Below are 53,142 nucleotides of genomic sequence, written 5' to 3'. Positions count from 1 at the left end.
CACTTTTAATTCCAAGGTTTTGTGCGCTTTTTAGATCTCGGTGTTATCGGAAGCTACGCCACGTGGGGCTCATGTATCCTACTATACCAGACAATATTGAGTATGCTTGATTGATAGAAGAGGATAGAAATTTGTTGTGACTCAAAAACTGTTATAAAAAGCAAACACGTCAAAAACATTGAAATGACAGCAATGGTGCTGAATAGAACTAGTCAGCAGGTGAAATGATCTACATTTAAATTACTTTCTAAAAGTCGATATTAAAAACTTCCTCGCTTTTACCGACCTGCACAATTAACTTTAGCTGATCTTTTAATTATCGCTGAGCTATGTCCTATAACGAAACTCCTTGTCCTACAATTATTCCCGAAAGGGCTTTAATTTGTTCATTTGCGACTTTCACAATCATCGCTGTTTTGTCACCGGTGGCAGTGGCGGGAAATGCATTGATTTTGGCAACAATTTGGAAGAAGACATTTGTGAGAACACTGTTCCATTTATTTCTGAGCGGGTTAGCGTTTACTGATCTATGCACAGGACTCATTGCCCAGCCTTTCTATGTCTCGCCGACGCTGATGTACTGGGTAAACCCAGGCGTAGTTACCAAAACGCCGCTACTTATCACCATATCGGCAATCGGGAAAAGCAGTGCGGTCTACTTTATTTCCGTCACGACCCTTCTGATAGCATCGATGTCCGTTGAACGCTGGCTGTACATGTCTCGGTGATCCTTGGTTACAACACGTCGTGGATGTTTCACTGTTGCGATTCTGTTGCTCATTCCAATTCCCATTGTTGTTCATTGCGTTTTATGGACTGTGCATGAAAGATATAGAACTGCGACTGAGATCATGATTATCACCGTGTTGCTGTCTTGTTATCTTACCACGTCATTTGCCTATTTCAAAGTCTACCGAATTATTCGTCACCACCAACAACAAGTGCAAGCAAACGAAACCTCTCGGAATTTTGGTAGACAAGTAATAGACCTGGTGAAATACAAGAAATCTGTCGCTTCGATGTTGTACATTGTAGTGTTACTTACTTTCTGTTTTATTCCTTATGTTCTCATGACCGCCGTCAAGTTTAGTCTAAGAAAAAGTTTAGGAATGGATTTGGCCCAAACTTTTTCCGCAGTCCTTGTATTTTTATCTTCGTCCCTCAACCCAGGTCTTTACCTTTGGAGTGAAACAGTTATCTTGCTGATACGGATAAACAAATGGACAGAATGAAATTTCATGTCGAACTGAGAACTTCGAATGCCTAGACAACTGTAGAAAACATTTTTGGCCTATATTAAAGAACGTTTCGAATTGGGTTAATTATTTTTTCTTAACAAATGCCATTATTTGATTATCGATCTGGGCGTTAATATGTCTGACGTAGCTTCGATACTGTACTTCTAGGCCACATATCTAAATTTATCGCTTGCAGATGCCATTCTACTGAACGACCACCAGGTTCTTCTAGGAGGAGGATCTGTGAGCAACCTGCTTCTGTCGTCCCTTGGCTGCATTTAAATGGAATCGACAGGTTCTGCTGTACATGTATCTACAAACTGATCTCTAGTCTCGTTTTACTACATAACAGTGTAGTCTAGGTTGTTGTTGTTCGGTAGTTGGAAATGATGTTACTGATAGCTTTGGGGATGGTCCCCATACCAACACCAACGAAATACTCAGGTCAGGAGCCCTTCAACTAAATTCTATATCTTGTTAGCTTAACCAGAACCAGAATTAGAATCAGATGATCGATACTTTAAATAAATCATACATGTGAATTGTAGATGAAAATCTTAATGAAAAATCAATCTTTCCACTTTACCACCAGATATATACTGACTCTAGATAAACTAAAAATAGATGTTGAATTAGGATGAGTTCCATTTTAAAGAACCATTGCAAGTTTATATATTGCAGGTGAAGGGTTCTCCTAAAACGCAATCACATAAGTAATATAATGTTTGCTGCAAGACCTGGAAATAGATGTAAAAAGAGCATTTGTTTCAGTTACTTGCAGTTTTATCGGATCACATGTGATGTTCAGTAAACGAAACTGCGAAGAAAGGAATTTTCTGGGGAAAATTGATTAAGTTTACATTGGAGTTCAGGTGCCGAGGTGTAAACCAAGGTTAAACCAATAAGAAGATCTCTAATACAACATCTCACCATGAATAGGTTTATTAATTACATAGTGTGTAAGTTGTGACAATAGAACTTAGCTAAGCCACTGTCATGGGTAGATCGAGTCCTCGTGTGAGTCCACCGGTTCAATGGGAAATCTAGTGTAAGATAATAATTGATTCATCGAGTTCATCTTCGCTATGTTACGGTGGCATGATGGTTAGCGCGCTAGACTTCGGATCGAGAGGTACATGTTCAAACCCTGGCCTGGCCAGGGTCATTGCGTTGCGTCCTTGGACAAAACACTGCTCTCACAGTATCTCTTCGTGGAGGTTTATAAATGGGTATTGACGAATTACATGCTCACAGGGCAACCCTCCATACAGGAGAGAATAAACATACTCCTTCGCGAGGCCTTGGAAATTCTCTGCCAGTCCCTGACGCTCACTTTGAACTTCCAGTCCTATACGGGGTTGTTTTGGCACGTAACTTGGTTCACCCAAGCTCACGTGATCCCCACCACATTCACTTGAGAAGGACGCTGTGACAGCGTCAAAAGCTTGTGATCGCTAAAACATTGACTCGGCTTCGGTATCTAGTTTACCATTAAAGATACTCCCATTCGCTTAATGTCAGGGAAAGCCTGGACCACTCGACCTTACACTGACTTTACTTTTACCTCATACCGACAAAGACACACAGTTTCAGAAAGAACAAGGGCTACGTACACCTTGTCAATAGTCAAGCCAGAAAGTAATTCTCCCTGCCAGCATGACCAAAGGTGAGCAAACAACATGAACAGATGCAACTCTAAGATAGGAAGCTGCAAAGTTCTAGTTTACATAGATTCTACATTTTCACTAACATTACGCGGAAGTGGCGTGCTACAGCCGTTTCCAAGCTTACAAACTCTTTAAAAGAATAACCGCACTGAGATGAAAGTGGTAACTGCAATGCATAAAGGTAGTAAACTACAATGCACCATCATATAATTAGCGTACACGCAAAAGTGACTCTTGTCACTCGCTGTCTACCATAAATTAATTTGAAAGTTTCTTTCATGACCACACAGTTTTAATTCAGATTTAATCATTTATATATTTTAATTTACAAGTGCAGTACATCAAAGGAGAGGTCATTACACATGTGAAATCGTCCTTGCCATTTTTTTTGGCGCGAACCATACCATCGAAAACTGACGAATAAGACAAAAAACTGTCGATTCAGAGACATGTTCCAGTCGGTACACCTACGTGTACAAAACAAAGAGTTCTCCCTGATATTCCCTAGCTGGTTTTACAGAATAAATGTTCTACACCATTTCGAATATCCTTCATTCTCCAGAGGTAAAGGCCCGGGTTAAGTGAAGAAGACAAAAACAAAAGCAAAAGTAAAAAGTTGCTGACCGCAAATACTGTTGAACTGTGACCTCTTGTAAGATACACTCCAGCAGAGACAACATAGGGTAAGAAACACAAAGAAAATAGCAAAAGAATGTATAATATCGTGGCCACAGATTTCTTGTATTTTGCTAAGTCTATGGACGGGTGGCCAATATTTTGGGCTGGTTCGCTTGCTTGGACATGCATCTGGTGACTGCGAATAACTTGGTAGACTTTGAAATAGGCGAATGCTGTGGTAAGGTAGCACAAGAGCATCAGTGTTATAATCGTAGTCATCAACTCGTGTCCATCGTTTTCCTTTATGATGTCTAAAAATCGCAAGACAACAAGAGGAACTGGAAAGAGTAACAGTGCAGTGACGGTAAAATAACCGCAACGAGATGTGACCAAGGATCGGCGAGACATGTGCAGCCATCTTTCAACAGACATCAGTGTTATAAGAAATACTGTGATGGCAATAGAATAGGTAGCACTGACCTCGCCGACTGCTTCTATTGTCAATGTAAGCATTGGCTTCTCCTTGGCTATCCCGGGGTTGGCTGAGAACACCAGGGTTTATGAAGCAATAAAAGGCTGGGCGATGAGTCCTGTACACAAATCCGTGAGGGCTAAACCGCTCAGTAGGATATGAAATGGTGTTCTCGCAAAAGTTCTCGTCCATATTACCGCCAGGATAAGTGCGTTTCCCACAACTGCCACCGGCGATAAAACAGCAATGATGATTGAACTCCAGAAAGTAAACACACATAGAAACGAATCGCATAGTCGCCCTGTGTCATCTACACTACAAGCAATGTAAGTTTTGAGCGGTGGCCATGGGAAGCATGCTGTGAAATTTGCCATGGACTTTGCTGGCTTTCCGCACAAACTTTTGACAGGAATTCAATTTTCGTGAGAAAAACCCTAAAAGAACAGCCCTAGGGATGTAATCAACTTCAGACCTCCTTTACATGCCACGTCTTTCACTCTAACCAGACCAAAGGGGGAAAGAGTGGAAAGTGTTCGGGCTGATTTTAATTGTCTACAACTTTTGCAATATCATACAGAAGGCTGCTGAACTCTACTATTTTATATTAATCTCAACTTTATTTGGGAACAATTTAATAATACATGTCATCGTACTCGGACTTCAATGTTTCCAATGCATATTTTAAATTTTGAATTTTCTTTCTATTAACAAAATTTGACTTTAATAATGTAATTTTTACATTTGTACATCTTTTAGCATTATTTTTATGATTTTGATTCATTACTTTTGAGTGATGTTTGGTGCTTTGCTGATAATTCTGAAATCAAGAAATACATTACCATGACGGCTGTCATTTTAAATCCTATAACCATAATATTGGCAGCGACAAGTTTTAGTCACCGGAATTTAAAATAAAAAAGCGGCTGTCTCTAACTTTATTTCTCACAACTTCCAGTAATTTTTCAGATGTTTTCTATTTCCATACGGAAGTCGAAAGAGTAGTAGGAAAACCAATCATTTCAAAACAACATTAGTAAAGTCATATCTCTTTATCACATTTTAAGTCTAAGTTAGGAAACATGTGGTGAAGAAACAACTGTTCTATATGGGAAATATAAAATGTTATGTTTAAGTCAATTCCAAGAAAAATGTTTTCTTTGCGGTGCACGAGGAACATTTCTTTCTTTTATTAACGTTTCTACGGTTTCTGATAGGTCACGCTCAAACTGGGCGCGCCGCTGCAGTGCCGGTTTATAAAATACATTAATCATGCTGGCGCCATGATGTCGAAAAGGAAAACAAACATACAATGAAGACTGTTGTGTCAGGTGAAAGTCGATGAAGTTGGCACTCCACAATTTAATCTGACAACCAAGCGTAATATTATAACTGCAACTGATAAAAATTGGTATTTGTATGTCTTTGGTGAGGAACATCCTTGTTCTGGAATATCGATAACGTGTTTGCATGCATGCTTGAGAGCGAAATCATGGCCACAAAATTCTAAATAGATTCTTACAATAACTGCTGCACTAACGATGACGGATGTCTGTCGAACTTCATTTAAATTATCTAGAGAGGTCGATAATACTATGGGGTAATTCAATCTCCTAGCAGAAAATAAGTTCAAGCGAGCTTCGTTGTTATGTCAGGTCACTTCTTACGTGAGCATCATGCGGCTGTTGAACAAGGTAATTTCTAAATAAAACCTTGATGCAATATCAGAAATGTGGCGTCTTTTTTGCTAAAAATTCATTTTGTTAATGTCAAAGCCTATTTTTGACGATGAGTAACACGTATGCATATGCGCATATTTTGGGAAAAATCCCATATTGGAAGAAATAGTTATTTCAGTCTAGATTTTAGGAGCTTATTTCCATAAAGTATACGTACAGTCAACACACCATTTCATAAACTTTAACGAACTGTTTATTGCGTCCCGTCTCGTTTGGTGACTTACGATATAGAAGTACCATCTTTTTAGAAGGATGTCCACTACATGAGCCTGTTTGCTTGTAAATTAATTAAGGACCTGTTCATCAATCAGTCCGGTTAAACTGTTTATAAACTCTACTAAGAAAGCCTAATCCATGGTCAGTGCGTTTCCAGATAAACCGCACTGTTCAAGAATACATGCGATCCATGTCATCGAGATGAAAGATTTCTTGGACGATTTCTCTAGGTGCCCCTACACAATAGTTGCTTCACTCCATGGCGAATATCATCCATTCTCCACAGGTAGAGTCCAGGGTTGAGTGCAGACGACAAAAATAAAAGGATCACGGACACGCTATCACCGACATATGTTTCTATTCTCGGCTGGTCTAGACTTACTATAATTCCACTAGAAACGACAAAAGGAATGAAACAAAAAGAAAGTGACGCTATAATAAAAAGCATCGTGGTGACAGATTTCTTGTATTTTACAAGGTTTATTGCTTGCTGACCATAATTATGCCATGCTTCGTTTGCTTGCACTTGCTGTTGGTGATGACGAATGATTTGGTAAACTTTAAAATAGGCAAAAGACGCGGTAAGATAGCAAGTGAGCATGGTTGCAATGATTGCGACTCTCATGGTATTACTATAGCTGTGTTTATCATTAGCTAAAACACGAAAAACAACTGAGGGGATCGGGATGACCAATATTATAATAACAGTGAGACAACCGCGGCATGACGTAACCAAGGATCGTCGAGACATGTACAGCCATCGTTCAATGGACATCAGTGTTATGAGGAGAATTGTTGTGGCAATAAAGTAGATGGCAATACTGACGCCAGTTGTGTCTATGGCCTTAACAATTGAATCGTAATCTTTCCTGACAATGTACATCAAGGCTACCGCGGCATACAGTGGCTGAGCAATGAGTCCTGTACACAAGTCAGTGAACGCTAATCCACTAAGCAGAATGTGGAATGGTGTTCTCACGAACGTCTTCTTCCAAATTGTTGCCAAAACCACCAAATTGCCCGTCACTGCAACCGGTGATAAAATAGCAATAATGGTGCCACACGAGAGAATAAGTTTGTAGCATAGAGGTCCGTTGCCATCGCCATTTTCATCTGGCGAGTCACAAGGAGAGAAAGAACTTTGTCTGGGATATAAAGTCGTGCTATTGAGCATGGTCTGTTTTGTTAATGTATGTCGATTAAGCTGGAGCTAGAAGAACGGGTTTTTAGCAGTTCATTGAAATCCTTTTTCCTGATGGTTTTCCTGACGGTCGAGACAATGTGAATTCATTGAGGCAGGTGAAATTTTTCTCTTCTTTGTCCATCGGATGTGGAAGGATTCACCTGCCGAAAATTAATTTTTCTTTTCTTCCTTCTTTTTTTTTTTTTTTTTTTTTGTCATTTTATTTACTTTTAGAGAAGATAATATTTCCTTTATAGTAAATGACCTCCCGCACAGCTTAGCGACTAAATTGATTGTAGCTTAGGTTGTAATAGAGATATTGAATGCGCTCGGCTCAATGAGAAGTGAAATAAATTGTCTTCTTGCGTAGAGCTTTAATTATGTTGAAAGATAAACAAAATGCACTTTTTAAAGTAAATTTTGTTTATAAATAACCTTCAAAGCAATACGCTGACAAAATAACAATCTTAAGGTTGACATTCAAAAATTACTCTTTCTCAGGCTTTTTGAAGCCAAAAAAATTTCACTATAATTTATCTCAGAACACCATTCCCTTCAAGCCTTGGACAAATTATTGATATCGACTTGTGGAACAGAGAGCCTAGCTGATTGAGCTTCCTAAACTTATTGAAATATAAACTTGTTGAATATCAACAAACTATGCAATAAATAAACCTTCCAAGTAATACAATGACAAAATAACAAATAATTTTGATTCAATTTCATTTTCAACTTTATTTTATTTTATTATATTTTCTTACATATAGTAACAAGAATTGCTTGCCCCCGCAATTAGTTCCAGAACTAATCGAGGCAAGGGAAGAGTTGACATTCAAAACTCACTTTTTTCCAAGTTCTTTGAATTTCAGAACACCGTTCTTTGCAGGTCAAGGAGAAACTAATTATAATACTGATTATATTATTAATACATTAATACTGATTTCATGTCTGTTTTATCTACTTCTTCTGCTGTTTCGTTCTTGAGAAAGACACCGAGTCCTTTGTTGGAAATAACCTGAGCGCAATTCACTTAGATCGAAGCCTCGCTCTTAAGTAGCAATCTCAAAACAATTGCTTGACTCCGTTACGAATATCATTCATCCTCCAAAGGTAAAGACTTGGATTGAGTGCAGAGGACAGGAATAAAAGTAACATAGACAAACCAAAGGCGACACCTAACTCTAAACTCCTCCCCCAAAAAAGAAACATGACAGTGGACACAACAAAAGGCAAGAAACAGACAGAAAATAGCAGTAGAATGTAAAGAATGGACACGACAGATTTCTTGTATTTTGCCAGATCTATTCCTGGTTGACCAAAGTTTTGAGACGGTCATGGACTTGCTGCTGATGATGCCGAATGATTTGGTAAACTTTGAAATAGGCAAACGACGTGGTAACAAAACAAAAGAGCATCAGGGCCAGTGTCGTAGTATACACATCACGACTATAAGTTTCATACTTTACGTCGCTAAAAAGCCGTACAGCAACTAAGGGTGCTGGTAGAACCAAAACCACGGCTATTGTAAGGTAGCCACGATGGGCTGTAACCAAGGATCGACGATTCATGTGCAGCCATCGTTCGATGGATATTAATGTTATAAAGACCATTGTAATACTAATAAAGTAAGTTGCACTTCCATTACCAATTCCTAATAGGGCCAAAAAGAATTTGGGATTGTCGCAAACCTCTTTAGGTTGTGTTAAAATGATCAAATCGACTGCAACAACGAAAGGCTGGGCAATGAGTCCCGTGCACATATCTGCCATTACTAATCCACTCAGGAGGATATGGAATGGTGTTCTTACAAACGTCTTCTTCCAAATTGCCGCCAAGATGAGTGCATTTCCAAAAACTGCCACCGGTGAAGAAACGGCAATTAATACGGAAGTCGAAAAAATAGCTGTGTAATAGAAAGACGCATTTCTCCAGTTTTCATCAATCGAGCTACAAGAAAAGGAAAACGCCTGTTGCTGAGTGGACGCGTTACTGAACATGTCCCGTCTTTGGTCAACCTTGGTGAAAATGAACAAATTTTACTCTCGTTATGTCAACGAACACAAAATAATGTTTCACCAGGCAAGTTGATGAACTGCAAACAAAGACCGCTTAAGATTTCCGCCTGACAAAACAAATAGTGGCCTAAACCAAGTTCCATTAATGGACTACGTGACAATATAGAATAGCAGCAAAATTGGAAAAACGTTCAAGAAAGGCAATTAGCATTACTTTTCTTTCCGTGATAGCGAGAGTATTAATTTCGCAAAGGAAATGAGTTGAACACGCTCAATACAACAGGAAAAATGATTACAAAGGCACTTTCTCTGTACGATGATTAATTTTTCCTTTCTGTCCCTCAGGGTAAATATGAACTGATGAAAATGGCTTGCAATAGGAAAAACAAATAATTCAAAACAAGATTAATAAAGTCATATCTCTTCACCATATTTTCAGTGCTAGTCGCAGAAGCATTTGGTCAAGAAACAACTGCTCTTTATGGGAAATATAAAATGTTATTTTTAAGTCAATTCCAAGAATAATGTTTACTTTGTGATTACATGGGGAGCATTTCTTTATATATTTTTAATTTTTCTGCGGATACTGAGCTGAGATAAAGGGACACAATAAGAAAAAGTAAGAAAATTGAATAAAACAACAAAAGAGGGATCACGATCACTATCTGGAGGTGGAAGCCGGTAACTGATTACTAAGGGCAACATACAGAAATCATGCTAGGAGGTATGCTGTTGAAAAGCAAAATAACATACAATCGAGACTGTCATGACAGGTGAAAGTCGATGAAGTTATCACTCCAGAATTTAATCTCACGACCTATTAACTGTAACTGTTCAAAAAGTATTTGTATGACTTTGGTGAAAAAGTCTTAGTTCTCGAACATCGATGCCTTGTTTCCATGCATGCTTTGAAAAAGCAATCATCACTGAAGATGACGGATGTCTGTCGAACATGATTATGAAATTAAAAATGTCTTCTCTCTGATGTTACAAAACTCAAAGAAAATGCAATTTAAATTCTAGTGGGGTCCGTAAGGAATACCATGGGGTAATTGATTCTTTTGAGAAAAAAAAAATGTTCAAGCAAACTGTTCATTGCGTCGCCTCACGTTTCTTACTTATTCCTACTACATAAAAGTACCGTCTTTCTAGAAGGATTTCCACTACACACGAACCCGTTTGCTCTGTTCATCAATCAATCTGGTTAAATTGTTCCTAAATGTATAAACTCTGTCAAGAAAACCTAACCCATGTTGTGCATTTCCAGATAAACCACATTTGACATAAAAGATTTTTTTGATATTTTCTCTAAGTTCCCCTACACAATAGCTGTTTCACCCCACGGCGAATATCCTCCATTCTTCACAGGTAGAGGCTTGGATTGAGCGAAGACGACAAAAATATGATTATAGTGGACACGCTATCGGCTATATATATTTCTGGACGTGTCTGGTCTAGACTTACCATGATTCCACTAGAAACTACATGTTGAAGCGACCTTTGGGGAAATTAGCTGATCGCTCCAACACTCTTTGTTAGGTTGCTTCTCTTTTTATTTCCGCTATTGATGACTTCGGTACAATACTCACAACGTTCTCTTACTGCTACTCTTGACTGGTTACAGCAATTACTACAGCTACAAGGAGCTAACTCGTCACGTTCCTTTTAAAGGGACAACCACGTCATCCATCAAATCAATGTCAATCTGTCAATTAGGCTAACGTAGTGTCATGCGCAGTTCGAATAAGGTTCTATTGCGACCGCGCACCAAGCTACTTAGCATATTTTCCTTCGAGGTTATCGAGGTTGACTAAAACATTTTCTACCTTGATTTTAACCAACTATTCTTAAGTGGTTGACCTATATAAGGTAACGTGAGCAATATAAAAGTCAGGTACAATCTTCGTTCTTACCGATTAAACGTTTAGGATAACACTAAGTTAAAAGATAAAAATTGTTGTTAAATATTTCATACAACATAAGTGTTACAAGAAATAGGTTTGCAAACTCCCAGCTTCCTGGGCGGGACTTCCAATTAAAACTATCCATCTCATTAACTGGACATGCTCTTGGTACAAACATCCTCTAACGAGGTGCCGCTGCTATTGTATGGAATCTTTTCTTTATTTGGGTATCAAACTCCTTGAAAAGGTCAGTAAAAAGGGCAAGGTTTGACTGAAAAATTGGACAGGAGACTGACAATAAGTTAAGGAGTCTAACGCGACTAATTCCAAAAAGAGCGCTACCAAAATCTAGATTTCAATTTTTTACTTCATTTTCTCGATCGACACCCGCGAGTAAACAAACGAGTTGCTGGACAACGCAGCTGAACAGCTGAACGGTGTTCGCAGAACATGAATGTACCAAGGCATCCTACCAAGAATCGGCTACAAATTATTGAAGTAGATACTACATTCAAAATAGTTAGATTACATGGTACTATTTCCAGTGTAACAACAGTCAAGTAATTTACACATACATGGCACTATTTCCAGTTTAACAACAGTCAAGTAATTTACACATACATGGCACTATTTCCAGTTTAACAACAGTCAAGTTATTTACACATACATGGCACTATTTCCAGTTTAACAACGGTCAAGTAATTTACACATATTTCGTTGAAGAACTAGTTCCTAGGAAACGCAGCACCTGCGTACACATCAGCAACGATAAGAAAGGCAACATTTTTTAAACACCTAAAATATTCCAATATTATATTTCGAATGACCCAACACCTATTTCTTAAAACATTGCCATTAACTTTTTACCCATTATTACAACGAATAAATATGGTTGGGAATTTATATCTTGCTTGCATTTTTATTGTTTTACATACATACGGAATGAAACAAAAAGAAAGTAATGCTATGATAAATAGCATCGTGGTGACAGATTTCTTGTATTTTGCCAGGTTTATTGCTTGCTGAGAATAATTCTGCGATGCTTCGTTTGCTTGCACTTGTTGTTGGTGATGACGAATGATTCGGTAAACTTTAAAATGGGCAAAAGACGTAGTAAGATAGCAAGTGAGCATGGTTGCAATGATCGCGACTCTCATGGTATTACTATAGCTGTGTTTATCATTAGCTAAAACACGAAAAACAACTGAGGGGATCGGGATGATCAATATTATGATCACAGTGAGACAACCGCGGCATGACGTAACCAAGGATCGTCGAGACATGTACAGCCATCGCTCAATGGACATCAGTGTTATGAGGAGAATTGTTGTGGCAATAAAGTAGATGGCAATACTGACGCCAGTTGTGTCTGTGGTGAGATAGCAAGTGAGCATGGCGGCAATAATTGCTAGCGTCATCCTATTGCCGTAGCTGTGTTTATCATTAGGTAAAACCCGCAAAACAACTGTAGGAGTAGTAATGATCAATATTGTGAGAACAGTGAGACATCCACGCTGCGATGTAACCAGGGATCTTCGAGACAGGTACAGCCAACGCTCACTGGACATCAGTGTTATGAGAAGAACCGTGGCTTCAATAAAGTAGATGGCACTACTGACGCCAGTTGTGTCTATGATGAGTGTAAACGAATCATAATCTTTCTTGACGACGTACATCAAGTTGACCGTGACAAGCAGTGTTTTTGGTAATTTGTTCATGATAAAATTTGCAATTTGCCTTCTAAAACCGAGGCTTGGTCGTCCTTGGCGTTTGAGAACGTAGACCACGTCGATGGTTTGAGAAAACCATGACGGCAAAGTCAACAGGAACGTCACTAAACAAAAGATTTATTGAGAGATTCGCAGGTAAAGTTTAAATTTACTTTAAGTCCCTACTGTTTTCATTTGGCGTGCTGGACGAGGTCCGAATTATGTACAATGTAATCTATTCTCGCAGACCCTCTCCACAGCCTGCGATGAACTGGGTAGCATCACTATCATTTTGAAGAAGAAATACTCCTACGCGCTCTACAAAACCCGGAGTAATCTCCGGTACCTATGAGACACTCTTCCACCGACAGTTTCATTAACCACCCCTGCAAAATATGTTTTTCGCTCCATTGTAAATATCCTTCATTCTCCAGAGGTAAAGCGCAGGGTTGAGTGAAGAAGACAAAAGTGTAAGCGCTATAGACGCTTTTAAGGCGGCGTACACTTCTAACCTATCCTGCATCCTTAGATACACCCGACTAAATATGATATAAGGCAAGAAACACACAGTAAATACTAAGAAAATATACACCATCGAGGCCACAGATTTCTTGTATTTCGCCAAGTCTATTACCTGTCGACCAATGTTGTGAGAAGTTGCTTGGACTCGCTGTTGGTGACAACGAATGATTCGGTAAACTTTAAAATAGGCAAATGAGGTGGTAAGATAGCAAGTGAACGAGGATGCAATAATTGCAAGTCTCCTGTAATTTTTGTATTTCCGACTCTCATTTTCCAAAACACGAAAAACAATTGTGGAGACGGGAATGAGTGACAGTACGATCATAACGGAATATCCCCGACACGATGTGAAGAGGGATCGTCTAGTCGACATGTGAAGCCATCGTTCAACGGACATCAGTGTTATAAGAAGAACCGTGAGGGCAAGAAAGAAGATGGAGCCACACTCGCCGGTTGTTTTTAAGATGGTGATAAGTTTCGCCTCGTCGCCAGGAACTCTGGGGTTAGCCAAGCACATGAAGGAGGCCGCAGCATAGAAAGGCTGGGAGAGTAGTCCTGTGCAAAAATCCGTGAGCGCTAATCCACTGAGAAGAATATGGAATGGTGTTCTCGCAAAGTTCTTCTTCCAAATTACCGCCAGGATCAATGCATTCCCCACCACTGCCACCGGTGATAAAATGCTGATGATAACAGGTATGGAGAAAAGAACATTGTAAAGACAAGATTCGTTCTCGATTGCGCGAATCTTACGATCGTCCCAGTTACAAACATGGGCGAAAGAACTTTGTCTAAAATAGAAAGATGTGTTATTGAACTAGTCCAACTAGGTTTTCTTGCACAGGTGTTACGCTTTGACCAAAATTTGTAGTTGAAACTGAATATTGGCGATTTCACTTGTTGACAGTTTTTAACATATAACTAGTATCATTTCCATTGTTTTATTTGTATTAAGACAAATGGTTTTGCTTCGTCACGTAAACCTCCCTCAGGCAAAATACATATTAACAGAAAATATGGAAGAAATGATATGTTAAATTTTTCTGTTTTTCAGTTTTTTTAGAATACAGTGGAACCCCGTTAATACGGACACCAAAGGGACATGATAAAGTGTCCGCGCTATCCGGGTGTCTGTATTAAGCAGGCTAATTTAAAAGAAAATATATGAGCTTTTTAGTTGTCAGGAGAAAGAAAACTGTCCGTTATAAGCGGGTGTCCGTATTAAGCGGGTGTCCGTAGAGCGGGGTTTCACTATATCTTTTTGAATGACGCAACTCAATTAGAAGTAAAATAAATTAAATTCTCAGCAAGGAATTTAAGTACAGTGAAACGCCGCTCTACGAACACCCGCTTATAACGGACAGTTTTTTTTCTCCTGACAACTAAAAAGCTCATATATTTTCTTTTAAATTAGCCCGCTTAATACGGACACCCGGATAATGTGGACACTTTATCATGTCCCTTTGGTGTCCGTATTAACGGGATTCCACTGTACTTTGAAATCTAAAACAAAAGAAATAGTTAATATACCGTAGATTGTCAGGCAAACCGAATTAAAATTGCACACAGGGGAGACTAAAACAGAGTTAATATGTTAGGCAGCATCCACACTACGCGAGAGAAATTTGAAAACGCAGCTTTATTTCTACGGTTAGGTCTACCGTCTACGCTAGTCCGTCACGAAAACGGAGCTTTTCAAGAACGCTGTTCAAACCGGAGGAATTTGAAATTAACGCCGGCTTTTTGAATTAGTGGGCGTGGAGGGAAAACATTTTGAAAACGGAGCTTTTCGAAAACGATATAGTTATGATTATCAATTGATTTCCCTATCCAAGTTTTACTCAAAAACAAATCCAAAATAGTAATGCGGTGATTGTTGTTTAAATTCCTCCGAAGTAGTGTAGACGGAAATTCTGCACTGAAGAAAAAAGGAACTGGGGCAAACGTTTAAAACATAGTTAATAGAGGGGACTGGTTACGAAGCCCAACAAACATCAAAGGAGCAAACAAAGATACCAAGATTTATGTTGGAAGGTCCACGACCGTGCACAATCTTTTGTTTTGCGCTCATACACTATGCATGAAATACGTTACCAACACGTTTCTATTGGTTGGTTCCTCAGTACGGGGTAAACAACTATTGTGTTTTGTGCACGGTCAAGGCCAAAAAAGCGATCAAAACATACAATAAAGAACTTTGTCGGGTTTCATAAGCACCCCCCTCTATTAACTATGATGAAAACAAAAACAACAGAAGGTAGGTCAAGCAATCTACATTTAATAACAACAGTTAGAATTAAAAAAAAATTCATTGCTGTCATATTCACTAGCCAGTTCAGCTTCATATGGATGCTCCACGCTGATTTAAAACGAGAAAAAAAGAATTCGGGTTTCATGCTATTGCGTTGATGTGCATTTTATATGCGCGTTTCCCATAACAAAGGCGTTTTACCATCCCTGAATTTCATCAGTTATTTCTTTATACATGAAAGAAAATTAGTTACCAGCGAAGATAAAATCAATTTTTCAGCTCGACTATTTCTTTGAAAAGCAGTCACTTTTAATTCCAAGGTTTTGTGCGCTTTTTAGATCTCGGTGTTATCGGAAGCTACGCCACGTGGGGCTCATGTATCCTACTATACCAGACAACATTGAGTATGCTTGATTGATAGAAGAGGATAGAAATTTGCTGTGACTCAAAAACTGTTATAAAAAGCAAACACGTCAAAAACATTGAAATGACAGCAATGGTGCTGAATAGAACTAGTCAGCAGGTGAAATGATCTACATTTAAATTACTTTCTAAAAGTCGATATTAAAAACTTCCTCGCTTTTACCGACCTGCACAATTAACTTTAGCTGATCTCTTAATTATCGCTGAGCCATGTCCTATAACGCAACTCCTTCTCCTTCAATTATTCCCGAAAGGGCGTTGAATTTTTCAGTTGCGACTTCCACAATCATCGCAGTTTTGTCACCGGTGGCAGTGGCGGGAAATGCATTGATTTTGGCGACAATTTGGAAGAAGACGTTTGTGAGAACACCGTTCCATATATTTCTGAGCGGGTTAGCGTTCACTGATCTATGCACAGGACTCATCGCCCAGCCTTTCTATGTCTCACCGACACTGATGTACTGCATGGGTAAACCCTGGAGTAGTTACCAAAACGCCGCTACTTATCACCATATCGGCAATCGGGAAAAGCAGTGCGGTCTACTTTATTTCCGTCACGACCCTTCTGATAGCACTGATGTCCGTTGAACGTTGGCTGCACATGTCTCGGCGATCCTTGGTTACAACAAGTCGTGGATGTTTCACTGTCGCGATTCTGTTGCTCATTCCAATTCCCATTGTTGCTCATTGCGTTTTATGGACTGTGCATGAAAGATATAGAACTGCGACTGAGATCATGATTATCACCGTGTTGCTGTCTTGTTGTCTCACCACGTCATTTGCCTATTTCAAAGTCTACCGAATTATTCGTCATCACCAACAACAAGTGCAAGCAAACGAAACCTCTCGGAATTTTGGTAGACAAGTAATAGACCTGGTGAAATACAAGAAATTTGTTGCTTCGATGTTGTACATTGTAGCCTTACTTACTTTCTATTTTATTCCTTATGTTCTCATTACTGCCGTCAAGTTTAGTCTAGGAGGCAGTTTAGGAATGGCGTTGGCCCAAACTTTTTCCGCAGTCCTTGTATTTTTGTCTTCGTCCCTCAACCCAGGTCTTTACCTTTGGAGAATGAAAGATATCCGCAATGGAGTGAAACAGTTATCTTGCTGATACGGATAAACAAATGGACAGAATGAAATTCCATGTCGAACTGAGAACTTCGAATGCCTTGACAACTGTAGAAAACATTTTTGGCCTATTTTTTATAACGTTTCGAATTGGGTTAATTATTTTTTCTTAACAAATGCCATCATCTGATTATCGATCTGGGCGTTAATATGTCTGTCGTAGCTTCGATAGTGTTCTTCTAGGCCACATATCCAAATTTATCGCCTGCAGATGCCATTCTACTGAAGGACCACCAGGTTCTTCTAGGAGGAGGATCTGTGAGCAACCTGCTTCTGTCGTCCCTTGGCTGCATTTAAATGGTATCGACAGGTTCTGCTGTACATATTCCTACAAAATGATCTCTAGTCTCGTTTTACTACATAACAGTGTAGCCTAGGTTGTTGTTGTTCGGTAGTTGGAACTGATGTTACTGATAACTTTGGAGGTGGCCCCCATACCAACACCAACGAAATACTCAGGTCAGGAGCCCTTCAACTAAATTCTATATCTTGTTAGCTTAACCAGAACCAGAATTAGAATCAGATGATCGATACTTTAAATAAATCATACATGTGAGTTGTAGATGAAAATCTTAATGAAAAATAAATCTTACCACTTTACCACTAGATATATACTGACTCTAGATAAACTAAAAATAGATGTTGAATCAGGATGAGTTCCATTTTAAGGAACTATTGCAAGTTTATATATTGCAGGTGAAGGGTTCTCCTAAAACGCAATCACATAAGTAATATAATTTTTGCTGCAAGACCAGGAAATAGATGTAAAAAGAGCATTTGTTTCAGTTACTTGCAGTTTTATCGGATCACAAGTGATGTTCAGTAAACGAAACCGTGAAGAAAGGAATTTTCTAGGTAAAATTGATTAAGTTTACATTGGAGTTCAGATGCCGAGGTGTAAACCAAGGTTAAACCAATAAGAAGATCTCTAATACAACATCTCACCATGCACAGTTTTATTAATTACATGTATTGCAGCTCACTGTGTAAGTTGTGACAATAGAACTTAGCTAAGCCACTGTCATGGGTAGATCGGGTCCTCGTGTGAGTCCACCGGTTCAATGGGAAATCTAGTGTAAGATAATAATTGATTCACCGAGTTCATCTTCGCTATGTTACGGTGGCATGATGGTTAGCGCGCTAGACTTCGGATCGAGTGGTACGGGTTCAAACCCTGGCCTGGCCAGGGTCATTGCGTTGCGTCCTTGGACAAAACACTGCTCTCACAGTATCCCTTCTTGCAGGTTTATAAATGGGTATTGACGAATTACATGCTCACAGGGGAACGCTCCATGCAGGAGGGAATAAAGATACCTCTTCGTGAGGCCTTGGAAATTCTCTGCCAGTCCCTGACGCTCCAGTCCAGTCCTATACGGGGTTGTTTTGGCACGTAACTTGGTTCACCCAAGCTCACGTGACAGATAGATTCCCACCACATTTACTTGGGAAGGACGCCGTGACAGCGTCAAAAGCTTGTGATCGCTAAAACATTGACTCGGCTTCGGTATCTAGCTTACCATTACAGATACTCCCATTCGCTTAATGTCATGGAAAGCCTGGACCACTTGACCTTACACTGACTTTACTTTTACCTGATACCGACGAAGACACACAGATCAAGGGCTACGTACACCTTGAAAAAAGTATGTATCTGGTAGATTAGATTTATTTCAGATTACGATTTCAGTATCAGTAAAACAGTCAAGCCAGAAAAGTAATTCTCTCTGCCAGCATGACCAAAGGTGAGCAAACAACATGAACAGATGCAACTCTAAGATAGGAAGCTGCAAAGTTGTAGTTTACATAGATTCTACATTTTCATTAACATTACGCGAAAGTGGCGTGCTACAGCCGTTTCCAAACTTACAAACTCTTTAAAAGAATAACCGCGCTGAGATGAAAGTGGTAACTGCAATGCATAAAGGTAGTAAACTACAATACACCATCATATAATTAGCGTACACGTAAAAGTGACTCTTGTGACTCGCTGTCTACCTTAAATTAATTTGAAAGTTGCTTTTGTGACCACACAGTTTTAATTCAGATTCAATCATTTATATATTTTCATTTACAAGTGCAGTACATCAAAGGAGAGGTCATTGCACATGTGAAATCGTCCTTGCCATTTTTTTTTGTCGTGAACCATACCATCGAAAAGTGACGAATAAGACAGAAAACTGTCGATTCAGAGACATGTTCCAGTTGGTACACCTACGTGTACAAAACAAAGATTTCTCCCTGATATTCCCTAGCTGGTTTTACATAATAAATGTTTGACACCATTTCGAATATCCTTCATTCTCCACAGGTAAAGGCCCGGGTTAAGTGAAGAAGACAAAAACAAAAGCAAAAGTGAAAAGTTGCTGACCGCAAATACTGTTGAACTGTGACCTCTTGTAAGATACACTCCAGCAGAGACAACATAGGGTAAGAAACACAAAGAAAATAGCAAAAGAATGTATAATATCGTGGCCACAGATTTCTTGTATTTTGCTAAGTCTATGGACAGGTGACCATTATTTTGGGCTGGTTCGCTTGCTTGGACATGCATCTGGTGACTACGAATAACTTGGTAGACTTTGAAATAGGCGAATGCTGTGGTAAGGTAGCACAAGAGCATCAGTGTTATAATCGTAGTCATCAACTCGTGTCCATCGTTTTCCTTTATGATGTCTAAAAATCGCAAGACAACAAGAGGAACTGGAATGAGTAACAGTGCAGTGACGGTGAAATAACCGCGACGAGATGTGACCAAGGATCGGCGAGACATGTGCAGCCATCTTTCAACAGACATCAGTGTTATAAGAAATACTGTGATGGCAATAGAATAGGTAGCACTGACCTCGCCGACTGCTTCTATTGTCAATATAACTATTGGCTTCTCCTTGGCTATCCCGGGGTTGGCTGAGAACACCAGGGTTTTTGAAGCAACAAAAGGTTGTGCGATGAGTCCTGTACACAAATCAGTGAAGGCTAAACCGCTCAGTAGGATATGAAATGTTCTCGCAAAAGTTCTGGTCCATATTGCCGCCAGGATAAGTGCGTTTCCCACAACTGCCACCGGCGATAAAACAGCCATGATGATTGAAGTCCAGAAAGTAAAGACACATAGAAACGAATCGCATAGTCGCCCTGTGTCGTCTACACTACAAGCGGTGTACGATTTAAGCAGTGAAGGACATCCAGTGAGATTTGCCATGGACCCAACTGGCTTTGCTCACAAGCCTTCGACGGAAATTCAATCTCAATGAAAATAAACGTTAAACGAACAGCCCTGCGGATGTAATTACCTTTTACATAATTAATAATGTCGCATTATTCAAACCGAACTAACAGTGCGTGTTCTCAGCTGGAAGTACGTTCGTTGCATCACATACGTGCATCCCATGTGTGTATCAGTTTCTTTCAAATTTACCAAAGATATCCGTTATTTGTGTAAACAGGGTGTAAAATGTGTTGTTTTCCTTAATTAAAATGCTTTCTTTTATTGAAATATTTTTTGAATAGTTCAAATGGTGAAGACGTAGTTTAATTAATGGTGACATATAATTTTCTTTATTTTACTTTCAAATTATTGAAAAATGTCATGTAAAGTCAAATTCTTAAGAAAAGTCCTCTGCCTTAGCAAATATGGTTGAAGTTAATTTAGAATGTTGCAGGTTTTTGAAATTTTCTTTCGAAAGATCCTTTCAGCAAACCGTCGTGGCTCCATTAAATATATATATTCAATTTACAGTGCTGATCAGCTGTAGATACAAATGCAGATAGCCCAAAATGACACTGCTAATAATAGAGTTATTGCATTTAGCAAAGGGTTGCAAGACGGTTCTGAACGCTGTAAAATATCTGATGATGCGGTCAATGATAACGGTCTAATCATCCAGAGATGGGTATTTTGGTAACCGTTAATGGCACACAATGTACTTATTACATTGAATGTTTTCTTCGCCTGTGGCAATTACGTCCTCTGTAAATCATTGGGTAGGGGTCTGCCGCTGAGACACTGAAACCCTTACTCTAATCTAGACCATGATCAACTTGATTTTGCAACCCTATTCTAGACTAGCCACAGAAAAACCCCTACCCAATCTCACACTAGCTATTTTCCATGCAGAAACGTTGTCACTATCGTAGTCCAACATACGCTAACTAAACCAATATCTTACAAAGTCACTTTCGAGTTTTAGTTTCTACAACAGAACCCCGGGTAAAGAACCCACTTTTCCGGTAATTATATAAATTATACCCTATTATAGACTATCTGATTTCTATAACCTATCCCAGACTTAACTGCCTGAAAACCATACCCTTTACAGCGGCACATACCCATATACCTTATATATGGAAGTACCCCCGGGCGATTATGGGAAACCTTACGCGTACGCCTTCTTACATTCTGGTTGATGGACTTCATGATTGCACAGTATAGTTACATCATAAAGTTATAAATAGCAAACTACATGGCGCCCCTTTTTAGTTAAAACTAAAACTAAATAGCGCCAAATTAGCATGAGGCCGGTATTGCAGGGGAAAATCATTTGTCGATTCATGTTTTCCAAGTTTATGATGAATTGCAGGTGAGAGGATTTCAAAAAAGTAATCACAAAGTTAATCTTTGTAGTAAGAGGAGACTAATGAAAAGGGTTTTATTTTTCATTTGTATTACATTGATTTCCATGAAATGCTACTGTACATTTTGCGGCGATATTCCAAAACCAAAAAACGTTATTTCGGAAAATACGTTACCACCTGAAGATAATGATTCCCAATTTGATTTTGCTCTTTATTCACGACATATAAGGGCTTTACAAAGAATTGAGAATTATTATCAGGAGAAATTATTTGTTTATTCGTTTGGAAACTGAAATACGAAAAAAGGAACGCAAAAACTAAATTATGCGATTAACAAAGAACGTTTCATATTTACCCTGACATTACGTGAAACCGAAGTGCTATCTACATATTTACAAATGCTGTACGTGCTGAGATGAAACTGCTAACTAGACGGTACCATCATATAAGGGGTTACAATAAGCGCACATCGCTGAAACACTTCTCTCTCACTGACCACTAGAAATTGAGTTGAAAGTTACTAGTAGGCAACGGCTTAAGTATTTTCGTTCAACAAACATATCGAATACATCATAGGAGAGGTCATTAAATTTAGAAATTGAAATTTGTTGTCAATTATTTTACAGTATGAACCGACCAAAAAAATAAAAAGCTATTTTAATCGATTCAGAGGCATACATGTTCAGTACACCAACAGATCTAAGAGTTCTTTTAGATATTCTTTATCTGTGGCTACAGAGTACTTTTTGGACTCCATATCGAATATCCTTCATTCTCCAGAGGTATAGGCCAGGGTTGAGTGAAGATGACAAAAACAAAAGCGACAACGAAACGTTGCTGACCGCATATACTGCTGAACTGGGGCCTATCGAAATGTACACTCCAGCAGAGACAACAAAAGGTAAGAAACACAGAGAAAATAACGAAAGAATATATAAAATGGTGACCACAGATCTCTTGTATTTTGCCAAGTCGATTCCAGGTCGACCAATATTCTGGGCTGGTTCGCTTACTCTGACGTTATGTTGGTGACGACGAATAACTTGGTAGACTTTGAAATAGGCGAATGCTGTAGTAAGGTAGCACAAGAGCATCATTGTCACAATCGTAGTAATCAACTCGCGTCCATCATTTTCATTTGCAATGTCCAAATATTGTAAGACAACAAGTGGAACTGGAATGAGTAACAGTGCAGTGACGGTGAAATAACCGCGACGAGATGTAACCAAGGATCGGCGAGACATATGCAGCCATCTTTCAACGGACATCAGTGTTATAAGAAATACTGTGATGGCAATAGAATAGGTAGCACTGACCTCGCCAATGGCTTCTATTGTCAGTACGAGCATTGGCTTCTCCTTGGCTATCCCGGGGTTGGCTGAGAACACCAGGGTTTTTGAAGCAACGAAAGGCTAGGCGATGAGTCCTGTACACAAATCAGTGAAGGCTAACCCGCTCAGTAGGATATGGAATGGCGTTCTCGGAAAAGTCTTCTTCCAAATGGCCGCCAGAATAAGTGCATTTCCCGCAACTGCCACCAGCGATAAAACAGCAATGATGATTGAACTCCAGAAAGTAAAGGCGCATACAAAGGGATCACATAGCCGTCCTGTGTCATCTACGCTGCAAGCAATGTAAGTTTTGAGCGGTGGCCATGGGAAGCATGCTGTGAAATTTGCCATGGACTTTGCTGGCTTTCCGCACGAACTTTTGACAGGAATTCAATTTTCGTGAGAAAAACCCTAAAAGAACAGCCCTAGGGATGTAATCAACTTAGACCTCCTTTACATGCCACGTCTTTCACTCTAATCAGACCAAAGGGGGAAAGAGTGGAAAGTGTTCGGGCTGATTTTAACTGTCTACAACTTTTGCAATATCATACAGAAAGCTGCTGAATTCTATCTATTTTATATTAAAATCTATTTTATATTAATCTCAACTTTATTTGGGAACAATTTAATAACACATGTCATCGTACTCGGACTTCAATGTTTCCAATGCATATTTTAAATTTTGAATTTTCTTTCTATTAACAAAATTTGACTTTCATAATGTAATTTTTACATTTGTACATCTTTTAGCATTATTTTTATGATTTTGATTCATTACTTTTGAGTGATGTTTGGTGCTTTACTGATAATTCTGAAATTAAGAAATATATTACCATGACGCCTGTCATTTTAAATCCTATAACCATAATATTGGCAGCGACAAGTTTTAGTCACCGGAATTTAAAATAAAAAAGCGGCTGTCTCTAACGTTATTTCTCACAACTTCCAGTAATTTTTCAGATGTTTTCTATTTCCATACGGAAGTCGAAAGAGTAGCTGTAGCATTGACCAGGCTGTAAGAAAAAGGAAACGCTTGCTGCTGAGTGGAAGCGTTACTAAACATGTCCTGTCTTTGGTCACAAACGTCCATAATCAGTTGTGATGGGTTTAAATGAACAAATTTTTCCGTCGTTATGGCAACGAATACAAATGTTTGAGGCAAGCAAGTTAATGGACTGCAAACAAAGACCACTTAAGATTTCCGCCTGATAAAACAAACAGCGGCCTAATCTAAGTTCAATTGGTCGAGAGCGTCCTCTCCATTTTGACTTTAAAGGCCTGAGTTTCCATTAATGAACTACGTGAAAGTACAGAATGGCAACAAAACTGGAACAAACGTTCAGCAAAGGCAACTGGTATTAGTTTTCTTTCCGTGATAGCGAGAGTACTAATTTCGCAAAGGAAATGAGTTGTACTCGCTTAATACAACAGGAAAAATGATTACAAAGGCGCTTTCTCTGCAGATGATTAATTATTCCTTTCTGTCTCTTAGGGTAAATATGAACTGATGAAAATGGCTTTTAATAGGAAAACCAATCATTTCAAAACAACATTAGTAAAGTCATATCTCTTTATCACATTTTAAGTCTAAGTTAGGAAACATGTGGTGAAGAAACAACTGTTCTTTATGGGAAATATAAAATGTTATGTTCGAGTCAATTCCAAGAAAAATGTTTTCTTTGCGGTAACACGAGGAACATTTCTTTCTTTTATTAACGTTTCTACGGTTTCTGATAGGTCACGCTCAAACTGGGCGCGCCGCTGCAGTGCCGGTTTATAAAATACATTAATCATGCTGGCGCCATGATGTCGAGAAGGAAAACAAACATACAATGAAGACTGTTGTGTCAGGTGAAAGTCGATGAAGTTGGCACTCCACAATTTAATCTGACAACCAAGCGTAATATTATAACTGCAACTGATAAAAATTGGTATTTGTATGTCTTTGGTGAGGAACATCCTTGTTCTGGAATATCGATAACGTGTTTGCATGCATGCTTGAGAGCGAAATCATGGCCACAAAACTCTAAATAGATTCTTACAATAACTGCTGCATTGACGATGACGGATGTCTGTCGAACTTCATTTAAATTATCTAGAGAGGTCGATAATACTATGGGGTAATTCAATCTCCTAGCAGAAAATAAGTTCAAGCGAGCTTCGTTGTTATGTCAGGTCACTTCTTACGTGAACATTATGTGGCTGTTGAACAAGGTAATTTCTAAATAAAACCTTGATGCAACATCAGAAATGTGGCGTCTTTTTTGCTAAAAATTCATTTTGTTAATGTCAAAGCCTATTTTTGACGATGAGTAACACGTATGCATATGCGCATATTTTGGGAAAAATCCCATATTGGAAGAAATAGTTATTTCAGTCTAGATTTCTAGATTTCCATAGATTATACAGTCAACACACCATTTCGTAAACTTTAACAAACTGTTTATCGCGTCCCCTCTCGTTTGGTGACTTACTATGTAGAAGTACCGTCTTTTTAGAAGGATGTCCACTACATGAGCCCGCATGCTTGTGAATTAATTAAGGACCTGTTCATCAATCAGTCCGGTTAAAATCTCCTTAAACTCTAATAAGAAAGCCTAATCCATGGTCAGTGCGTTTCCAGATATACCACATTCAAGAATACATACAATCCATGTCATCGCGATGAAAGATTTCGATTGGACGTTTTCTCTAGGTGCCCCTACACAATAATTGCTTCACTCCATTGCGAATATCATCCATTCTCCACAGGTAGTGCGTTTCCAGATAAACCAAATTCAAGAATACATACAATTCATATCATCGAGATGAAATATTTCTAGGACGTTTTCTCTAGGTGCCCCTACACAATAATTGCTTCACTCCATTGCGAACATCATCCATTCTCCACAGGTAGAGGCCAGGGTTGATTGCGGACGACAAAAATATAAGGAGCACGGATATACTATCAGCGACATATGTTTCTATTCTCGGCTGGTCTAGACTTACTATAATTCCACTAGAAACGACAAAAGGAATGAAACAAAAAGAAAGTGACGCTATAATAAATAGCATCGTTGTGATAGATCTCTCGTAATTTGCAAGGTTTATTGCTTGCTGTCCATAACTCTGCGATGCTTCGTTTGCTTGCACTTGCTGTTGGTGATGACGAATGATTCGGTAAACTTTAAAATAGGCCAAAGACGTGGTTAGGTAGCAAGTGAGCATGGTTGCAATAATTGCAACTCTCATGCTTTTGCCATGGCTGTGTTAATCATAAGCTAAAACACGAAAAAACAACTGAAGGAATCGAAACGAGCAATATTATGATGAGAGAGAGAGACAACCACGACACGATGTGACTAAGGATCATCGAGACATGTACAGCCATCGTTCAACGGACATAGGTGTTATGAGGCAAACTGTTGTGTTAATGTTCCTAACCCAGAACCCTTACTATAATTATATATAAACAAACAACACAACCAAAACATTTGTGGGGAAAAGGGGTAAGGGATGAAGCACTCCAATGAAGAATTCTAGGTCACTTTTCCTAGGGGTGTAAGGATCGCCCTAGGGATGATAATCCCCCAGGGTACTCAGTACGAGGTGGTAATACTCAAGAGGGGGTGATAATCCCCCAAGGGTACTGAGTGAGAGGTGATCATGCTCTCTAGGGGGTGATAATCCCCCAGGATGCTCAGAGAGAGGTGATAATCCTATCTAGGGGGTAATAATCCCCCAGGGTATGGAGAATTGATAATCCTCTCTAGGGGTCGAATCCCCCAGGTTAAGGAATAATAAGAGTCTATGGGGTAAAGGGTGACCTCTATGGAAGCACTTCATCCCCACCAAATACACAAAAGGTGTATTCCCCATAGACGATAAAAACATTACATTCATGTGCATGTCACAAATCAAATCAAATCTCAAAACTTTGTTGCTTAGAAATATATGCAGCTACTTCAGCCCTTTGAGCACCAATGGGTCCAACATCTAATGTCTCCTCACATATACATGATGGGAGTGAATCTCATAACTTGTGGGTAGAAATAGTAGGTAAAATTAAAATAAAATAAAAATAAAAATGTTGGAGGCCAGAGAGGAGAAAATGCGTGTTGATATTGGGGCACAAAGAGCTTAAGTACAGTGTAAATACATCTATTTTGTTTTAAAATTCTCCCATTAAGGACTTTGTAACTGACTGGGCTAAAGATGTGTTTTACTAGCGAGGGTTTTTGAAACGTCAGATAAAATAGAATGAGGAACTCTTACGTACCGCTCGTAACAGTCTGATGACCACCTACCCATTGTTTTAATTAGCCATGCGGGGAGCCCAGCTGATGCTGCTGTTGTGGCAGCCCCAATTCTGTAACTATGCCCAGCGTAATGGGAAGAATTGAAACCTGACCGGGACAATAGGCCCTCGTTTCTGACACTAGGGCTGTTTTAGTCAGGGGTGTGCCCGAGAAGTATATGAACAAAGGCCCGGAGGAGGTGTCTCTTGCCTGCAGGTATTTTTGCATGGCCAAAATTGGACAGAGGGGTAGGCCAGTTTTCCCTATAGTGATAGTGTGGCCAGAGCGGAATGGATCTTTTTTGGAGGCTTTGATGCTCAATTTCATAAAGTCAGGATTGCCCTGGTGAGGGAAGAACCGAACATCCCCTGAGGCAAGGTGAATCTCAGGTGAAAATTTTGAGTTGCATGTGAGTTCACCCAATCTCAGAAAACCAAAAAAGGCTAATGTCATAGCAGCCCAGACCATGAGTGAATCAAAATGTTTGGTGTAGGAAACTGCTAAGAGAGCATAAAAAAGGTGCAGGTGGTGGATAGTTATAGGCATTCGTACCCTAGTATGATCCCCTTGAGAGCGTTTGACTCACCGGCAAACCAATTGAAGGCGCACAAATTTTTCAGATCAAGCTGATAACCCATACGGATATGAAGGTGACGAACAGCCGCAAGGTAGCATTTTATCGAGGAATGTTTTATAGATTGAGCTATATATGCAACAAATTTCATTAATAATTCTTCACTGGCTGGAAACATCGCTAGATTTGTTGGCCTGTATAACTGGTACAAATCCAAGAACTGCTTTTCCCCCGAACTGTAGGTCTGATTGGCGGAGGCCGCGATTGACAGTCCAAGGTACCGCTGAATGTCAGCATTCAGATTTGTAAAAGTTCCTGTGGAACCGGGCACGCACTTGGGTCTGCATATGGAGCCAGCTTACGAAATTGTTTGAACTGAAAGCGAGAAAGGGAGTCGGCGATTTCATTTATTGTGCCTGCGATGTGTTGAACTTGGATGTAGATATTGTATTTGAGAATTAGAAGGGTCAAGTGACGAACTAAATCCATGACCCTTGGTATACGAGACCGTTTGGAGTTGACAATGCTAACTACTGACTCATTGTCGCAATAAAAAAGGATTCGCTTGTTGGAAAAATGTTCACCCCACAAATGGCACGCAACAATTAGAGCAAATGATTCTTGCCAGGCAATGCTAATACCTGGCTATCCTAATTTTTGGTGGGGCTCCCAGGGGCTAGAAAACCACTTGGATTTGAATATTCCCCCATAACCAAGTGCGCCTGATGCATCTGTGTACAGCTCTAGGATCTCCAAGTAAACCCAAGCAGTTGCCAGGAAAAAACTGGCCCCATTCCAGCTAGCAATAAATTTCTGCCACATGGTGAGATCTTTGAAAAAACCCGAATTGAGCTTGATGTGGTGGTGGGGTTGCTTGACATAACGAGTCAACTCGATCATCCGCTGTAGGAAGGGTCTTCCCGGGGGAACAACCTTGCAGGCAAAATTTAGAGTCCCGATGAGTGATTGTAGTTCTTTCAATGTACAGGACTTCCTGTGTTGGAGGGAACTGAGAGATTCCAGGATACGATTGACTTTGTCCGGAGGAAGTCGGGCCTCCATTCTATCGGAATCAAGTATAATACCCATGAATTCGATAACCTGAGTTGGGCCAGCAGTTTGTCAGTTGCTATCGGGATGTTAAGACTCTTGAATGAGAGTAACATGCTGGTTAAACTCTCTTGACAAATTTGACTATGAGGGGGCAAAGGTGACGCAGGCTCGATAATAAGGAAATCGTCCAGGATATGACAAACAAATGAAATTGAGCACTTGTTCACTAGGATCCACTCAATGGCGTCCGAAAGCTGATTGAATATGTATGGCGCACTCCTCAAGCCGAAAGGTAAAACTTTTTCATAGTAGAACTTGCCTTCCCAACAGATACCAAACAGTTCGCAATCTTTGGGTTTAAGAGGTATGAGCCGAAAGTCAGATTCGATATCAGTCTTGGCAAGGAAACATCCTTGCCCAAGGCTTTGGATGCCTTTGATTGCATTGTCTATTGTAATGTATTGAAGGCTGTGGTCCTCCTTTGAACTGAAATGATTAATACTAGTTGCTCCTCACTTCGGGAGTGACAAGTGAAAAATGGTTCTAAATTTGCTTGAGTGTTTTTTGGGTACCAAACCAATGGGGGAGACCTGAAAGTTGGTAAAGGGGGGGGGGGGCTGTCACAAGGGCCAGCAATGCGACCAAGAGCCACCTCCTTAGCCAGGTTGGAAGTTACAATATCGGGTTGGGCCAATGCTGTGGGCAGGTTTTTGCAAAATCTGGGGACCCGGGGCCCAGTATAGCCAACGCATGCACCATACCTAAGATTATGGTATAACTGAATAACTAGTGTACGGTTGGGATGACCATCAATAACTTTTTCTAACGAGTTAACATTTACTGGAGTGGATAATGGATAATGTTTACCCTTAATGCTTAGATTTACTAGATGTACTGGATTTGGTATCTTTGCTGTTGTATCTGCTTCGTGGAAGGTTGGAGGGGAAGCTACAGTCCCGCCCAGGGTGGGAACCCCTGCACTTATTGCAGACGTGTCTAAATGCACATGGCTCTCTAAGACAGGATCCTGTCCTGTTCAAATTAATACAGGTGCCTCTAGGTGCGGCCCCGGCAGAGACACTGACATGGGGTCCTTTTGAAAAAAGAGGGTATTCCTCCCTCAAAACAGAAGGGGCCACTGTAAATATCATGAGCCACAGCTGCTGGTTGATCCTTGACCAGACAAGTGACTTGTCTAAGGAAGCCTTCTGACGGAATTTAAAATCGTATATACACCATCCCAGGCCCTTATGAGACTGAGCTGCATACCTTACAATGCTCATGTACTGCAAAAATTCCTTAGATCTTAAGGGGAATTTACGAATAAAGATACTCATATAAGTACTGAATGCGGTAGTCCACTGTTCAATGTCAGTGATGGAGGTACTTGAGTGGGCCTTCTTGCTGACTTTGATGACACAGTTTTCCATTGTAAGGGTTAGGGGATCCCCATCGTCAAAGGCCGATAGATTTTTAGGTAACAATTTCGATAGTTCAAAGAACTCACCGGACTGGATTTCTTTGACGTAATTAGCTGGTACGTCCTGCAGTGGGTTACCGTGTTTCCATCGAGAGGGTTTGGCATCCCTTGAATAATGGCGGGAGTTTTTTCGTTCTCCTGCGACTGAGCGTTGACTTGTACTCCAACCGCGTCATTCTTCATGGCCTCAACTGCGGCAGGGGCAGCGCTGGTCGCGACGGCTTGCATGGTTTCGTATACTGTCGCTGTAACAATTGATTTGATTTGAGCGAGTTGGACGCTGTTAAAGTTGGCATCTTGACCATCTTGTTCTTGGCCATTTAAGCCATCAACGGTGAGTGAGATCGCCCGACTTGGTTGCGTCTGTTTACGTTTTTTGCCCCGCCGACGGCCGGAGCGCTCTTTTGGGCTGCTCTCGTAGCTACCTACTCTCGCGGAGCTTTTCCATCAGTTGATTTGCGAGTTGCTCGCTTTGTAAGAGCCATTTCCACAAATAAAACAAATAAATTTTTGGAAAATTTTGGTTCTAAATTTTGGTTCTGCGAATGAGAAAGTGCAAGAACTGTGTTGTGCACGGCTGAACATGTGATTATACAGTGCAAGATTTCACGTGCATGGTAGATGCTGATTGGTTAAGCGGGATCATCCGACATGAGTAACTCATATGTGGGAAGTGATTCGTGACCAGAAGTGACCTGATTTATTCTCTTTCCTGGGGAGTATGGCTAGACATTAACTATAATTTATATTTTGGTATAAATTGGCTGCAAAAAAGTAGATGGCAATACTGACGCCAGTTGTGTCTATGGCCTTAATAACTGAATCGTAATCTCTACTGACAATGTACGCCAAGCCTATCGCGGCACACAGTGGCTGAGCAATGAGTCCTGTCAGACACAAGTCAGTAAACGCTAAATCCACTAAAAATAATATGGATGGTGTTCTCGCAAAAGTCTTCTTACAGATTACCGCTAAAATTACCGAATTGCCCGTCACTGCAACCGGTAATAACATAGCAAAAATGATGGCACACGAGAGAATAGGTTTGTAGCAGTAAAGGTCCGTTGCCATCGCGAGTTTCATCTACCGAGTCACAAGAAAGAACTTTGTCTGAGATATAAAGCCGTGCTATTGAACATGGTCTGTTTTGTTAGAGTACGTTGATGAAGCTGGAGCCAGAAAAACAGGTCGAAATCCTTTTTCCTGATAGTTTTAACATCGATCGAGATAGTGTGAATTAAGTATTGCAGCGTTCACCTGCTGAAAATTTGTCTTTTTCTGTCTATATTTCCTTCATTGTATTCACATTATTACCCCTGTAATAAATTACCTCCGTCAAGGCTTTCCGACTAAACTGACTGCAGCGTAAGTTAAAATAGAAATACATGAATTGAAATTTTACCTATCCAATTTGAATGCGCCGATGAAGTGGTACTACTCAAATTAGTTTCAAACAAAAATCTTTTGAAGTGAGGGCAAATGGAAGGGAAATTTCCTTTGAGGGTTTCTGAAAAATCTGAAAATTGTCGAAATTTCGAAATGCGGCACTTTAACCGAAAACCCCAGGGAAGTAAAATATACAGAACGTGACGGTAATTCCCGTTAAGAAATTTCGAATACTTGGGTATTCATTGAGAATTCGAGAAATTGCTATTCGATCCGCAATCCTGTCTTCAAAAGAGTTTTGAGTATTCTGTATTTTGTGTCCCTACCTAATACATTGTATAGAGTTTACTTCTGATTCTCAGGAAGACAAATCCTGAAATATTACTGAACTGTCCTTAAATGGCCCTTGAAAAAAGATCTGACGTCTAGACAATTCTTTTTAGCTTGGACTGTTAGAATGCAATGATTTAAGAAACACAGTTCAGTTGCATAGAAGCCACATCAATAATGGTGAATCTTAAAACATTTCGCCAATATTGAATTGGAATTGACATAAATGCAACCACAGAGTACTACTTTTATGTGGTACTGTTTATTATGCTATACCTGGTGGTTATTTTTTTTCTTTCTTTCTTTCTCTCTCTCTCTCTCTCTCTCTCTCTCTCTCTCTCTCTCTCTCTCTCTCTCTCTCTCTCTCTTTCTTTCTTTCTTTCTTTCTTTCTTTATTTTAATATAAATGTAGATGTGGCCCGCCTAGATTAGCCCAGGCTACCTGCGGGCTCTTGTTCTTTCTATTATCAAGCGTTTTTAACTTAATCTGCATACCTATTTCTGTAAAAATTGTAAATATGCGAGTCATAATAATAATAATAATAAAGTTGTTTTAAGTTGCTGTTGTTCTAACTTTTAAGTTTGTGGATGGAACCCTAGTGTGTAACCATTCAAAAAATGCTATTGAGCAGTACTTCCATGTAGTACTGTTTTCATGTGGTACATGAGTTTGAAGGACATCTTCATGTCCGACCATTCAGATAAGAATCGTTGAGCACTAGTTTCATTTATGTTTTATCTACTTCTTCTGCAGTTTTGTTCTTGAGAAAGACACTGAGTCCTTTGTTGGAAATAACCTGAGCGCAATTCACTTAGATCGAAGCCTCGCTCTTAAGTAGCAATCTCAAAACAATTGCTTGACTCCGTTACGAATATCATTCATCCTCCAAAGGTAAAGACTTGGATTGAGTGCAGAGGACAAGAGTAAAATCAGCATAGACAAACAAAAGGCGACACCTAACTCTAAACTCCTCCCCCAAAAAAGAAACATGACAGTGGACACAACAAAAGGCAAGAAACAGACAGAAAATAGCAGTAGAATTTGAAGAATCGAGACCACAGATTTCTTGTACTTTGCCAGATCTATTGCTGGTTGACCAAAGTTCTGAGACGTTTCATGTTCTTGGACTTGCTGCCGGCTTAAAATAGCCAAACGACGTGGTAACAAAACAAAAGAGCATCAGGGCCAGTATCGTAGTATACACATCACGGCTATAAGTTTCATACTCATAACGAGCCAGACGTTCTTAGCAACCAAAAAACAGACCTGGGATCCCGTGGAGATGTAGAACTTTTAGTCCTACATCTCCACGGGATATCCAGTGGCTTACAACATTCCAGTGTAATCATATCCCTGTCGGTGATCGTTTATGTTCCACAAAACGCGTCAAGTTTTGCACGAATGTGTCATAATCCTAAAGTGTGAAATTATATTTACTGTAAGACAATTCCATCGTGTCAGAAAGATACAAAACATTTTAATAGTCGGCGATACGGGAAAAGAAAAAATAACGTTGAAACAATGTGTTTTCTAGGTTGGGGCGCAAACGCCAGTTTAAAACTTAGAATTTTTGATACATTTCTTACTCTTGTAAAGCTACGAGCACGTATAGATGAAATGTTTTCGCTAATCTCAGTTATCACTGTTATTCAGTAAGCGAAGTGACTATGCGCAGCAGCCCAGAAATGCCCGAGAGTCAGAAATGTTCTCAGATTTTCCGCGGAAAGCCTGATTGAAACCTGTTTAGGGTATTCTTTGTATACATGTTTGTTGCTTAGCGATTCCAAAAATAATCTGAATTTTCTAGTATTCGAATTCGAAGATCATGTACACCGACACTTTGAAAATCAGTTAATGTTATGGGCAGTCAGGAAATCATCTCAAAAATTATGTCAAAGCTCTCAAGAGCGATAGAAATCTCGAGTACATGATGTAATTCTTTTCGAGAAATGCCGAGCGATTCTGGAAAGAGCACGACGGAAAAATCACTATCACGTTTTTGTTATATATGCCGAAGCACTCAGCAACTGTACTGCATGGACTTCAGCTTGGATGAACCAGAAAGGATATGTAACATGTTCCTATAATGTCACGCACGACGGAAAAAATAACTATGACGATTTTGTTACATATCCCGAAGCACTCAGCAACGGTATTGCATGGACTTCAGCCTGGATGAACCAGAAAGGATATGTAACATGTTCCTATAATGTCACGCACGACGGAAAAAATAACTATGACGATTTTGTTACATATCCCGAAGCACTCAGCAACTGTATTGCATGGACTTCAGCCTGGGTGAACCAGAAAAGGATATGTAACATTTTCCTATAATGTCATGCACGACGGTAAAATAACTATGACGATTTTGTTACATATCCGAAGCACTCAGCAACGGTATTGCATGGACTTCAGCCTGGATGAACCAGAAAGGATATGTAACATGTTCCTATAATGTCACGCACGACGGAAAAATAACTATGACGATTTTGTTACATATCCCGAAGCACTCAGCAACGGTATTGCATGGACTTCAGCCTGGGTGAACCAGAAAGGATATGTCACATGTTCCTATAATGTCACGCACAACGGGAAAATAACTGTGGCGATTTTGTCACATATCCCGAAGTACTCAGCAACTGTATTGCATGGACTTCAGCCTGGATGAACCAGAAAGGATATGTAGCATGTTCCTATAATGTCACGCACGACGGAAAAATAACTATGGCGATTTTGTTACATATCCCGAAGCGCTCAGCAACTGTATTGCATGGACTTCAGCCTGGATGAACCAGAAAGGATATGTAGCATGTTCCTATAATTTCACGCACGACAGAAAAATAACTATGGCGATTTTGTTACATATCCCGAAGCGCTCAGCAACTGTATTGCATGGACTTCAGCATGGGTGAACCAGAAAAGGATATGTAACATTTTCCTATAATGTCATGCACGACGGTAAAATAACTATGACGATTTTGTTATATACCCCGAAGCACTCAGCAACTGTATTGCATGGACTTCAGCCTGGGTGAACCAGAAAAGGATATGTAACATGTTCCTATAATGCCATGCACGACGGAAAAATAACTATGACGATTTTGTTACTTATCCCGGAGTACTCAGCAACTGTATTGCATGGACTTCAGCATAGGTGAACCAGAAAAGGATATTGAACATGTTCCTATAACGTCACGCACGACGGAAAAATAAATATGACGATTTTGTTACATATCCCGAAGCACTCAGCAACTGTATTGCATGGACTTCAGCCTGGATGAACCAGAAAGGATATGTAACATGTTCCTGTAATGTCATGCACGACGGAAAAATCAATATCACGATTTTGTTACATATCCCGAAGTACTCAGCAACTGTATTGCATGGACTTCAGCCTGGGTGAACCAGAAAAGGATAAGTAACAGATTCCTATAATGTCACATACGACGGAAAAATCAATATCACGATTTTGTTACATATCCCGAAGCACTCAGCAACTGTATTGCATGGACTTCAGCCTGGGTGAACCAGAAAAGGATATGTAACATTTTCCTATAATGTCATGCACGACGGTAAAATAACTATGACGATTTTGTTATATATCCCGAAGCACTCAGCAACTGTATTGCATGGACTTCAGCCTGGGTGAACCAGAAAAGGATATGTAACATGTTCCTATAATGTCACGCACGACGGAAAAATCTATATCACGATTTGTTACATATCACGAAGTACTCAGCAACTGTATTGCATGGAATTCAGCATAGGTGAACCAGAAAAGGATATGTAACATGTTCCTATAACGTCACGCACGACGGAAAAATAACTATGACGATTTTGTTACATATCCCGAAGTACTCAGCAACTGTATTGCATGGACTTCAGCATAGGTGAACCAGAAAGGATATGTAACATGTTCGTATAATGTCACGCACGACGGAAAAATAACTATGACGATTTTGTTACATATCCCGAAGCACTCAGCAACTGTATTGCATGGACTTCAGCCTGGGTGAACCAGAAAAGGATAAGTAACAGATTCCTATAATGTCACGTACGACGGAAAAATCAATATCACGATTTTGTTACATATCCCGAAGCACTCAGCAACTGTATTGCATGGACTTCAGCCTGGGTGAACCAGAAAGGATATGTAACATGTTCCTATAATGTCATGCACGACGGAAAAATAACTATGACGATTTTGTTACATATCCCGAAGTACTCAGCAACTGTATTGCATGGACTTCAGCCTGGGTGAACCAGAAAAGGATAAGTAACAGATTCCTATAATGTCACGTACGACGGAAAAATCAATATCACGATTTTGTTACATATCCCGAAGCACTCAGCAACTGTATTGCATGGACTTCAGCCTGGGTGAACCAGAAAAAGATATGTAACATTTTCCCATAATGTCACGCACGACGGAAAAATAACTATGACGATTTTGTTACATATCCCGAAGCGCTCAGCAACTGTATTGCATGGACTTCAGCCCGGGTGAACCAGAAAAAGATATGTAACATGTTCCTATAACGTCACGCACGACGGAAAAATAACTATGACGATTTTGTTACATATCCCGAAGCGCTCAGCAACTGTATTGCATGGACTTCAGCATGGGTGAACCAGAAAAGGATATGTAACATGTTCCTATAATGTCATGCACGACGGAAAAATAACTATGACGATTTTGTTACATATCCCGAAGTATTCAGCAACTGTATTGCATGGACTTCAGCCTGGATGAACCAGAAAGGATATGTGACATGTTCGTATGATATGAACGAGCGAGGGAAAATGACGATTTTGTTGTTGTTTTTGTTTCCTATAGTGTCACGCATTACTGAAAAATAATGTGGTTTTTGTAAAATATCTTGTAGCACTCGGTAACGTAGAAATACTGCGAGGACATTTGCGTGGGAAAACCAGAGCGGATTTATAATGTGTGGCTACATGGTGATTTTACTATACATCTGGATTCGTCTTTCAGAAAACTAGTGTACCATGGACTTCAGTCTAGGGTCTAACCCACAATGAAAATAGTGATTTAACATTTTAGTAGCTATCTAGACCCCATACAATCTAAAAGCATGACAATGGGTGTAAGTTATGATATAAATAGAATATTAATCGGAAGACTTAACTTGGTGCGTTTGACTTGTTGAGTTTTGAAGCTGTTGTCTTGATTCGATGCTCTGAGAGGTTGGTCACGGGCAGCGCAAGCTGAAAACACTTTCTGGTTCTCTCCGTCGTTCTTGGGTGAATGAATTCACGTATAAATCAATCGTGGCTGGCGATTTCGTTTGGTTTTCAACAACTGTTTTATGGTTTAAGCGAAAACCAATCCAAATGTATAGTCAGGGCAGCTCCTTTGTTTCCCTTCCCGTGAAAAGAAAACCCACGCGCCTTCTTTAACTCCTCAAGGCAAATTCGATTGGAAACTGGCTCAATTTCGCACAAATGCGTCACAGAGACACCATATCTTCTAACTCAGAGGCACATCTCGTTTTGTGTCCGTTTTTAACGACCGATGACGGGTTCATTCGAAGTCGAAGTCTTTTTTTTTATATATGACCGCGCAATATTCCCGCGTTATGAAAATTTATTTTAAAACATCAATTATGTGGCCAGATCATATCTGAAAATAACCAGGTTAATTTTGTACACAATCTCACTGAAAGTAATTATCGCTAACCACAATAGAACCGCAAAAGTCTTGCGATGACAGCAACCTAACAGATAAATGACATCACCCCATAGCAACCGGACCTGGCGAATTTTTGAGCTTCCGGTTAGCTCTGGCTCGTGATGAACGTCGCTAAAAAGTCGTACAGCAACTAAGGGTATTGGTAGAATCAAAACCACGGTTATTGTTAGGTAGCCACGATGGGCTGTAACCAAGGATCTACGATACATGTGCAGCCGTCGTTCGATGGATATTAGTGTTATAAAGACCATTGTAATACTAATAAAGTAAGTTGCACTTCCATTACCAATTGCTAATAGGGTCAAAAAGAATTTGGGATCGTCGCAGACCTCTTTAGGTTGTGTTAACAGGGTCAAATCGACTGCAACAACGAAAGGCTGGGCGATGAGTCCCGTGCACAAATCTTAGATTACTAATCCACTCAGAAGGATATGGAATGGTGTTCTTTGAAACGTCCTCTTCCAAATTGCCGCCAAAATGAGTGCATTTCCCACAACTGCCACAGGTGAAGAAACGCCAATTAATACGGAAGTCGAAAAAATAGCTGTGTAATAGAAAGATGCGTTTCTCCAGTTTTCATCAATCGAGCTACAAGAAAAGGACAACGCCTGTTGTTGATTGGAAGCGTTACTGAACATGTCCTGTCTTAGGTCAAACTCGGTCAAAATGAACAAACTGTACTCTCGTTATGGGAACGAACACAAAATAGTGTTTCATCAGGCAAGTTGATCGACTGCAAACACTGACCTCTTAAGATTTTCGCTTGATAAAACAAATAGTGGCCTTAGCCAAGTTCCATTGATGGACTGCGTGACAACATAGAATGGCAGTAAAATTGGAACAAACGTTTAACAAAGGTAATTAGCATTAGTTATCTTTTTGTGATAGCGAGAGTATTAATTCGCAAAGGAAATGAGTTGTACTCGCTCAATACAACGGGAAAAATGATTACAAAGGCGCTTTCTTTTCATGATGATTGATTATTCCTTTCTGTCTCTTAAGGTAAATAACTGATGAAAATAACTCTGAATAGGAAATCCAAACAATTCAAAACAACCTTACTAAAGTCTTATCTCTTCATCACTTTTTCAGTGCTTGTCTCGGAAGCATATGGTTTAGAAGCAAACAGCTCTTCTTTATGAGAAATATAAAATTTTTTTTTCAACCCAATTCCAAGAATAAAGTGCCCTTTGTGATAACACATGGGGAACATTTCTATATTTTATCACTGTTTCTGCGGTTACTGACAGATCACGGTCAAACTGGGCGCGTCGCTGCAGCTTTAGGATCATGATGTGAGATAATCAAAGGGACAGAAATCATGCCAGTAGTATGTTAACTTGCAGTTTAAAGGTAGAATGATGTCGAAAATCAAAATAAACACACAATTAAGACTGTCATGACAGGTGAAAGTCGATGAAGTTAGCACTCCACAATTTAATCTCACGACCTAGTATAATATTAACTGTAGCTGTTCAAGAAGTATTTGTATGACTTCGGTGACGGTTCTTGAACATCGATGCCTTGTTTGCATGCATGCTTTGAAAGTGTAATTATGGTTAAACAATTCTAAACAGATATTAACAGCTATTGCACTGAAGATCACAGATGTCTGTCGAACATGATTGTGAAATTAAAAATGTCTTCTTTCTGATGTTACAAAACTCAAACAAACAAAATACAGTTTAAATTCTAGAGGGGTCCGTAGGAACTACCATGGGATAATTCATTCGCCTAGAAACAAATGCTCAAGCAAACTGTTCATCGCGTCGCCTCACGTTCCTTACTTATTCCTACTACATTGAAGTACCGTCTTTCTCGAAGGATTTCCACTACATATAATTAAAGCCCTGTTCATCAATCAATCCGGTTAAAATATTCCTAAATGTATAAACTCTGTCAAGAAAACCTAACCCATGTTGCGCATTTCCAGACCACATTCAAGAAAACATACAATCCTGTCATCGAGGTGAAAGATTTCTTTGACATTTTCTCTAGGTTCCCCAACACAATAGTTGTTTCACTCCATGGCGAATATCCTTCATTCTCCACAGGTAGAGGCCTGGATTGAGCGAAGACGACAGAAATATGAGTATGGTGGACACGCTATCGGCGATATATATTTCTGAACTCATCTCTTCTAGACTTACTATGACTCCACTAGAAACTACAAAAGGAATGAAACAAAAAGAAAGTAACGCTATGATAAATAGCATGGTGGTAACAGATTTCTTGTATTTTGCCAGGTTTATTGCTTGCTGAGCATAATTTTGCGAAGCTTCGTTTGCTTGCACTTGCTGTTGGTGATGACGAATGATTCGGTAAACTTTAAAATAGGCAAAAGACGTGGTGAGATAGCAAGTGAGCATGGTGGCAATAATTGCTACCCTTAACCTATTGTCGTAGCTGTGTTTATCATTAGCTAAAACCCGCAAAACAACGGTAGGAATCGGAACGATCAATATTGTGACAACAGTGAGACATCCACGATGCGATGTAATCAGGGATATTCGAGACATGTACAGCCAACGCTCAATGGACATCAGTGTTATGAGAAGAACCGTGACTTCAATAAAGTAGATGGCACTACTAACGCCAATTGTATCTATGATGAGTGTAAACGAATCATGATCTTTCCTGACGATGTACATCAAGCTGACAATGGCAACTAGTGGCTGGGCAATGAGTCCTGTACATAAGTCAGTGAACGCTAATCCGTTAAGTAGTATATGGAATGGTGTCTTCACAAACGTCTTCTTCCAAATTGCCGCCAAAATCACCGAATTGCCCACCACTGCTACCGGTGATAAAATAGCAATAATGATGGCATATGGGAGAATAAGTTTGTAGCAGAAAGGTCTGTTGCCATCGCTATTTTCATCTAGCCACTCACAAGGATTGAAAGAGCTTTGTATGGGATATAAAATCGTGCTGTTTAGCATGGTCTGTTTTGTTAATGTACGTGGATGAAGCTGGAGCCAGAAGAACAGGTCTTTAGTCTTTCACTGAAATCCTTCTTGCTGATGGTTTTAACAGCGACATAGTGTGAATTCAATATGGCAGGTGAAATTTTCTCTTCTTTGCCTTATCAGATGTGGGAGGATTCAACTGCTGAAAGTTACTTTTTTGTTTCCTTTTCTAGTCTATACCTCATTCATTTTATTTACCTTTAGAGAAAACAATATTTCCTTTGTAGTGAATGACGTCCCGTGAAGCTTATCGACGAAATAGGTTACAATAGAAATATATTAATATATATCGTTATAGCCTTGCCGAGGACCTGCCTCCGGCTGTACGGAAAATCAGAAAAACGATATTAGTACCAGCAATGAAGGAAGCACGAAAGATAGCGGGTACGAGAGCTACGATCACTGGAGACCGTCTTATTGTAAACGGAAGGTGTGACACTTTTGATCAAATTCCAAAAAAAAAATCGAGTGGAAACAACTAAGGCTGAATCACAAAGTTTAATCAGACTCGTCTAGATGTCATTGCTCTTCCTTCTTCTTCTTTCCTTTTTGTTTCTACTAATCAAGAGCTTATCAAATTTTGATGTAAATGTTTATGTTTATTCAGAGTGCCAAGGAAAAACTACGTTTGTTTAAGGTCGTTTGTATTTCGCAAAATAATCTTTATAGCCAAAAGCCAGTCTGAAACGCGAAAAATTAAATTTATTCCTTCGCGTTTAGGTCTTTTCAGACCTTTTAATGTCAATGTTATTTTTTTGTTGTTTGTTTTATTTTATGTAAGTACGTTTAATTTTTCTCCTGGTTTTCGTTACACACATGTTTTGCAAATGCTATCAAACAATCAAACGTATCTAGAATGTAAATCGGATGTTCTTTATATCAGCATGCAAAATCAAACTCCAAAATGCAAATTTCAACAGTCTAATCTGTCAGAAACTGTGAAAACTCTCGAACCGTATGAGCGGCTTGTTAGTCATCTGGGATCTGTGGTAACACCCTTTGCTTTAATTCTTAAGGACTAATCTTTGTGATATCAAAGGCCTATCAGTAAATGTCAGAGGACTAAACAAATCGCTAAAACGTCGCGCCGTGTTTAGGTGGCTGGATCATCAAAACAGCTTCTTTATCTTCTTGCAAGAAACTTTCAGTCAAAAGAATGCGAAAACACTTGGCGAGCAGAATAGGGAGGCGAAATTGCCTTTAATCACGGTACAAATCATAGCAAAGGGACCATAATTCTCTTTCATCCAAAATTAAATTTCAAGATTGAAAAATAAATTACCGACAAAAATGGTAGATACATAATTTTAGACGGGATGTTTGCAGATACACGACTTGTACTTGTAGACATTTAGGCACCAAATGATGAAGAAGAAACAATAATCATAGGTGGCGACTTTAATTGTACGTTGACTGACATTGATAAGAAGGGCGGTAATCCTTTCTCCCGGAAAATACCGGTAATTCAAGAAGTTAATAAATTATATAATATATATGAGCTAACTGACATTTGGAGGCAGCGAGACCCAAACGAAGAAAAGTTTACGTGAAGAAATAAGTCTTTTAAAATAGAATGTCGTCTTGATTATTTTCTAATTTCCAGACAGCTAATGAACCTGACCAACAAATGCACAATCGCTGTCGCTCCTGAAAGGGACCACTCTGCTATTTTTATTTACTTTAAAAGTGCAGAACTCAAACAAAAAAAAGGCCCAGGTTTTTGGAAATTTAATCAGTCACTCCTTCGCCATGAAACTTATGTGTCATTGTTACGTGTAGAACTAGAAAATTTCAAGCAAAAGTACATTGATGTTGAAGATTTAAATGTGAGATGGGATCTGATTAAAATGGAGATTAGAGGTTTTAAAGTGAAATATTCCAAAAGCAAGTCTAGAGAAAGAAAATCCACTGAAACTATTCTCCAGAACCGCATTATTGATCTGTTTAAAAGAGCTGAAGCAGAGGCAACTAACAAACATATAATTTGTGAAATTCAAAGCATCAGACTACGCCTAAAGAAGATTATGCAATACAAGACAAAAGGTGCAATTCTAAGAAGTAAGGTGAGATGGTACGAAGATGGCGAACGCAACACCCGTACTTATAAAATTATGACAAAAAGGCAATTGCAAAATTAAAACGCTCAGACGGTCACAAACGATCAATTCGAGATCCTGCGAGGGCAAATGGAATATTATAAAGCTCTTTACACTTCGGCTACGCACCCTGAAAACTCAAACGATAGAGCCTCCGCTTTCTTCGAAAACATTACCCCTGTAGAGAATACGGATCAGCAAATGTGTAAAGGAAAGGTCTCCGATGAAGAATGCCTAAAAGCCTTAAATGATTTCCAAAACGAAAAATCGCCGGAAACAGATGGATTACCTGCAGAGTTTTATAAATCTTTTTGGAAAGAACTGCATCTTGACATGGTGAAAAGTTTTAACTTTGCTTTTGACGCAGGAACTTTGTCAATTTCTCAAAGAAGAGGGATTATTACACTGATCCCGAAACCAAATAAAGACACCACATCACTGAAGAATCTCAGACCAATCTCCCCTCTTATAACGTTGACTATAAAATACTGACAAAAACAATTGCGAAGAGATTAGAAAAAGTTCTTCCAAAAATTATTAACCCTAACCAAACCAGTTGCGTTAAAGACCGTTTTATCGGTGAAAATGTTCGTTTAATTTTGGACATAATGTCATATATACAGACGAGAAAAATGTGCCAGGAGTTGCCCCTTTTATTGATTTTCGAAAAGGTTTTGACACTATTGAATGGGATTTCCTAATCGACACCCTTAACAAGTTTAATTTTGGACCTGACGTTAAAAACTGGGTGAAAATCTTTTACAACAACGTTACAAACTGTGTTTTAAATAATGGCCATGCGTCAGAATTCTTTGCTTTAGAGAGGGGTGTCAGACAAGGTTGCCATCTGTCCGGATTGCTATTTGCAATAGGTATCGAAGCTCTTACCAATGCAATAGGCCCTTTGCAGCTGGGGTCACGTGACCAAATTTTTCCGAGAAAATTTTCATATTATGGGCTATAATTTAAAGAATGCCAGAAATGGAAAGAGCGCATCGAAAATACCAAAATGGCCAAGTTTGAGGCCCCTGGCATTAAAGAGTAAGTTTATACGACAGCTCGAATTTTCGGAAAATTTAGAGGATTTGTATAGAAAATGTTGCTGGAGAGCAAGACCTTGCTCTCCAACAACTTTTTCCATACAAATCTTCTTATTCTTTTAAAAATTCAGACTGTCATAAAATCTCATTCCTTAATGATGGGGGCCTCAAACTTGGCCATTTTGAGATTTTCGACATGCTTTTTCCATTTCTGGCATTTGTTAAGTCATAACCCATAATATTATGAAAAGTAGGTCACGTAATGGCTTAGCTGCAAAGGGCCTATTAGAAATAAGAATACGATAAATGGAATTAAAGTTGGTGAGAAAGAAATCAAAGTGTCTGACGACACCACGGTTTTCGTGCGAGACGAGGATTCCATCCCAGAACTACTGGTACTTTTAAATAACTTAAAAAATCTATCTGGCTTAGAAATTAACGCTAGAAAAACAGAAGGGATGTGGCTCGGTAGTTGGAAAAACAACGTTGAAACTCCGTTCGGTTTTCGCTGGCCACGAGACCCGATAATAGCCCTTGGTATTTTTTTCTCATACGATTTGCGTAAAGCAACGGAGTTAAATTTTATAGAGAAAATCCGGAACCTAGAGTTGGAAGAGAAGAAACCTTATGCTTCTTGGTAAGATAAACATTAGTAAAACGTTAGATCTTTCAAAATTAATTTACAATACGTCAGTACTCGTTATGCCTGAACAACTAATCAAAGAAATTAACTCAATAATTTTTAAATTTACTTGGGATGAGAAGCCCTCTAAAATCAAGAAATCAACTATTATTGGCGAGAGAAAACATGGAGGACTTAAAATGACTGACTTTAATAAAGCCTTAAAAGTCGCATGGATGCCACGCATAAAATCCGAAAACGTAGCATCCTGGAAAACCATCCCTAACGCAACCCTAGAGAGATATGGAGTATTACACTTTTTGACAAATTGTAACTATGACGTTAACACACTACGGGTTGGCAATTTGCCACCGTTTTATGTTGACGTACTGAAAGAATGGCAAATGACTAAAAATTCTATAAGAAACGAGACCTCACTCACTTATGAGGAGGTAATTTGGAATATTCGAAAAAATATTAATTAATGGTAAACCTGCATTCTACAAAAGTTGGTTTGACCAAAATATAATACGAATCCAGGATCTCCTTCAAGAGAACGGTAAATTCGTGTCCTTTAAAAACTTTTGTTATAGGTTTAAACTCAAAACGCCTTTCACACTCTACTTCGGTCTTATTAATTCTATATAAACTTCTTGGAGATTAGTATCTGAAAATCCTCCTTCGCGATGCCCAGAAGGTGAGGGAAAAGAAGCCATTTCCACCAAATATATGTACAACTTGCTGTTGTAGAAATACTTCGTACCACCTACTGCTGAAACTAAAATCTTAAAACATGGTTTCAACCTAGAAACCGTCCAAAAAGTGTACGAATTACCTCTCCAGATCAAGTATGACATTAAAACAACAATATTTTAATATAAGATTATACACAACATTCTCGCAACTAAAATGTCTCTTTTTAGAGCCAAAATGTCTGACAACGATATATGTTTGCTTTGCTGATACACACTCCCTAGATCATATGTTCTTACACTGCTCTTCCGTTGCAGCTTTTTGGAAGACTTTTCAAAACTGGTGGACAAATAAAACGAAACAGCAACTAACATTATCAAATAGTATGATTTTATACGGTGTTTTCGACAAAATACTCTTTGAACTATGTGCTTCTAATTGCAAAATTTACTATATACTGCAGCTGCCTGCACGACGAAAAGTTCTCTTTCGACAGTTTTCTCATACTTATTCTAAACAAAAAATTAAATATACAGAAAAAAATTTGAAAACAAGTCTATTACTGCTTTCCAAAAATCCTTTCAACATATTATTAACATGCATTGATGATGTGTTTTCTTTGCTTTGGTTAACTAAGTAAACGATGTAAATAGTGTTCATGTTTTGTCTTTTTTTTTTCTTTAAAACTTTATTTTTTTCCTATGTATATTGTGTTTGTAAATTAATTAAATAAAAAATTAAGTATAAAAAATTAAAACATAGAAATATATGAATTGAAATTTTTATCTATGCAATTTTGAATTCGCTTAGCTCAATATGAAGTGAAATAAATTGACTACTTGCTAAGAGCTGTAATTATATTGAAATATAAACAAAATGTACTTTAAATAAACCTGCAAAGCAATACAATGAGAAAATGACAATTTAAAGGTTGACATTTTAGACTCACTCCTTTTCGAGCTTTTTGAAACAAAGAAAAATTTGCAAATATAAGTTTTCTCAGAACACCGTTCCCTCAAGTCTGATTAGTCGATCAGGGGACCAAACTGATTGAGCTTCCTAGTTTTGTTGAAATATAAACTTGCTGAAATATAAACAAGATGTACATTAAATAAGCCTTCAAAACAATACAATAACAAACTAGACGCTTTGCTGCGTGTACCCAGGCAGTCGTTATACTGAGAAGCAATAGCTATATTGCAATTGAGCTAAATGTTCTGCATTTGAAGTTGTACGAAATTCAATCGAATTGATGTGCTTAAGCTATTCTGCTTTTGATTGCATTTCTGGGAATCGATTAATAGCTTATTACTCGTTTGCAAGTCTTTAGAGTGTGAAATGAGTGAAGGTCCTTATATCAACCTATGAACGTTTCAGCCTATTTTCCTTAGCCTTTGTCGTTGTTATTTGCGTTTCTCAAGCAAGCGAGACATTTTGAATTTCATAGTTATGGCGATGCGTGGCATAGACCTACGAACGCGGTTGTCGAAATCATATACTTATCTCGTGATTTTTAGCCCATTTAGAAGTTAAAGTATTAGGAAAAGTGCTTATGTAAATGCTTGTTTGTTCAGTACAGGTAATCAGTCGCCTAGATAGCCAAAGTAAGTTCCAGATGTTTACAATATTTTCCGGCCCCAAATTTGTAGGCGTACCGCGGTTCCATACTGGTCTCTGTAAATTTGTGCAAAATATTTCGACGAATATCTGAGCTTGGGAAAACGCACAGACTTAAAAATTCGAGGAGTGTCATCTTTATTAATCTCCTATAACATCACAATTTCTTGATTTTATCCACTAAATGGTTTTCGAATAAATTTTTTAATTGCGTCAGGATTGCGTGACAGTGCAAGCCAAGAATTGTTTTGCTGGGGTCAACATACATTAGTTTCTTTCAGCTTAAATGTACAATAATTCGCTACATGAGTTTCTCTCTTGTTAAGGCACATAACTCTGTTACAAGCAAATAAGGAGAGAATATCGTTTAGTTCGAGATTTTATCTTTATTTATACTTTACGAATTTTCTCAGAGCATTTTACTTAGGTGTACTCGAACAAATGAATTCGTAAACAAATTCTCTAACCTTTCTGCTCTTGTTGCTCAGACTTTCTTGAGCTCGTGCTGGGATTCTGCTTGGTTCACGATCACGTCTAAAAATACGAAGACGCTTCTGAAGATGCTTTTTATCAAGTTGAAGAGGTGATAGCCCCGATTGATGGCTCCTTTGGTATAACATGATTCATGATTCACTCAAAATGTTCGCTCCTAAATTGATCTCTCGTACGGCTTGCAGCGACCCGTTCCGAAAACGCTTAACGTCCTTTAGTGCTGGCCTACCTTGAACGGTGTGTTCGTTTATATGTGATTTCATCGCCCTAGAAATCATGGAATCCGTGCTAACTTTTCTCGACGACAACCTCTGTAAATTCCATGTGCTGTACGCATGCACAGGTGGCGCATGCGCTTTAGAGACCAGACGGCGATTTGCGACTGAACGTGGAAAAAAAAAAAAAAAAAGAAGTCGAAATTTAAACCCAGGCCTCACTGCCTGGGTAAATAGCAATCTAAAGGTTGACATGAAAAACTCACTCCTAGCTACTCCTTTTCAAACTTTTTGAAACAAAGAAAAATTTGCAAGTATAATTGCTATCAGAACAGTTCCTTACAAGTCTTGGAGAAATTATTGATAGCGATTTGTGGAATATGTAGCCAGACTGATTGTGCTTCCTAATTTGGTTGAAATATAAACTAGTAGAAATATAAACCAAATCTTCATTAAATAAACCTTCAAAGTAATACGATGACAAAATGACAATCTAAAGTTTGTCATTCAAAACTCAGTCCTTTTCAAGCTTTGTAGAAATTTTAAATATAATTTTTCTCAAAACACCCTGCCGTTCCTTTCAAGTCTTGGAAAAATTATTGTTTTCGATTTGTGGAACAGGGGCCAAAATTAAGCTTTTTAAGGACGTTCGCGCCCAATATGTTTCTACGTACAGATAAAAAAGAATTGGAGATCACCGTGCTTGTTTTCGGAATATAAGGGACATTGAAGACCGTGCGTTTTGCAGTTAGATATTGATGGATAATTAAAACCGCTCTTTATCACTTGATGTTACAATCATGGTGTCAAAACAATACCCAGTCATTGGCGAACACGTTGTTATCATTTTCGTGGGACAATGGGTTACCATAGCAAAAGTATGACCTGCTAAAAACACCCTTAATTACAGCTTTAAAGGCCTATAATTCCAAAACGACGCGGTATCTAGGGTTCAGAGCCACCTTAAATTTTTGAAAATTTAAGGTGGCTCTGAACCCTATGTATATAATTTTTTTAAACTTTGCAAAAAGTTGCGTCTTATCATGCTTATTAAAATTTGATAATATAACAAAATTTCACCAGCCATTTTTTAAATTATAACCCCCAAGCCCTATGCTTGCTTTTATTTCTTCCCCTGTGCGCGCTTGACGTATAACGTTGCGTGTCGCTGCGCTGTGAATTACGTGCGCAGTAAGGGTGCGCAGTAACAATGGGCACAATATAAACTTGTTGAAATATAAACAAAATCTAGATTAAATAAAATACTATACTACAGAACATACAAAACTCGTTCCTTTTTAAACTCTTTGCTTTTATATTCAATTTCTTTGAAACAAAAAAATGTCAAATTCATTTCAGAACACGTACCATTGTCTGTTTTATTAAATAAACCTTTAAAGCAATACAATGACAGAATAACAATCTATAGGTTGATATTCAAAACTTGTTCCTTTTAAAGTTCTTTTTTTTTCAAGTTCTTTGGAAGAACAAAAAAATTGCAAATTTCTCTCGGAACATCGTACTAAGGAGAATTATTTATCAATATTAACTTGTAGAACAGGAAGACTAAATTGATCTTCTTAAACTGATTTTAGAGCATCTTACTTAAATTCGAGAGGTGCACATAAATACTTGCCTATAGTCAAACGCATTATTTTAATGGAATACTTCTTTTTACGATACGTCTTATGCACGATTACGTCACACGTGTAAAACAATAAAAATGCAAGCAAGATATAAATTCCCAACCATATTTATTCGTTGTAATAATGGGTAAAAAGGTTAATGGTAATGTTTTAAGAAATAGGTGTTGGGTCATTCGAAATATAATATTGGAATATTTTAGGTCTTTAAAAAATGTTGCCTTTCTTATCGTTGTTGATGTGTACGCAGGTACTGCGTTTCCTAGGAACTAGTTCTTCAGCGAAATATGTGTAAATTACTTGACTGTTGTTACACTGGAAATAGTGCCATGTAATCTAACTATTCTGAATGTAGTATCTATTTAAATAATTTGTTAGCCGATTCTTGGTAGGATGCCTTGGTACATTCATGTTCTGCGAGCACCGTTGCTGCACTACATGTTTTCGGTTCAGCTGCGTTGTCCAGCAACTCGTTTGTTTACTCACGGGTGTCGATCGAGAAAATGAAGTAAAAATTGAAATCTAGATTTTGGAAGCGCTCTTTTTGGAATTAGTCGCGTTAGACTCCTTAACTTATTGTCAGTCTCCTGTCCAATTTTTCAGTCAAACCTTGCCCTTTTTACTGACCTTTTCAAGGAGTTTGATAGGGATGTTTAATTAATTTATTCCTAGTTCACACTTCGACCCAAATAAAGAAAAGATTCCATACAATATCAGCGGCACCTCGTTAGAGGATGTTTGTATCAAGAGCACGTCCAGTTAATAAGATGCATAGTTTTAACTGGAAATCCCGCCCACGAAGCTGGGAGTTTGCAAACCTATTTCTTGTAACACTTATGTTGTATGAAATATTTAACAACAACTTTTATCTTTTAACTTAGTGTTATCCTAAACTTTTAATCGGTAAGAACGAAGATTGTAACTTTTATATTGCTCACGTTACCTTATTTAGGTCAACCACTTAAGAATAGTCGGTTAAAATAAAGGTAGAAAATGTTTTAGTCAACCTCGATAACCTCGAAGGAAAATATGCTAAGTAGCTTGGTGCGCAGTCGCAATAGAACCTTATTGGAACTGCGCGTGACATTACGTTGGTGTAATTGACAGATTGAAATTGATTTGATGGATGACGTGGTTGTCCCTTTTTAAAGGAACATGACGAGTTAGCTCCTTGTAGTTGTAGTAATTGCTGTAACCAGACAAGAGTAGCAGTAAGAGAACGTTGTGAGTATTTTACCGAAGTCATCAATAGTGGAAATAAAAAGAGAAGCAACCAAACAAAGAGTGTTGAAGCTAATTTCCCCGAAGGTCGCTTTAACACACGCTCAAAATTCACCACCAAGCCGCGATTGTGAGACAGTTTCTCAAACCTTCGTTGCCTTGGTGGTTTTTTTTCACGTGGGTATTCTTTTCATCTTTGCTTCTTTGGTAATTTGTTCATGATAAAATTTGCAATTTGCCTTCTAAAACCGAGGCTTGGTCGTCCTTGGCGTTTGAGAACGTAGACCACGTCGACGGTTTGAGAAAATCATGACGGCAAAGTCAACAGGAACGTCACTAAACATAAGATTTAATGAGAGATTCGCAAGTAAAGTTTAAATTTACTTTAAGTCCCTACTGTCTTTCATTTGGCGTGCTGGACGAGGTCCGAGTTATGTACAATGTAATTTATTCTCGCAGACCCTCTCCACAGCCTGCGATGAACTGGGTAGCATCACTCTCCATTTTGAAGAAGAAATACTCCTACGCGCTCTACAAAACCCGGAGTAATCTCCGGTACCTATGAGACACTCGCTCAATACACTCTTCCATTGACAGTTTCATTAACCACCCCTGCAAAATATGTTTTTCGCTCCATTGTAAATATCCTTCATTCTCCAGAGGTAAAGCGCAGGGTTGAGTGAAGAAGAGAAAAATGTAAGCGCTATAGACGCTTTTAAGGCGGCGTATACTTCTAACCTATCCTGCATGCTTAGATACACCCCACTAAATATGATATAAGGCAAGAAACACACAGTAAATAGTAAGAAAATATACACCATCGAGGCCACAGATTTCTTGTATTTCGCCAAGTCTATTGCCTGTCGACCAATGTTGTGAGAAGTTGCTTGGACTCGCTGTTGGTGACAACGAATGATTCGGTAAACTTTAAAATAGGCAAATGAGGTGGTAAGATAGCAAGTGAACGTGGGTGCAATAATTGCAAATCTCCTGTAATTTTTGTATTTCCGATTCTCATTTTCCAAAACACGAAAAACAATTGTGGAGACGGGAATGAGTAACAGTACGATCATAACGGAACATCCCCGACACGATGTGAAGAAGGATCGTCTAGTCGACATGTGAAGCCATCGTTCAACGGACATCAGTGTTATAAGAAGAACCGTGAGGGCAAGGAAGAAGATGGAGCCACACTCGCCGGTTGTTTTTAAGATGGTGATAAGTTTCGCCTTGTCGCCAGGAACTCTGGGGTTAGCCAAGCACATGAAGGAGGCCGCAGCATAGCAAGGTTGGGAGAGTAGTCCTGTGCAAAAATCCGTGAGCGCTAATGCACTGAGAAGAATATGGAATGGTGTTCTCGCAAAGTTGTTCTTCCAAATTACCGCCAGGATCAAAGCATTCCCCGCCACTGCCACCGGTGATAAAACAGTGATAATAACAGGTATTGAGAAAAGAACATTGTAAAGATAAGATTCGTTCTCGATTACGCGAATCTTACGATCGTTCCAGTTACAAACATGGGCGAAAGAACTTTGTCTAAAATAGAAAGATGTGTTGTTGAACATGGTCCAACTAGGTTTGCTTGCACAGGTGTGACGCTTTGACTAAAATTTGTACTTTAAACTGAATATTGGGGATTTCGCGTGTCGACAGTTTTTAACATACAACTATCATTTTGATTGTTTTATTCGGTGCAAACTAATGATAAATTTGCCTTGAGCAATTTGCGGTAAGTTGTTTACTTTCGTCCAAAAAAGATCATTTCTGGACTGACGTAAAAAGGAACTAGAGCAAACAATTAAAACATAGTTAATAGAGGGGACTGGTTATGAAGCCAAACAAACATCAAAGGAGCAAACAAAGATGCCAAGATTTATGTTGGAAGGTCCACAACCATGGACAATCTTTTGTTTCGCGTTCATACACTATGCATGAAATACGTAACCAACACGTTTCTATTGGTTAGTTCCTCAGCACGGAGTAAACAACGATAAAGTTTTGTGCACGGTCAAGGCCACAAAAGCGAACAAAAACATACAACGAAGAACATTGTCGGTTTTCATAACGACTCCCCTATATTAACTATGACTAAAACAAAAACAACAGAAAGCAGGTGAAGCAATCTGCATTTGATAGCAGTTAAAATTAAAAAATCCATCGCTCTCATATTCACTAGGCAGTTCAGCTTCATATGGATGCTTCACGCTAATTTAAAACGAAAAAATTTGGGTTTCATGCTATAGCGTTGATGAGCATTTAATATGCGCGTTTCCCATAACAAGAGCGTTCTACCATCCCTGGATTTTATCAGTTATTTCTTTATACATGAAAGAAAATTAGTTACCAACAAAAATAAAATCAATTTTTCAGCTCGGCTATTTCTTTGAAAAGCAGTCAGTTTTAATTCCAAGGTTTTGTGCGCTTTTTCAGGACTCGGTATTATCCGAGGCTACACTATGTGGGGCTTATGCATGGATCCTACTATACCAGACAACATTGAGTTAGCTTGATGATAGAAGAGGATAGAAATTTGTTGTGACTCAAAAACTGTTATAAAAAGCAAACACGTCAAAAACATTGAAATGACAGCAATGGTGCTGAATAGAACTAGTCAGCAGGTGAAATGATCTACATTTAAATTACTTTCTAAAAGTCGATATTAAAAACTTCCTCACTTTTACCGACCAGCACAATTAACTTTAGCTGATCTCTTAATTATCGCTGAGCTATGTCCT

At 38.9% G+C, this 53,142-nt stretch overlaps 4 protein-coding genes, 1 long non-coding RNA gene and 2 pseudogenes across 5 annotated transcripts; 2 read left to right on the top strand and 5 right to left on the bottom strand.

Annotated features, from left to right (window-relative positions):
- Positions 1-329: 329 nt before the first annotated feature.
- LOC145470524 (uncharacterized) lies at positions 330-1,232 on the top strand. The gene is made up of 2 exons (XM_081454328.1): positions 330-712; positions 830-1,232. The coding sequence occupies exons 1-2, from the start codon at positions 330-332 to the stop codon at positions 1,230-1,232; spliced, it is 786 nt and encodes a 261-aa protein (XP_081310454.1).
- A 2,177-nt stretch (positions 1,233-3,409) lies between these two features.
- On the bottom strand, positions 3,410-4,369 carry LOC145470523 (putative G-protein coupled receptor 45; annotated as a pseudogene).
- Positions 4,370-13,033: 8,664 nt separating this feature from the next.
- Positions 13,034-20,281, bottom strand: LOC145470522 (uncharacterized). The gene is made up of 2 exons (XM_081454327.1): positions 19,451-20,281; positions 13,034-14,094 (listed from the first exon to the last, which is right to left on the bottom strand). Exons 1-2 carry the CDS (start codon positions 20,279-20,281, stop codon positions 13,135-13,137), a joined length of 1,791 nt encoding a protein of 596 aa, XP_081310453.1. The 3' UTR covers positions 13,034-13,134.
- Positions 20,282-21,294: 1,013 nt separating this feature from the next.
- Positions 21,295-44,242, top strand: LOC145470586 (uncharacterized). Its single transcript, XR_014042504.1, has 2 exons — positions 21,295-22,555; positions 39,854-44,242. It is a non-coding gene; the product is annotated as an uncharacterized LOC145470586 (long non-coding RNA).
- Positions 25,306-30,541, bottom strand: LOC145470348 (uncharacterized; the record flags this gene model as incomplete). The annotated part of the gene is made up of 1 exon (XM_081454184.1): positions 25,306-30,541. A coding segment is annotated over one exon (783 nt), but the record flags the coding sequence as incomplete, so codon positions are not given.
- Positions 32,679-38,765, bottom strand: LOC145470346 (uncharacterized; annotated as a pseudogene).
- Positions 44,243-50,207: 5,965 nt separating the features above from the next.
- LOC145470566 (histamine H2 receptor-like) lies at positions 50,208-52,236 on the bottom strand. The gene has a single exon (XM_081454375.1). It carries the CDS (start codon positions 51,970-51,972, stop codon positions 51,010-51,012), a length of 963 nt encoding a protein of 320 aa, XP_081310501.1. The 5' UTR covers positions 51,973-52,236; the 3' UTR covers positions 50,208-51,009.
- Positions 52,237-53,142: the final 906 nt, after the last annotated feature.

Source organism: Orbicella franksi, chromosome 15, assembly GCF_964199315.1.
Source record: "Orbicella franksi chromosome 15, jaOrbFran1.1, whole genome shotgun sequence".
Taxonomy (NCBI): domain Eukaryota; kingdom Metazoa; phylum Cnidaria; class Anthozoa; order Scleractinia; family Merulinidae; genus Orbicella; species Orbicella franksi.
The sequence above is the reverse complement of the archived record's forward strand: the minus strand, read 5'-3'. Positions and strand labels throughout refer to the sequence as shown.

Coding starts and splice junctions, on each gene's coding strand:
- LOC145470524 (XM_081454328.1), top strand. CDS start 330: ATGTCCTATAACGAAACTCCTTGTCCTACAATTATTCCCGAAAGGGCT. Junction 713..829: donor ATGTCCGTTGAACGCTGGCT/GTACATGTCTCG, acceptor TGTGCATGAAAG/ATATAGAACTGCGACTGAGA.
- LOC145470522 (XM_081454327.1), bottom strand. CDS start 20,281: ATGGCAAATCTCACTGGATGTCCTTCACTGCTTAAATCGTACACCGCT. Junction 14,095..19,450: donor ACAGTTCAACAGTATTTGCG/GTCAGCAACTTT, acceptor TAGTTGGACTAG/TTCAATAACACATCTTTCTA.
- LOC145470566 (XM_081454375.1), bottom strand. CDS start 51,972: ATGTTCAACAACACATCTTTCTATTTTAGACAAAGTTCTTTCGCCCAT.